The sequence below is a fragment of the Mesoplodon mirus genome (assembly GCF_964341445.2).
Source record: "Mesoplodon mirus genome assembly, contig: HAP1_SCAFFOLD_1699, whole genome shotgun sequence".
Lineage (NCBI taxonomy): Eukaryota > Metazoa > Chordata > Mammalia > Artiodactyla > Ziphiidae > Mesoplodon > Mesoplodon mirus.
Window position 1 is genome coordinate 1 of NW_028294550.1, and position 69,921 is coordinate 69,921.

Here is a 69,921-nt window from a genome sequence, read left to right on the forward strand (position 1 = left end):
TTGACATTCAAAAACCTCTCATAAAAATTAAATGCAGGGGCTTCCCTGGTGGCGCAGTGGTTGGGAGTCTGCCTGCCAATGCAGGGGACACGGGTTCAAGCCCTGGTCGGGGAGGATCCCACATGCCGCAGAACAACTAAGCCTGCAAGCCACAACTGCTGAGCCCACATGCCACAACTGCTGGGGCCTGCGTGCCTGGAGCCCGTGCTCTGCAGCGGTAGAGGCCACGGCGGTGAGAGGCCCGCGCACCGCAGTAAAGGAGTGGCCCCGGCTCACCATAACTGGAGAAGGCCAGCGCACAGCACCAGAGACCCAATGCAGCCAAAAATAATATAAATAAATAAATAAATTTATTTTTTAAAAAAATTAAATGCAACCTATATCATCTTCAAAACACCTTTAAAAATTAAAAATGTGAAAAGCAGATCTTAAAGAGATATACCTTCTTTCCCATTTTCATTGTAACATTATTCACAATAGCCAAAATATGAAAACAACCTAAGTATCCACCAAGAAATGAATAAACAGATGAATAGATAAAGAAGATGTGGTATGCATATATATGTATATATAGATATATATACACAATGGAGTATTATTCAGCCACGAGAAAGAAGGAAATCCTGTCATTTGTGACAACATAGATAGAATTTGAGGGCATTATGCCAGGTGGAATAAGTCAGACAGAAAGACAGATACTGTATGATATCACTTATATGCGGAATCTAAGAAGCTCATAGAAACCAAGACTAGAATGGTGGTTACCAGGGGCTTAAGGGGTGGGGAAAATGGGGAGGTGCTGGTCAAAGGGTACAAACTGCCAGTTATAAGACAAATAAGTTCTGAGGATCTAATGCACAACATGGTAATTATAGTTAAAAATACTGTATTACAGGGCCTCCCTGGTGGCGCAGTGGTTGAGAGTCCGCCTGCCGATGCAGGGGATGCGGGTTCGTTCCCCGGTCTGGGAGGATCCCATATGCCGCGGAGCGGCTGGGCCCGTGAGCCATGGCCGCTGAGCCTGCGCGTCCAGAGCCTGTGCTCCGCAACGGGAAAGGCCACAACAGTGAGAGGCCCGCATACGGAAAAAAAAAAAAAAAAAAAAAATACTGTATTACATACTTGAAAATTGCTACATCCACAGATCTTAAATGTTCTCACCACAAAAAAGAAATGGTAATTATGAGAAGTGAAAGAGATGTCAGCTAACACTACAGCAGTAACCACTTTGCAATATATAAGTGCATCAAATCAACAAGTTGTACACCTTAAACTTACATAATGTCATGTCAAATTATATCTCAATAAATCTGGAAAAAAAACTAAAGTATACATACATGTGTGTGCGTGTGTGTATATATATACATGCACTCCTCATTATTCTAATTATGTGTGTGTTTGTATATATAATACATACACTCCTAATTATTCTAGAACATTTTCTTCACTATGAAAAAGTTAATAGGACTTCTATATTAATATCTATATATGTACATATATGTGCATATATGTGTATATATATACATGCAATGTATACGTACATTTCTAATAATTAGGAATGTATGTATACATTGCATGTATATATATATACACATATATGCATGTACTATATATACATACATGCATATATATACACGCACTCCTAATAATTCTAAAACATTTTCTTCATTATGAAAAAGTTAATAAGAGTTCTATACTAATCTGTTAAAATAGTTATTTCAATTATTATAACACTTGCTGAATGAATAAATAATATAGCAAAGCTATAAAAAATGGATTACAAAAGAGAAAGAAAAAGTTTAATGTTATTGAGGAAGCAACTTTATGTTTTAATACTAATAAATATTTTTAAATGTAGGAATATGAAATTTGAAGCTAAGCTTTGTTGTAAGAATACAACAACCTTAAGAGTATAAAATTACAAAAAGTATTAGCAAGGATTAAGAGAAAAAGAAAACTATCGAAGGAACAAAATACAGAGTGAATCAGGGGGACTTGGTAATTTTTAGATTATAAACCGATGATACATCTGTTAATTTTAGAAGTGTCCAACACCATTAAAGACAAGGTAGCAGGCAGCAAACATACCAAAAAGCACAGTATTATTAAGAAAAAATACTTCCAGATTTTAATTTGGTATAGATTCATGTCAAACTAACATAACTCTGAAACCAAAAATTTAGCAGAATGAGTTATAATTGTTGTACACAGCTAAGAATACTAGCAAAACAAAAACTATACGATATATGGAACATGCTTATTTTGCTGCTCAAGTCACTCCCAGGAATACAAACCTTCCCTAACAACAAAGCAATATTCTTCAAGCATTCAGGTTAGTAGTGTAACTTTTTTAAGAAATCTAACTTACCGCGTACCATCTGCTTTCCAGCTTACTTTATATGGCTTCTGCTCCAAAAGTTTAATATTTTGCTTGTCCATGGAAATAGGCTGTGCTCCAGGGAATCCAGACCTTAAAGAAGAACACCATATTACTATTATGGCTGGTGTCCATACAAAGCAATACATGTCTTAAACCAAGCTCACCTGAGTCACACATTTAGCACAATGTTTTCCCTATCATGAGATAAATGTCAATTGGAATAATATCAGCTTTCACAAAAATGCTACCAAAAGGTTATCATTTTCTTGACATTTTAGAACTCAAGTTAACAGGATCATAATTGCCACTGCAAACTATGACTATCGGGCTAATTTTTAAATATTAATACACATGATCTAAACAGTAAAGCACATACTGTTTACAAGTCTTTGTGTATCTACAAGTCTTTTACTTCAGGAAGAAGTTTAAATCTTGCCTTGACTATCTTACATTGCTCTAGACCCCATATTCCTCTATCATGACACTGCCAACTTGGCGTAACTTTGCAGGGTTGGCAAGTTTCTCCTCAAAAGATGCCCAGAAGTGACAAAACAGGAGAAATTCAGGTCGAGATTAAAGTACATTGGCAAAGGTTTCACACAACACTAAAACTGATAGCACGTCATCATTGACATTTTTTAGGTACAATTATTTCTAGTTAATTGATCTGTATGTACACCAGTCCAAAAGTTCTTTATATTAGGAATTTTTAACAATAATACTGTTTCATCATGTTCCAGCTGTATTACAATTTTCTGCCACAGATAGCGATGATCAACAGAAATGACCATAGACCAAGACCTGAGAGCAACGAGCAGTGAACTCTCTCTTGAATCCTCTCCCATGAAATGTCTGACAAATATCTTCAAGTCATGGTAAGGGGCAGAACATATTTAAAGCTGATTCTCCCAGGTTTCTGATGACAGAAAAACTGGAAAATAAGGCACATTCAAGTTTCACCTCTTCTCTCTTAATAAAATGATAAGGGCAACTAAAACATTAATCAGCAACAGTGGGACTTCCCTGGTGGCATGGTGGTTAAGAATCCACCTGCCAACGCAGGGAACACGGGTTCGAGACCTGATCCCACATGCCACGGAGCAACTAAGCCTGTGCACCACAGCTACTGAGCCTGCGCTCTAGAGCCCATAAGCCACAACTACTGAGCCTGCATGCCACAACTTCTGAAGCCCGTGCTCCACAACAAGAGAAGCCACCGCAATGAGAAGCCCGCACACCGCAACGAAGAGCCCCCACTCGCTGCAAGTAGAGAGAGCCTGCACACAGCAACAAAGACCCAATGCAGCCAAAAAATAATAATAATAAATTTTTTAAAATAATAATAAAAAAATCAGCAACAGTAGAATCAATCTCACAAAACAAATACCAGAAAGTGACACCAGTAATTTTCTATTCCATTAGGAAGACATGAGTGTCATCTAATTTTGACTCAAAAGTCTGGTTATTACACTGTTTATCTTGAGAAAAATCTGATAAACTCTTGCTTGACATGTTTTTAAGAACTCTAGGTAAACACAGAAACTTCAAGGGGCAAAGAGGCTATGACACTGTTTGCATTAATGTTAAGTATTGCAGAATAAGAATAAATTTTATTTAAAACTTTAATTAATACTGAAAATGTTTATTACCCTTCCCAGCCACAGAACTGATGACACTTCTGTTGTACCTCTCCTAACTTTGGTTGAGTTGTTACTTGAGTTACACCTTTAACAGTTATGCCTTCCAAAAAAATAGCACCCTGAAAATAAAAGGAAAAGAAAAATACATTAGAGTTCAAATCCATTTACAAAGACCAGACTGAAAGATACATTTATTTTCAGAAATCTGAGCAAATGTATGCAACAAATGGTCTGCTACAGGAGGTTCTACAAACTCCCCTGGGATTGTACACTAGTTTTCCTTAATCCAGCATATGATTTTCAATGCACATATACAGGCCAGTGTCTATATCATGTTGTCAAAGCATCTATGGGTACTACTCAGTAATCATAACAGCAATAATATCTTACCTACCATTTACTCAGAGCCAGGCAAAGTATCTGGCATTTTACAAACAGTTTCTCTAATCCTTATAACAATTCTGAAAAGTACATGCATTATATTTATCTCACAAATGACTAAACGAGGCATAAAGATTTTATGTAATTTATTCAAGTGGTAAAAACAGAATTTGAACCCAGGTGTATACTATACCATTCACCAATGATTCTCCATTCACCAATGAGTCTCATTTGGGGAAGGGGGTGAGAAGTGTCACTGATGGAGTTTGGATTTTGAGATAAAAACCTACTATACGTACCTTTGTAAACTAGAATAAGAGTATAACAGTAGACAAAGCAGCTAAGCTACAATCATTGGATGTATCAACATAAAAACTAAATATTACTCATCACTGAATTTTTAATCTAAATTCTTTAACTCGGAACTACATAAAATGTCTTACTGTATTTCACCCATTTCACAGCAAGTATATTTTTAGAATATCACAGAGAAGTGAAGCAGATGGAGAATTTATATATCACATAATAAAGAACACCCCTGGAAATTTTAAAGACTAAAAAAATAGTCTAGATTCATTTACAATTACTTTGAGACCCATAAGATGGTTGGCATCAGTCTCAAGAAAAATCTATAAAACAACTCTAGCTGTTAACGTAATTCGGGAATAAAAAATATGGTCTGCAAGCTACAATGATCAACGTTCTGGCAAAGATTTGGCAACCTGAACTAGTTGGGAAGGGAAAAAAAAAAAAAAAAGAACACAATATTTAGTCCACATACATCCCTGTCAAATTTAGAAGAGTCCTAAAGTCAATCCAGCAGACTACTTTTTGCCCCTAATTCTGAATCATATTTTACAGTTATCTAAAATGTCGTCTACCTTGTTTTCCTTAAAGAGAGGTTCCATGAGCCACAGGATCAAAGAATACCATTCCTCTCCTATTACACCATAACCTCTCTTTATCAGCCAATGAAATTCCTGTTTTAGAACCATTTCTACCATTAAATATAACAACTAAAGAAAATTTTCAAAGGAAAGCTTAACTAGGTGGATGAGTTTTTTTAACATATTTAGTAATTGAGATACTCATAACTTCAATATCCTGATAAAATTACATCTTGTATATACTGATTAAAAAAAGAAAGCGTTATCTTTATTCTGAAGGTACTAACAGCACAGAATTTTTTTTAAGTTTTACCAATAACCTTCCCTGTAAACTCAACCTTTTGCATGAACACCCTGTACCCCATGTCTTAACTAGAAGCTAGCTCTGCACCAAGAAGACCACTCACTTTTCTCTTAAGTGGAAGCTACTCATTCTCCCACTGCCCACGTCCCATGGTAGTAGTGTAAACAATTCTCTTATATCCTCACTGCTTTCCTGGCCTCTTTCAAAAGTTCCTCTTCCATTCAGACTCATTCAGCTACATCACACAGCTAGATGTCAGGCAGAGCAAACATCCACTGTGGTTGGTTGCACAATGGCTCTCTTTGTGGATGGGATGCCTTCCCCACCCACAAGCCATGTTACATGACATTCAAGATACAATGCCACTCCAGCCAAAGTTGATGGGACCATGAGTGAACCCCTAACTCTATCTGAACCTATCAGGTTCTCTCTTCTGGTAACTTGGAATTTGGACTCAGAAAGTCTCCACATGTGGCAAAAATGATAACACGTAAGCTTAGACATAGGACATTAAATATCCCTTGTAAACAAAGAATCAGAAATCTCCCAGGTAAACAAGGAATCAGCTATATTCCTGCGCTTGAGCTGCACCCATTTACTCATAGTAAATTCCTCTTATTACTTAAGCTAGTTTGAGTTAGTTTCTGTTACTTGCAACCAGATAATCTAAATTAATAAAATGCTCTATCCTTCATATATTGACCTCTGGTCACTTCCGCACATTCATCAAAACCATCAGTATTTCTCACCATGCTAACTCTGTCATTATATTGGTAACATTAACATCCACTGAGACAATCTGACCCATCAAACAACCTAAGCTTCACAGTTCTGTAATTTCTTTTTTTTTTTTTTTTTTTGCGGTATGCGGGCCTCCCACTGTTGTGGCCTCTCCCGTTGCGGAGCACAGGCTCCAGCCGCGCAGGCTCAGCGGCCATGGCTCACGGGCCCAGCCACTCCGCGGCATGTGGGATCCTCCCGGACCGGGGCACGAACCGGATGATATGGCCACAATCACAATCTCAGGGCTAAGGATGAGATTTCCCCCCTCTTGCTGAAGACCTATTTCTCTATCTGCTCTTGAACTTCATTCCCTTTAATCTCCTCAGAAATTGCTCTATCATTAATTCCTCTATCATTTCATTTATTTTCAACTTCATTGATTCCACTAGCTCCTTATCCTCAAGTAATAGATATGTTTGAGTTTATTCCATACTAAAAAGCCTTTTCTGAATATGTCTGCATCAAGCAATCACCCTTAGTTACCCTTTTTGCTCATAACCAAACTACTCGAATAGTCTGTACCAGTGTGCAGATAAGAGTTAACATAATAGGACTGCTTGCAAGGTTGGCCCCTGGATGGCATCTGGGAACGTGACTCCCAGTGTTCTCAGTCAGCTGATAAGGCTGGTTCATCACGCCTAAACTATTTGTACAGACAATAGTTTACGCTGAACCAATGTTTTCCTTCTGGGATTCTGGAATATTGATACACGCTAGGCACAAGCTGCCTACATGACCAACCATGAATAAAAACCTCGGGCACTGAGACTCTTAACGAGCTTTCCTAGGCAGAAACATCATACATGCGCTGATGCATTTCCATTGCTGTGGGAAGAGTGAGCTCTCTACGACCCTCGTGGGAGGGAGAGAGCATAAGGAAGCCTGCACATGGACTCTTCAAAACTCCACTGGTCTTTTTCACTTATGATCCAGCAGGATATCTTTAGTACACCGCTGCGTTAAATCTTAGCTGTGAGTACAACTATATGCTGAGTCCTAGAGAATCTCCAAAAGCAGAGGTGGTACTGAGGACCCCTAACACAACTGTCTTCTTTTTTCCACCTCCCAACAGCTGCTTAAAATCACCAGTCTGACCTGGCCCTGCTGTACCACAGAAAATTATCCTCAGATGGACACTTCATATCCTTATTGTATTTGGCCCCTCTATGACATTTCATACTATTAAATCATCCATATAGATCACTATGAAACTCTAAACTATTTTTCATATTTCTTTGTCTTTTTGTGCTACATCCAGGAAGAATTTCTTAGCTAGATCTTCCAGCTTGATAATTTCCTCCACAGTTAACTTCAGTCTGCTATCCAACCCACCTACTGACATTTTTCTTTATTATTATCATTTCTAAGGTCTCTAACTGGTTCTTCTTCATAATAGCTTGCCATTATTTTATGGATTGATACCCTCTCTTGTCTTCTAAAGAAATGTTCTGTTTGCTTTTTATAAACTGTTCTCTTCGGTGCTAGCTAAAAAGAATGAGGTAGTTCTGTATGTACTAGGAAAAGAGAAAACTTCACTTCTTACCCTATATACTTCTAGATGTTCACATTTTTATTTTACAAAGAAAACTGATCTGTATGTCACTTGTGTACACTTTTAAAAAGACAGATAGCTAAGTAATTGTGGAGATATTCTTTTAAGATAACAAAAATGCCAGTGGTAGGGTAAAAGTTGAAGGAGTATTTGCTTTCAAATTTTCTTTAATGTCAGTATATTATTTTTTAAATAAAAACTTATTTAATAATTTTAGTATTTACTAGTTATGATTTGAAAAGAGGAGAAGCCTACCAAAATGCATAAGGCTTCAGAATTTTCTTTTTTCATAACTCTACCTTTGGAAGTATAAGCTCAAATATTGTTGAAAATTACCATCGCATTGTCAGTCAGAAATCAAATCTAACTGCTTTCTCTAAAAACAAAGAGGTAAGCATTCTGCTTTTGGCAATGGCAGACTAGTTTATTTAGACAAATTTTGCAGCCATTAGAAATGCTAGACAAAAATGTTAAAATCACCTGTTTTAAGATATCAGAGAATTAGAAAGGCAGTAAGGACCTGAAGGGCCAAGAACTCAGAAGGAAGGGAAGCCCTGAGAGATGAGACAGATATCTGGCATAGCTTTTCTCCTCTAGGATTTTCCTCTAAAGGCACTGTTTCCAAAATGGTAGCTGAGAGGCTACAAAACTGAACAGAACTTTCAGCATTTATCACAAAAATGGGAAAACAAAAATTGGAGTACCAGGTCACCAAGGAGAGGGGTCCTGCTTAATGCTTCAGGCTTTCAGTTAGAATTCCCAAGGGGCCACACTCCAGAATTGGGGTGAATCAAAAACAGACCAGCCCCCCAAAACTAAAGCCTAGCTTCTAAACAGTTCAATTCTTGACTGAGTTAAGATGTTCTGGGCTTCCCTGGTGGCACAAGTGGTTGAGAGTCCACCTGCCGATGCAGGGGACACGGGTTCATGCCCTGGTCCAGGAAGATCCCACATGCCGCGGAGCGGCTAGGCCTGTGAGCCATGGCCGCTGAGCCTGTGCGTCCGGAGCCTGTGCTCCGCAATGGGAGAGGCCACAACAGTGAGAGGCCCGCATACCACAAAAAAAAAAAAAAAAAAAGATGTTCTACTCCTAATCCTGTGTAGGAGCAAAGGTAAATCTTCTCTGAAGAAAACAGGATGCAGAACCTCAAATTATTTCCACAATTTTTCATACATAATATCTAGTAAGCAGAAATACCCAGGTATTTAAAAAAAAACCTACAATTGACTAGAAATCAAATGAATACAAGAAGAAAAACTAAAAAAAGGATCCAGAGGATATCCACATACTAGAGTTATCTGACATAGGCTTTAAAATAGGCTTAATAGGGAGTTCCCTGGCAGTCCAGTGGTTAGGACTCAGCGTTTTCACTGCCATGGCCCAGGTTCAATCACTGGTCAGGGAACTAAGATCCCACAAGCCACATGGCCAAAAAATTCAAAAATAAAACAAAATAAAATGAAATAGCCTTAATAAATTCAAAAACCTAAATGACAAGATGCAGAATTCCAGCAGAGAACTGAAAGTTACTTTAATACTCAAACTGAAATTCCACAAGTGAAAGTAAAATAACTGAAATTAAGTACTCAGTGGATGAATTTAACAGCAGCTTAGACAAAGCTACAGAGAGAATTAATACACTGGAAGATAGGTCAAAAAAAATAACCAGACTGAAAGAATGAAACAAAAAAGTGGAGAATATAGAAAAGAACATATGAGACATTTTAAAAAATAATAAAAATTAAAAGGTCTATTGAGTAGAAGGAGAAAGGAGAAAGAATAAATCTAAAACAATATTTGAAGAGATAATGGTCAAGAACTGTCTAAAACTGATTTTAAAATCCAATCATAGATTCAAGAATCACTGTAAGTAGGAAGCAGAAAAAATACAAAGAAAATCACAGGTAGAAACATCATAGTAAAACTGCTGAAAATCAAAACCAAAAAGAAATTCTCTTCAAAGAAGTAACTTCTCAACAGAAATGAATTATGGAATAATATCTTCAACATACCAACCCAGAATTCTAGAACCTGGATTTTGAAGAACAACTGTTCTTTAAAATGATGGGGTATATAAAGACATTTTCACACAAATGCTGAAAGAATGTGTCACAGCAGATCCACATTAAAGAAAATACTGAAGAGAGTGCTTCAGTTAGAAGGAAAACTATGCAAATGGAACCACAAAAATACACAAGGAAATGAAGAGCACCAGAGAGGATAAAAATGTGGGTATATCTAATGAATATTAACCATATAATGATGATAATGATGATGATGTCTTATGGGATTTAAAGTATAGAGAGAATTAAAATACACAATACCAAAAGGGCAGTAAGAGATGAATGGACTCAAAAGTTCTTGGATTCTTGCATTATCTACAAAGTGGCAAAAGTACTAACATTTACCAGACTTCAACAGTCAAAGATGCATACTGAAATCTTGGGTACCCACTAAAAAAACAGTAAAGGAATGTATAACAAGCATGGGTTGGGGTGACAGAAGGATAAAAATAATTAAGCATAAATAAGGCAAGAGGACTTCCCTGGTGGTGCAGTGGTTAAGAATCCGCCTGACAATGCAGGGGACACGGGTTCAATCCCTGGTCCAGGAAGATCCCACATGCCGCCAAGCAACTAAGCCTGTGAGCCGCAACTACTGAGCCTGCACTCTAGAGCCCGCGAGCCACAACTACTGAAACTCGTGCGCCTAAAGCCCATGTTCCACAAGAAGAGAAGCCACCACAATAAGAGGCCTGTGCACAGCAATGAAGACCCAATGACGAAGACCCAACACAGCCAAAAATTAATTAATTATTTCTGTTTTTAAGGCAAGAAAGGAAGATAAAAAGGACCATACCACAAGTGGGATAAACAAAATCAAACAAACAAACAAAAAAAATAGTGAGATAGTAAGTTTAAATTATATCAGTAAAATAAATGTACATAAACTAAATATTCCAATAAGGCAAAAACTGATGACTAGGTAAACAAAACCCAGCAACATGATGCTTATAAGAGTCATAACTTAAATAAAGGATTAATAAAGGCTGAAAGTAAAAAGATAGACAGGTCTTCCATACAAACACTATCCAAAAGAACACTTGTACTACCATATAAATATCAGATATTTTACAATGCTAAAAGTTAAGACATTGTAAAGATAAAATAATCTTTTATACATATTTGTATAAACCAAATATCACCTCAAAGTATATAAAGCAGGGCTTCCCTGGTGGCACAGTGGTTGAGAGTCCGCCTGCCGATGCAGCGGACACGGATTCATGCCCCGGTCCAGGAAGATCCCACATGCCACGGAGCAGCTAGGCCCGTGAGCCATGGCCGCTGAGCCTGCACATCCGGAGCCTGTGCTCCACAACGGGAGAGGCCACAACAGTGAGAGGCCCACGTACCGCAAAAAAAAAAAAAAAAAAAAAAAAAAAAAATATATATATATATATATATATATATATATATATATATATATAAAGCAAAATCTGACAGAACTACAAGGAGAAATAGGCAAATCCACAATCACAGTGGGGAATTTTTAAACACGCACGCCTCTTAGTAACTGACAAAACAAACCAGGAGAAACTAGGTTTGGGATTTTATTTTATATGTCATTTATTCCCCTAAAAAAACATGCTCATCTTAGCTAGTTTCCTCTTAATGCTGCTGGAGCTCATTTGCAATTATAGGGATTTAATGGTGCTTAAGTTTATAAAATAAATGTCATTTTTAAGATACTTTCTGATGGCGAAGAAAAATAAATGCGGCAAACTTGACCCTATTTTGTAAAAATAGTAACTGTTTGTTTTAAACTCTTTTACACATTCAAATACTAGATCATAATTCAAAAACACATTACGCATATGCTCATGATTAATGTTATTCTTTTTTTTTTTTTTTTTTTTTTTTTTGCGGTACGCAGGCCTCTCACTGTTGTGGCCTCTCCCGTTGCGGAGCACAGGCTCCGGATGCGCAGGCTCAGTGGCCATGGCTCATGGGCCCAGCTGCTCCGCGGCATGTGGGATCTTCCCGGACCGGGGCACGAACCCGTATCCCCTGCATCGGCAGGCGGACTCTCAACCACTGTGCCACCAGGGAAGCCCAATGTTATTCTTAAAAAATACAGTTGAATTCCCTCACAGAAGTGATAAGAGGGTAATCATCTATATGTCATATTATGCTATTAGATTTTCTTTACAATGTGATTCTTATTTTTCTAGGTATGTGATTCAGTAATTTCAGATATCTAAGTCCAAAAAATGAGTTAGAGTAAAAAACTAGTCCAGAAAATGAATTAGAGTAAAAAACTAAGTTATTTTTGAAATTATTTCTATGTTTCAAAACAATTTACTTTCAGTAGCTGCTGAGTCTTGAAGTTTGAAATGTGTAAATACATATTAAAACAATGTTTTTCAAACAAGAAACTTTTTTTAAGCCCTAAATAACTGTATTTTATTATTTACATAAAACAAGGCATTTTCTTCCTTGCCTGTCAATCAATGCCTACTAATAAATGAGTTGTGGGATTTACTGCTCAACCATGATATCCCACACACCTTAATTATTAACTTTATTAACAATTAATTACCGCCACACTTTCCCTGACTTTACCCTTTGGCCTACACCATCTACTTGTGTATGTACAAGTACAACCAGCAATCTTCTCAACATTTCTCCTGTCCTCCCGAGAAAAGAAGGTAATGCCTAATGTTTTTTCTTAGGCCTTTTATTTCTAGAAGATTAACAGGAGTTGGCTATAGAAGAAATAAGAATCTTCTGAGTTCAACTTTACAGAAAAATATGAAAACACCACCCATGGAAAGGAGCAGAATTTATATGCAAAGTTATTTTAACTATGGGACAATTTTGTAAAGCATCAGTAAAAATTTTCATTCCATATTTAGTTGGAATCTCACAATACTTTGCAAAGAAACAATAAATTCTCAATCTAACATCTAAGAGTTCTTTGGTTTACCTAAGAAACAAAAGCAGGATGAATTTATATAACTGAAACTTTTCTTGTAGAAAAGGCAAAGATCCATGGCTATCAAGAGTCTTTGGAAATAACCAGAATGAAATAATCTAACAAATCTAGCTAAACAAACATAGTTAACATTCCGTTTGCATAAGTCTCAATGAAGCTGTAGAAGAAAAGGTAAAGACTATAATAGTATTTTTAAACATTACCAGTTTTAAACGTTCTTTTCTCCTTTTGCCAAAGGAGGCACTTGACCCAGGTTCTGATTCCTTTTTTCCATCCTCGTCCTCATCTTCGTCTTCATCATCCTCAAAACACCAATCTGGCAATAGAGGTGGGGGTGGTGCTTCCTCTATATCACCATAGCGACGAAAAAGTTCTTTCAGATAATCACCCTTATAAATTCCCGGTGGTCTGGCTTGAGCAAAAGTAGCAACTGCTGCTTCAATACTATGGAAAATAAACACCATGCAATTTCCTCACTACTCTCCATTTATGCAGATTTATCAAAATTCACTTGTTACATTTAAGGCTATTATACAAAGCATAACAGAGGTTTTCTAAAATGGACAAATCACAGTCCCCACGCTCAAGGCATTCAATCTATTAAGAGACAAATTCATTCTGAAACATTTTTAACGTAAGTTAAAATGGGAATTTTACATGGGAATTTCCAAAACTCTAGAGGTAAACTGCAATGAGTGTATAGACGAGACTGGGTAGAGTCTGTAAGGAATTTAAGTAAACCCTTGAAGTTTGAGGTCTGACTCTCAGCGAAAACATCAAAGAAATGTGAATAGCAATATGAAAAGAGAGTAAAAGCATGCTGGTTCTTCAGGAACTTTCAACACACCCAGGCATTAAGAGTACAGGTCATCAGAGAGAAGCTAAGCATAGGCTGAGTCTGACATAGGAGTCTGTATCATGTAGCATTACTGTGTAGAGCATCTGAAAGGCCAGAAAGGCAGAGCTAGAAGTGCATGCAGCAGAGAACCCCCAAGGATGAATGAACAGGAAAATATACAATCACATGTGTACTTCAGCTGATTATATTCAGAGAAGGATCTACTGCGTGAAAGGCTTTGTAAACAAAAGTAAAGACCTTCAAAGTAAATGAGGAAATTCAGTTAGTAATATCCCATTCTCTAATCTCTCAGAATCTAAAAAGACACTTTACAAATAACAGCTGCTCATAAAGACATGCTTATTGGTTTAAACAGAATAACTCTGTCCCCAAAAATACCTTTTCTGTATTTAAGTTTCTCCTAGTACTCAATAGGTATTTTTAAACGGTACTATTAACAATGAAAAGAAAAACAATCGTAACCTCCAAGGTGAAAACATACACAAAATATTGGGAGAACTTGTCTGATAATTCTGTAAGATGTGAAAAAAAATCTGGAAAAGAAAATGCATAGTATACGGGATCCATAAGCACTCAAAAGTGCTACTTAGTAGAAAACACCAGGTAATGAATGGTGTTCAAAAGATTAACCAAATCTAAAATGAAAACCACTTGACTCAATCATATTACTCATGACTTCACCAAAAACCTGGCAATATAAAATGCTAAAACTGAAAAATCAATAAAAAATTTTTATCAATTACTAAATATGTCTTCTTCCATTATAACAAGAAACAAATACCTCCAATCCATTTTCTCCACCAAGAAGGCACATATGAGGAAACCAGTGCGATTGAAACCATGGGTACAATGAACACCTAGAAAATAAAACAATTTTGATTTAATAAATCACTTCAGAGGCTACGTTTACTTTAAAACCCCAACCTGCAATCAAAAAATTTCAATCATTTTATAAAATAACTACATTTTTAAAGCTTGGCCTTCTTTTATAACTATTAAACCTGTCAGCTTAAATTGCTTAGAAAATAGCTTATAGCACTAACTATAAGTTTAAATATATTTAACATATACTGATTTATTAGTTACAACTGTTTCTAAGGTCTAAAGTTTTATCCTAAAACTAAAAGATTCCAAGCATTTTAAATAAGGAGGTACTTCATCAAACACACAACTCTAAAGAACATAGGCACACACACACACACGCACGCATGCACACGAGACACTTCACTAGATACGGAAAATAACAAACTGATGGATACACAGTACAACAAAAACAAAGTTCTCTAGAAACCAACTGACTGTATCTTTACATTAGCTTGTAATCTTCCAAAATGAACTTTTAGAAGAAAAACCTGCTGAGAAAAAGACATTTATTTTTGTTAAGCTTTTTTTCAGGACGTATTCAAGATCAGTGTGGTCCTGCCTCTATAGTCTGAAAAGCTGCAAATGAGTTTCATAAATTCTAAAACTGACTGCATTTTCAAGTCATTTTAACTACTCTGAAAAAGTAATAAAAACAGCTTGGTGTACATTATTAAATGATCACGCTGTAGAAAACCCACTTCAATGGCAGCTCAACGTAAAGTAGAGATGGAGCATCAATGAAGCAAGAAAACTAGTAAGGAAGCCATCCCAGTAATTTATGGAAGAAACATTTAAGGTAGAATGTGCAATCTGAGGGGTGAATAACTGTCAACACTGAGAGTTTGGTTTCTGACTTGGGTGACTATTTGCGCAATGGCCCCGTTTACCAGGTAAGGAAGTACAGGAGTTTACATCAGTCTTTCAGGCAAGGCAATGAGCACAGCTGGACCTGCTGAGTTTAAGGTTCTTATGAGACTTACAAATATTTGGAAATAAGGGTAAAGAGCTTCACAGAGAGATCTAGCTGGAGTTGTGGATTCAAGAATAATCAGCATATAGTCACTACAGACGCAGTCTGTGGTGTGGGCAAAATCACTGAGAATGGGTAAGTATCAACAGAAACAAGAGAAGATAATTAAGGATGGAATCTGAGGAAAACTAACCTTTCAAGAATAAGTTGGCGGATGGAAGGGCATAAAAAAAGACTAAGAATGAACAATCATGGGGTCAAGAAAACAAAGAGAGTGTGAACATTGGGTCATGTTCACCAGGAAAAGAGGAAGTTCCAAGACAGGAGTGTTAAACTGTTTAAATGTCACAAGATGATTAGAACTGAAAGTCACTATTTGTTTAAGACTGCAGAGGGAGGACTCCAGATCGCAGTGATGTGAATGAAAATAAATGGATTCAAGTATCAATCTTTTGGAAAGTTGACTGGGAAGGAGAAGGGGAATATAAAACAGAAAGGTGTGGGGTTTTTTTGGAGGGAGGGGTAATATTTTAATATAAGAGGCTTGGGTATATTTACAGGCTGAAAAGGACCTGGTTAAATCACAGAGACTGAAATAGAGAACAATGATATAACTGAAATGCAGTTTCTGAAAAGAGATTAAAAAATAAAGAGATCAGCCTTGAACAGAAAAAGTTACCCCTTAGAAGTAATTGCTATAATCATGAAACTCTATAAATTCATCATCTCCAGTGCTTTGTTAAGAAAACGTGCCTCAAAAGTTACACAAAGATGTCAACTGTAAATAGACTTTTTTATTCAACATAATCTTAACCCAACATGTAAATTTCCTTTCTACTTTATATTTGAGACCAATTTAAGCAACAAATACTCTAAAAATGTTTCTCATCTACACCACTACTATTTTTGCATCTAATTTTTACTCTAGCAAGATTAACTAAATATTTTTACGAATAGGAACTGTAACAATAATTGCCAATTAAGTGATTAAGTTATGCGATGATATGCAATTTAAGAAAGTACCAGTGCTCATTATTCAACATAGTTTTGGAAGTTTTAGCCACAGCAATCAGAGAAGAAAAAGAATAAAAGGAATCTAAATTGGAAAAGAAGAAGTAGGGCTCCCCTGGTGGTGCAGTGGTTGAGAGTCCGCCTGCCGACGCAGGGGACACGGGTTCGTGCCCCGGTCCGGGAAGATCCCACATGCCGCGGAGCGGCTGGGCCCGTGAGCCATGGCCGCTGAGCCTGCGCATCCGGAGCCTGGGCTCCGCAACGGGAGAGGCCACAGCAGTGAGAGGCCCGCGTATAGCCAAAAAAAACAAAAAAAAACAAACCAAAAAAAAAAAAGAAAAGAAGAAGTAAAGCTGTCATTGTTTGCAGATGACATGATACTATAATACACAGAGAATCCTAAAGATGCTACCAAAAAACTACTAGAGCGAATCAATGAATTTGGTAAAGTAGCAGGATACAAAATTAATGCACAGAAATCACTTGCATTCCTATACACTAACAATGAAAAATCTGAAAGAGAAATTAAGGAAACACTCCCATTTACCATTGCAACAAAAAGAATAAATACCTAGGAATAAACCTACCTAAGGAGGCAAAAGAGCTGTATGCAGAAAACTATAAGACACTGATGAAAGAAATTAAAGAGGATACAAAGAAATGGAGAGAGATACCATGTTTTTGGATTGGAAGAATCAATACTGTGAAAATGACTATACCACCCAAAGCAATCTACAGATTCCATGCAATCCCTATCAAACTACCAATGGCATTTTTCACAGAACTAGAACAAAAAATTTCACAATTTGTATGGAAACACAAAAGACCCTGAATAGCCAAAGCAATCTTGAGAAAGTAAAACAGAGGGCCTCCCTGGTGGCGCAGTGGTTGAGAGTCCGCCTGCCGATGCAGGGGATACGGGTTCGTGCCCCGGTCTGGGAGGATCCCATGTGCCGCGGAGCGGCTGGGCCCGTGAGCCATGGCCGCTGGGCCTGCGCGTCCGGAGCCTGTGCTCCGCAACGGGGGAGGCCGCAACAGTGAGAGGCCCGCATACCGCAAAAAAAGGAAAAAAAAAAAAAAAAAAAAAAAAAAAAAACAGAGCTGGAGGAATCAGGTTCTCTGACTTCAGACTATACTACAAAGTTACACTAATCAAGACAATATGGTACTGGCACAAAAATAGAAATATAGATCAATGGATCAGGATAGAAAACCCAGGGATAAACCCATGCCCATATGGTCACCTGATCTTTGATAAAGGAGGCAAGAATATACAATGGGCCACAACTACTGAGCCCGCGAGCCACAACTACTGAAGCCCACGCACCTAGAGCCCATGTTCCACAACAAGAGAAGCCACTGCAGTGAGAAGCCCGCGCACCACAACGAAGAGTCACCCCTGCTCTCCGCAATTAGAGAAAGCCCACACGCAGCAACAAAGACCCAATGCAGCCAAAAATAAATCAATCAACTAATTTAAAAAAAGAACTTATTATGTGCCAAGTTATTTTAAATATTTTTATTTAATCAAAAGAAATGTTTTTTACCAAAATACACATGTGCTACCCATGAAAATATATATTCACAAATCTGGCCCATGTATTTATAATTAGAAACACCTAAAGTAATTAGAGGCATTAGTTAAGCTACACATCTATTATACGTAGTCCACCATTTACCAAGAAATCAGCCATTTCTCTTTTAACACAAAACAGACTTTTTTATTTCTCCAGTCCACAAAATTCTTACCCTCAAGTTATTTCTGTACATGCAAACAAATGCACTATAGCTCCATAATCTGTTATTTGTAATTATAATTTCAAAAAAGCTCTAAAAAAGTTAAGATTTTTGGTAGATTATTTGGGGACAAAACCTGATCTGAACTGATATGTTATTTATAGTCTATTTTTCTCACTTAGTGTGAATGAATATTCATATATTTAACTGCAGAAATGCTCTCTACACCCAGATTATCTCTAATACTATTTTCCACCAGGCTCCTTAGAGAAAAAACTGGTTCCAGGTTTGGAAAACACGTTGTACCAGAAAACAAGGAAACCATCAAAGACTGATAGGGTGCTATCAAAAGGATACAGAAATCAACTTGAAGGGGCTCCCATTGGCCTAGGATGGAGCAATTTGGGCATAAGAATAAATACTGACTGCAACTGATTTAAATACATCAACTGTATAAAGATTCATGAGTTCATACAGATACTCCAAGAAAAAAAAGTAATCAGTCACCACTGGAGAATGGTAAGATACCAATTCATTATTCTGGAAATTAAGAAATAAGAGAATCAGATGCTTAACTTGTCTTTCCATTACAAACTGCATTTCAGGATAATCAAATTGAGAATAGTTCTTTACTAAAGAAGAATTCCAGCTAATCCATGAAGAAATGAGAGAGAATCAGAAAAAAAATCACTGTTTTCCAACTCCTAATGAAATACTGGATGAAGGCAACAACCATCAATAGATAATAAAATCATTAGGTAAAAGACAGATGAAAAAGTCTGTAACAGAGGAAACAAGATGGTGCCACCAGAACCCACTTAATCATCTTCGTACCCCTAAAAGCAGGACCACCAGACATTATGTGCTTCCTGATGTGGTGTGAAAGGAACCATACAATGCCAACTATGAAGTATGCTTGCCAAAATATATAAGTACACCTCTCGATTTAACTACCAGTTTACAGGACATACAGAAGACAAAGGAAAAAGTTAACTAATACTAGAGGAAGCACTCAGGTAGACCCAGATAATGGAATATTTTATAGGACAAATGACGTGGTTTCTCCAGCAAACTGATAGCATTAAAAAAAGAGAGCAAATCAGAGAGATTTAAGAGACATAACAACAAAATGCAACATGTGGACACTATTGGAAACTGGTTTGAAAATCTAACTTAAAAAGGCATTTTTCCTATAATTGAGGAAACCTGAAAATGGACTAGGCTTTAGATGACCTTAAGGAATTTCTCATTATTCTCTTTGGTACAACTGCATGGTGATTATATAAAAACCAAAAATCCTTATCAGTTAGAGATGCATACTGAAACACTTTAAGTGAAATGACATGGTATCTGTGATCTAATTTAAAATACTCAGAAAAAAATCTGTTAGGGGGAGGAGAGGAAAAATAAAAAAAAAACAGCAAAATGATAATTATTGAAGCTGAATGATGGATACATGAGGTGTCATTTCACTATTCTCCCTATTTTTGGTATGACTGAAAATTTCTACAATAAAGAAAAATTAGGGGGTACTATCTCCAGGGGAGGTAACATATGGTAAGAATTGGAAACATATGACCCCCACAGGTTTCAGATAAGGGGTTATGAAGCGGTAGTTCTTCCTAAACATCAGAAAACATCTGAGGCTTCTGTGTTTCAAGAACTTTTCATTTCCACTAAGTCTACAGTATTATCCCACAACCAGGCTAACTGTATGAACTGACAGTAAAATGATGATTTTAAAAAAAGAGTAGCTTTGAAAATAAATCTGAGTCTAACTTTTGTCATGTCACAAATGTCTACTGTTGATCGCAAGTATGCTTCAGCAAGAATGTGTGCAAGGCTGATGAAAATTCCATCTCTGATACTAAAACACAATTAAAATATTGTAAAAGCAGACCAATATTTTCTGATCCTAAGAACACAAACTTGATTCTTTATTCTTTTTGTTTGAAAAGGTGCTACCAGAAACCAGCTCTAAGACCAGTTTCTGTTGTTGTCTTCAGAGTATTACAATAAATAATTGCCACTACAATGCTCCAAAACTGGACAGGCGCAAAGCAAATGTTTCCACTTCAATCCTCATGAAGAGAACCCCTACCAGTGATATAAAACAAATAATATATAGTAACATATAATATATTGTAGCACAGTTCTATAATTTTTTATAACCCATAAAACACTCAATTTAGAAAATTTCCCCATCAGTTCTTCTAAGAATACAATCAGACAATTTATAACAAGGGTTGACTTGGGAGTATTAATCTTCCTGAAATCAGGATATCTGATTCCAGATGTTAAGTGTTCTTGAAGTTCTTCTTGAATTCTTCTTCTTTACCCCTACAATGGCTTCTCTCGGATGAAAAAAGTTGTTTTTAATTGTTCAAATAAAGGTCTCAATGCTATTTTAAGCTGTATATGTTCTAGTTGTACCCTAAATATGTGTGTATTTGTTACATATATTCATGTGAATGTGTAAATATATACACATATACATATCACAATACCATGTCATATAGTCCCATATTATTGTTCTTCTGTTAAATAAATTGCATACTGTACAATATAAATGATCTGCTTCTATCAGAGGTGTAAGCTGTTTCCAGTTTTTTAATTACAAATGAAGATGTGACTAAATTTCTTTCTCATAAATTTTTATGTCCATCTCTGACTACTTCCTTTAAATAAATTCTTAAATGTAGCCTTGACAAGTCAAAGTGTGTGAACACTTTTAAGGATCTGGAGAAATATCACCAAATTGGCCCTCCAGAGAGGGTGTACCAATTAACACTCAAATTAATAATGTATAAGTACATCCACTTTATCCAAAGCTTGACATTATGATTCTTTTTTAATCTTTGCCAATTTGATGGGGGAAGGTAACAACATATATTTTAATTTGTATCTCTTGTTAACAAGTGAGAATGAAATTTTTTTTCATGTTTCTTGGCTATTTGTAATTCATTTCTTATAAATTTCATTTTCATTGTTTTCCATATTTTTCTATGGAGGAATGCCTCTTTTGCCTGCTGGATTATAAAATCTTTTTGTATATAAGAATATTAACTTTTATCTGTCATATATGCTTCAAATATTGCTCCCAATTAGTCAAATATCTTTTTGCTGTTTCTGTTGTGTTTTATAATACAGAATTTATTTTTCATTTTTATGTGGTCACTCTAGAAACCAGTGTAGCAAGTAATTAGAGATTTGGACTTTGAAGTAAGAAACCGGACTACAAACCTGGCTTAACCACTTATCAGATGTGTTACCATGGAAAAACTATACTTAATTTCTCTGAGATTCAGTTTTCTTATCTGTAAAATACGGATACTGCCACATACTACACAGAGTTGTTATGAGGATTACATTCATTCATTCCTTCATTCATTCATTCAGAGTTTCCCACCAAGTCTACCAGGCAAATAATAAGCATTCATTAATTCCAGCTGTTACTATTACCAATGAATAGACATTTTAATTTTTGACAGCAGTTTTCAAATTTAAGTGTACATAAAAATCACCTAAGACCCTTGTTTTAAAAACAATTAGATCCCTAGGCTTCATTCCCAGAGGTTTTGATCATACAAGTCCAGTACAGGGCCCTAAAGCATGCACTTCTAATAAACATCCTCAGGTGATTCCGATGCAGGTGGTCTAGGAACACGGCTTAAAAAATAACTGTTTATGGATTCTGCCTTTGACGATAAACTCAGAATACCCTTTCTTAGCTCAGAGTTAAATAAGTACTGACCTATATTTCTCCTATATTATTATGGGTCCTTTCAAAAATATTTGATCCATCTAAAATATATTTTATTATACAGTTGGCTAATTGTCTCATAACCATTTGTTGAATAATCACACCTTCCCTCTCTGATGTGAAAAACATCTCTACCACTAGGAAACCACTGTAGTTTCCATTGCTTTACCATATGCTTGGATAACTGGTAAGGAAAATCCCCTTGTTACTTTTGTCTTTCAAAATTTTCTTGCTCATAATTTCACCTGTTTGATTTGCCAAACAATTGTAAACATTAAAAATTGGAAATTGGGCTTCCCTGGTGGTGCAGTGGTTGAGAGTCCACCTGCCGATGCAGGGGACACGGGTTCGTGCCCCAGTCTGGGAAGATCCCACATGCCGCGGAGCGGCTGGGCCCGTGAGCCATGGCCGCTGAGCCTGCGCGTCCAGAGCCTGTGCTCCGCAACAGGAGAGGCCACCACAGTGAGAGGCCCGCGTACCGCAAAAAAAAGAAACTGGAAATTATTTTGGAAACAGTGAATCTCCATTTCTTCAAGTCTTTTAACAACCAAGTACAATTTTCTTAATTTAGAACTCCTACATTTCTTAATAACTTTATTCCTTGGTGTTTTGTACTTTACAGAAGACAAGTAGTTTAGAGTGTGAACTCTAAACTTTACTTAGGATCTTATCTAAGCTGTAACCCTTAGATCTTATCTTAGGATCTGATCTAAGCTGTAATCCTTACTAGTTATGTGAATGACCTTAAGTCACTTAACCTTCCCAAGCCTCAGTTTCTTATCATAAAATGGGGGGTGACAATAACATCTACCTAATAGTATTGAGAAGAAAATGAGACAATGTATGTAAAATGATTTACAGAGTGACTAGCAGAGAGAAATGTTCAATAAGTGTTAGCCAATATTATTAATAGTAAGATTAATGAGACTATTCTCTAACTATACTTTCTAACTAGTTATTGCTTGTTCGCAGGAAAGTTGCTGATGTTTTCCTATTTATCTGTATCCAAATATATCCCCTGAACTTTCCTACTATTCCTAAAGTTTTTTCAGTTAATTCTCTGAATGGGGAAAATAGTAGCTGCTTATAATTTTAAAAAAGAAGAAATCACAAAAGAAAATATATTAACAACAAAAGCTTTTAAATATTACCAAAAAACTTAAAAGGCAAATGAATTGGAAAAAATTTCCAATAGTACATATAAGTTAATTTATGGCATCTAACTATCAGGCGAAAAAATTATTCAACATACTGTGCTGAAACAAATGACTGACTATATAGAAAACATTTAGATTGGATCCTCAATTCAAACCATATGCCAATATAAATAGCAGAAGGAACAAAGAACCAAAACTAAAAATCACAAACCTTAAAAGTTCTAGAAGACCACTCCTGGCAACATTTTTCGTAATAGCAAAAAGAACTGAAAATAACCCAAATGTCACTTTAAGTAATTATCATTTCAAGAAAATTTACTCATTTGTTACATTTATGTTTATTGGCTTCCTTCCCCCGCTTCCCCAATCCCCTTTTTTGTTTTCTCCCTGAGATGTTCCAAGAGCCTGTACCTAGCAAAGAGTAGCAATCAATAAATATCTGCTGAAAGAACTGTCCATCATAGGAAAGTGGATAAACTATAATACATCCATACAATGGAATACTACACAGCAACAAATAAACAACAGTTACATACATCACCATGGATCACTCCCAGAAACACAATACTGAGTGAAAAAAGAAAGGTTCAGAATGATACATACAATATAAAATTCAAAGTTATAAAAAATAAATATACATATAGTGTTTAAGTTTAAGATACAGTTTCCCAACAGTACAACTGAAGAGGGGCAATTAGGGCTTTATCATGAAAAATTTTTTAATTACAAAAATACATTTATTTTGGGACTTCCCTAGTGGCACAGTAGCCAATGCAGGGGATATGGGTTCGATCCCTGGTCTGGGAGGACCCCACATGCCGTGGAGCAACTAAGCCCGTGCGCCACAACTACTGAACCTGCGCTCCAGAGCCCGCGAGTCACAACTACTGAGCCCATGTGTCACAACTACTGAAGCTCGCGTGCCTAGAGCCCGTGCTCTGCAACAAGAGAAGCCACCACAATGAGAAGCCCGCACACCGCAGTGAAGTGTAGCCCCAGCTCGCCACAACCACAGAAAGCCCACACACAGCAACGAAGACCCAATGCAGCCAAAAATAATGAACAAAGAAAATTAATTAATTTTTTAAAAAGAAAATTTTTAAAATTCTTAAAAAAAAATACATTTATTTTATAGTTCACAAAAGTTAGTCTACTACTTTAGTAAACGCTTCTTGGTGATGACTTAAAAAAGAAAAAAAACTTCCATATCAACTCACTTGTAAAAAAGAAAATGGAAACCCAGTCACAAAAGAAAATATTCAACATTGGTAAAGTGAAGCCAAACATACCTATAAGTTCAGGCGGGTTTCTTTCATTAAACCGCTCACATAGACGAATAAATGTCTCGGTATTCTCCGTTGTAGGGCACTCACCATGTCTAGTAATACAGAAACATTTTTTTTTAAGAAGAGATTACAAATTTCAGCAGAAGGTTTAAATATTAAGGAATCTTAATACATGACTTACCCTTTACACTGAAGTTTTATATATTTGATTCCTTCTTTTTCTATGTCATTTCTGTCATAGAATCTTGAAGTATTTGTCAGGTCCACCAACAAGCCCATTTTAACCTTAAAAAAGAAAGAAAGAAAAAAGGACAGATTTACTGGTAACTGAATTTGCACCAAATCAAACTGACTAAATGGCAGTATTCCAGGCCAGTTCATTCAACTACACTAAGGGAGATTTTAGGTTCACTCTGCCAATGAACTATTAATAACAATGAAAGTATCACTTATCCAAGTCTCATTCAAGACATAGAACTTAGGCACTAAATAAAATAAATGAACCCCCAAACTAATGATGAAACAAGAACATAAGCAAAACAGACTCCACTTCAACATTACAAAAGTGTACCTAAAAAAGCAAACACTGATGTAGTTTTCTGCATCTGTCACTCCACCTATGATTTCCTAGACAAGAAGCTAGAACAGGGATATCATCTATCTGAAACACACCCCAACCAAAGCTCCAGGCACACAATAACCCAGCACTCCGAGCAGTCATCACTACAGCACGTTAGGCAGTTAAATTCTCAAGTGAGTACACAGGGCAAAGAGTGCGTATAGTCAAAATTCCCTTGTAAATCCCTTAAATAATCAATAAAGAACAGTACACATGGCCGTATTTGTGCATCTCATTGAAGACTTACTCCCATTCCTCAGCCAGTTTTTCTTCCTGTATTGGAACAAAAATCATTATTTCTTCTGTTGAGCAGTAACTGAAGTAGTTGGCTTGTGTTAGGGGGCCACAGGTTTGAAAAATCTTGAACAACCAGAATCATATTCAGCCTTGAAAGATATGCACACTGGAACTGAGCCAAGTAAAAGAACAGTGAATCCAAACATCTTCCACCTCATTCTGAAGTATATACTCTCTGAGAAGAATGGCAAGAGAAACAACCTGTACTTTTTAAACTGTTATTTTTCTGTCTTTTGTTGTTACTGCTTTTATTGAGTACCTATTGTTGCGTTTGCCTAAAGGAGACTGGTCTACATGATAATTCAACTCCATTGTTATGGGGGGGGGAATGGCAAAAACATTTAAATTTCAAACATCACAAAACAGACAAAATTGTGCACTTCTAAAATATAACTAGCTGCCTTAATGTGCTCCATGGATTTCTCCAGATTTCTTAGCTCATGTATGGATAACAGACAGCTCTTCCAGTCAAGCACCCTCTCACTTCCCCAGGAAATGTATTTTTTACGGCATTTTTTGTAGTATCTGCACCCCTGGGCCTACTTCTCTTCTCTTCCCACATAGGCTTCTTCAGTGATCTTAATTCCTTCAGAGGATATATATTGCCAAATGCAAAGATTTAGATGCCATACTACAGCTTTTCACTAGTTAGAATTAGAACCCATTTTGTTTGTCTTCAGATCCAAAATAAGAAGTGAATGAAAAGTGGGGATGAGCAAGAAAATATGAATTTTCTAAATACATACGAATACTTCAGAAACCAAGAAACTGTACTGCATGACTTAGCTGCCCTGAGCCCATATATATGTATGTGTGTAAATGTGTGTCTGTGTGTGTGATGTGTCTGTGTGAATAATGTGTTTGGGTGTGAATGTCCGTCTGTATACACATATACTCATAAATATTATTATATATACATAATTATTTTTCCTTATAGATTCCCAATCCATGAAATAAGGATAATTATAGTATCCACCTCATACAGTTGTTGTGAGATTTAAATGAAGTCCTTACTCTGTGCCAAGCACTATTCTGTGTGCTTTAAATGCACTAACTTTATTTGCAAGTGAGAAAACTAAAACATGAGGAGATTATGTAACTTGACCACGAAGCTTAAGTGGCAAACCAGAAATCAAGCCCAGGCTAATTGGTGCTAAGCCCAAGCTCTTACACTCTACCTAGGAAATAGTTAATGCTCTATAAATGTTAACTATGACTTTCAAAATGTATATTAATAATGAAGATAAAAATTAAAAGTTTACAAGTAAGCTAAAATAAAAGATATAAACAAATAACGACCCAAAACTACACCGAGAATAGGGATGAGTAACAGGTTATCAAAAACTAAGTGGCATCTTTACCATCCCATAATAAGAGACTTGCACATAATGGGTACCAATATTTGTTGAATGTACTGAGAGAGCATACAATAACAGACCACCAAGAGTCTAAAACAGAAGAGAACAATGGTTGGTGTTATGGGTTGAATTATGCCCCCTAAAAACATATATTCAAGACCTAACTTCCGGTACCTAATGTATAGATTCATGGTGGTAGTTACAGAACTATTCCTTCTCCACAAAGGAACTCCCTCATGCTACCCCTTTACCGTCAGACCCTCTTCCCACCCCCATCCCTGTAGTCTGGCACCTGCTAACTTATTCTCTATCTCGGTAGAGAAGAGATACTTCTGTTTATAGAACTCTATGTACTATTTTTGCAACTTCCTCTGAGTCAGTTAATTATTTCAAAATAAAAGTTTATTTTAAAAAGCCACCTGCAGTGGCTTCCCTGGTGGCGCAGTGGTTAAGAATCCACCTGCCAAGGCAGGGGACACGGGTTCGAGCCCTGGTCCGGGAAGATCCCACATGCCGCGGAGCCACTAAGCCCATGCACCACAACTACTGAGCCTGCACTCTAGAGCCCGCAAGCCACAATTACTGAGCCCGTATGCCACATCTGCTGAAGCCCGCGTGCCTAGAGCCTGTGCTCCACAACAAGAGAAGCCACTGCAATGAGAAGCCCACACACCACAACAAAGAGTAGCCCCCGCTCACCACAACTAGAGAAAGCCCACGCACAGCAACAAAGACCCAATTCATCCCTAAATAAATAAATAAATTTAAAAAAAATAAAAAGTCACCTGTAGAACAAGAAAGGAATAAAGTATGTTAAATCAATATCAAAAGTGTTTTATTTCGGGCTTCCCTGGTGGCGCAGTGGTTGAGAGTCCACCTGCCGATGCAGGGGACACAGGTTTGTGCCCCGGTCCAGGAAGATCCCACATGCCGCAGAGCGGCTGGGCCCATGAGCCATGGCCGCTTAGCCTGCGTGTCCGGAGACTGTGCTCCTCAACAGGAGAGGCCACAACAGTGAGAGGCCCACGTACCGCAAAGAAAAAAGAAGAAAAAAAAAATGTTTTGTTTCTTACCTTCAGACTCTTCAGATAATTTGAAAGCATACTGGGATGGAACCGATTTTCTTCAGCAACTTGACTGTCATATCTTGGTCCTAACATTGTCTTCAGAGGTAAAAATCTTCCTAAATAACATGAAGATAGGTAATAATTTTCAATAATGAAAATGTTCCAGGTTAAAACTCTATAATTAGCAATTCTCAAAATCACTTTCTAACAATGTTTTAAATGGAATTTAAAAGAGTATTCATGAAATACTCTCAACCTACACTGTATTTTCAAAAGGCACTGCCTTGGAACTTTTAAAGACAACATAAATTCTAGAAATTGATAATCAAATATAATAGCAAAAGAAAAAATTACCAGTGAATGGAACTTCCACAAAGACTCTTAAGTTCTAAACCACTACATTAAAAAGTTATTGCCTTAAAAGCTTTAAAGATATAGCACTAGAAAACTGATAATGAAGTGAATTAAATCAATTCTTTGAAATTCCTATCATACTTTTTTAAGATGAAATTGGAACCTTCTCCATCTTATAACCTTATCCTACATCTCAGGAGAAGGATCATGCTGAGAAGCGTACTAACCAAAATCACACTCCAAATATATCAGTGATTCTAATTTCAGCAAGACTGACTGACTTTGGCCCTTTTTTTTTCCTGAATCACCGTATAAACACAGGGGAAGTCATCTTCTAAAATCACCTATTGTAGCTGATTTATATTATAAAATCAGTAAGAATAAATATCTACCTAAAACAATATCTAAGTGAAGTCTTAACATCTGTCCAGAGGCTTTAAACAAAATTCATAAAAACATCATTTTTTTCTATTTTTATTTTCTACAGAACCAATCAAGATCAACAGTAACCTCCATGTTGCTAAGTCCAGTGGTCAACTCTCAGTTCTCAAATAATTGATCATTTTTTAATTCAAGAGGGAGCTCTTGAATCGCTTTTTTCACATGGCTTCCAGGATACTACATCCTCCTGTTTTCCTCCCCTCTCTCTGGCCTCTCCTTCTCAGCCTGCTTTACTGGCTCCTCTTTATCTCCCTGGCCCCTCTATGTTTTGTCCCAGGGCTCTGTCCTTGCACCTCCTTTCTAACTACATTCACTACCTTGGTGTCTCATCTAGTCTCACAGCTTTAAAAGCCATCGGTGTTGCTAATGACGGACAAATGTGTATCTCCAGGCCAAACCACTCCCTTAACTCTAGAATCAAATATCAAATTGCCTACCTGACTTAGTCTCTACTTGATGTCTAAAAGACATCTGAGACTTGATATCCAAATCTGAGCTCTCAATCTTCAAACTCCTCTCATGGTCTTCCCCATCTCAGCAAATGGTAACACCATTTTTTTAGTAGCTCAGGCCAAAACCTTTGGCGTTATCCTTGACCCCTCTCTTTCTTACACACCCCACACCCAATCCATCACCAAATCCTATCAGATCTCTCTTCAGAATATATCCAGGATCTGACCACTTCTCACCACTTCTACCATCATCTCACCTAGATTATTATGCTTCATTTAGTTTATTTAACAGATATTTAATGAGTGCCTATTATGTACCAGGCATTATTCTAGGTGCACAGACTATATAAGTGAAAAGACAAAAACAAACAGATAAAAATCCCTGCCCTCATGAAGCCTATATTCTATCAGGTAAAGATAAACCACAAACAACGAACATAATAAATAATAATATGGTACGTTAGAAGTTTCATCCCACTAGACCTCTCTCCTTCTCACTGCCGTCTCAGAGGTCCAATTCTCTTTCCTCTACATACCCTTAACCTCCGTGCTCCTCCCCAGCTGCTCAGTCACACTCTCCTGAGAAAAACCCAGACCTCGATAAACCCAACCACCTGATTTCTTTGCGCCTACACCTACACAGCTCAAGCCTCCTAGAGAAAATCTCAGAGCACAGCAGAAGGGTGACAATATAAATCATAATCATCAATCTCAAAGGCAATCCTACATTTCACATCTTTTCCTCATTCATAAAATATACCAAGCTCCCCTACCCCCTTCTCAACTGATGGCTTTGCGTTATAGTGTACTGAAAAGAAAAAGGAGAAGGAAGCAACTTTATATGTTTAACACATACCAAACAATGTTTAAAACATTTTACATAGATTTATTCATTTACTCCTAACATAAACATGTGTAATGTTATTATCCCCATTTTACAGATGAGGAAACCAAGGCAAGAGAGATTAAGTGACTTGCCCACTGTCACACTTCTAGTAAATGAGAGAACAGTGATCCAAACCCAGGTGACCTGGTCGTAGGGTCCATGGAAATAATTGCTGTTCAACAATGCCTCTCCACCACCAGGTAGAAACATGCCTCACCTTTGCAGTTATAAACCTTTCTGTATCTGAGTCCATTTTCTCTTTCATCCCCTGTCCTTACTCCCATTAAAGGCAAATGCCCTCCCTTCTGCTCTGGATTCTTTCCATTTTGCACTCACAAGGACCATCAATCAACTCTTCCTCCCTTCCACGTTGCTACCAACTTTTCTAGTATCTTAACATCTCAGCAGCATCTCATACATCTGGCAACTCCTTCCTTCTTGAAAAATTCTCTTGTCTTCCATATCACCATACTCCTTTAGTTTCTACCACCCACCTAACACCACCCCCAATTTCTAGCCATTCTTTCTCAACTTCTTTGTTCCCTCTACCCAATTTCTTTTTTTTCTTTTTCTTTTTCTTTTTCTTTTTTTTTTTTTTAGTTGCAGCACGTGGGATCTCTGTTGCAGCACGCAGGATCTTTGCTGAGGCACGTGGGATCTTTAGCTGTGGCACGTGGGATCTTTAGCTGTGGCATGCGAACTCTTAGTTGCGGCATGTGGGATCTAGTTCCCTGACCAGGGATCAAACACGGGGCCCATGCACTGGGAGCACAGAGTCTTAGCCACTGGACCACCAGGGAAGTCCCTACCCAACTTCTAAAGAGCAGGTTTTGGTAAGGGGGGGGTTCCATCCTGGGCCTTGTCTTCTATTCTTTCTACACTCTCTGCCTGAAAGGTCTTTTCCACTGCCGTGGCAGGAACAATGCTATGTGTTCATCAAACTCCATTTACTTTCCTATTTCGCGGCACGCAGGAAGACTACATTTCTCAGCTTCCCTTGTAATTTGGTGAGGGCCATATGACTGGACTCTGACCAATGGGATATGGGCAGGAGTGAGATATAACACCACCCCAAGAGCACCCACTCCTGTTCTTCCCCTTCCATGGCAACCTGCAGGTCATATGTTTAAGGGGACAGCATCACAAGATAGGAGGAGCCCAGAGAGTCACCACTTGGAGAAGAGTTGCCCAGGAAAGCTGCCTGATACACAAGGCATTGCGATATGAGCAAGAAATAAACATAGTATGTTGACTGGAACCCCTGAGTTTGGGGAGTTGTTTGTCAGAGAAACTAGCATTACTTATCCTGACTAATTAAATACCATGACTTTAAATATTGTCTGTATGCCGATGATCCTTAAATGTACATGTACAACTCAAACTTGTTTGAATTCCAAACCATATATCCAACTGTGTACTCAACATCTCTACCTGAGCAATCTGGATCTTTTTTTTTTTAACATCTTTATTGGAGTATAATTGCTTTACAATGGTGTGTTAGTTTCTGCTGTATAACAAAGTGATTCAGCTAGTATACATATACCCCCATATCCCCTCCGTCTTGTGTCTCCCTCCCTCCCTCCCTATCCCACACCTCTCTAGGTGGTCACAAAACACCAAGCTGATCTCCCTGTGCTATGCAGCTGCTTCCCACTAGCTATCTATTTTACATTTGGTAGTGTATATATGTCCATGCCACTCTCTCACTTCATCCCAGCTGACCCTTCCCCCTCCCCGTGTCCTCAAGTCCATTCTCCACGTGTGGGTCTTTATTCCTGTCCTGTCCCTAGGTTCTTCACAACCATTTTTTTTTTAGATTCCATATATATGTGTTAGCATACAGTATTTGTTTTTCTTTTTCTGACTTACTTCACTCTGTATGACAGACTCTAGGTCTATCCTCCTCACTACAAATAACTCAATTTCGTTTCTTTTTATGGTTGAGTAATATTCCATTGTATGTATGTGCCACATCTTCTTTATCCATTCATCTGTTGATGGACACATAGCTTGCTTCCGTGTCCTGGCTATTGTAAAGAGTGCTGCAATGAACATTGTGGAACATGTCTCTTTATGAATTATGGTTTTGTCAGGGTATATGCCCAGTAGTGAGATTGCTGGGTCATATGGTAGCTCTATTTTTAGTTTTTTAAGGAACCTCCATACTGTTCTCCATAGTGGCTGTATCAATTTACATTCCCACTAACAGTGCAAGGGGTTCCCTTTTCTCCACACCCTCTCCAGCATTTAAGCAATCAGGATTTTAATACTTCTTCCAACCTGCTTTCCCCCCCCCCCAATAAGCCCTAATGGTACCAATCATCCCACTGCATAAGCAGAAACTTGGGACTAAGTTTTGACGCTCTTTATCTCATTCTAAATCCAACACCAAGTCCCGTCTATCTTCCCTCTTTAATATCCTCTCAAATCAGCCTACTACTCTTCGACTCTCCTTCTAAACCATCACCATTATCTTTCACTTGAACTACCATGACAAGTTCCTAACTAACCTCCCCACTTCCATCCTTGTCTCTTTCATTAAACACAGAGCAATCAAAGTAAGCTTCTTTAAACTGAAGTCAAATCATCTGACCCCAATGCTTAAGAAATGGCAATGGTTTGCCAGTGCACTGTGAATGTATATAAATATTAAAACCCCTTATCACACCCTAAGCCTATACGATCTGGCTCATACTCTCCACCCTCACATCCATATCCTCACTTTCAGTCTGAGATCTCTCCATCATCATCCTATCCCAACAGAAGCCCTTCAAAAAAACAAAAAATCAAAAAACAAAAGCAACGCTCTATCTAGCAAACTTCTATTTATTCATGTTAATTCATATATACCTCCCTCTGGGAAGCCTTCCCTGATCCCCTTCTTCTTCCCTAACATCAAGGTTTATTATCTCTAGTATCCCATAATATTCTGTAATAGAGTCATTATTGACCTTGTTAAAACAGAGCTGTGTTTTAAAATGATGGTTTGCTACTCACAAAATTGTGTGCTCTTTAAGGTGGGGGACTGTATCTTAATTATCTCCCAAGTCCCCAAAACCAGCACAAAGTATATACAAATATTTGCTAAGTAAAACGCCTTCAAAGTCATCACTATTATCATAAGACTGAATCATATTTATAGTCCCCCAGTTAGTTCCCAGGAGGTTCTTTATACATAGTACATATAAAATAATTTTATGTTGAATAATCAGAAGTTTGTTTTCTTCAAAGTGTTCACCTGAAATCTATCACTCAGAAGCAGGAAAAAAGAATTCTTCAGAAATAAAGCTTGGCCCTATCTCCAGGTACTCACTCTCTCACTAGAAGTCTGGTTTAATTAGAGAAGGTGACTTCAGAGTGGGACAAATTACTATTTATAATTAGTACCATCTTCTTTCTGATTCAGAAAAATTATGAACTTCTAGTACTAATAAGATTCATCCTAATGTTTACAATGAGAAAATTTAAGCAGTCATAACACATTTTCCTAAATATGCAAAATATCAAAGAAATTATACAATAAGCATAAATTACTTTTCTAATCAGAAAAAAAGAGGAAGAAAATAGGAGGTAGAAACTGGGAATGTGAATGATTCCTTATTTTTCTCTAACACTTGCAAGAATATAGCTAGCATTTCTTATTCTACCACTATAAAACTCTGCCAACCCTACATTATCTAAAATACACAATGTGTCATGAACACTTCTAGGACAGAAATGTTAGAGAGATCAAATTTTAAGGAAATTCAGAAAGACTTATCAAGAATTTTATGTTGTATTCACCTTACTTTCTAATAAGGATCACAAGCCAAAGCAGAATTGATTACCAGTAAAGATCCAGTTTGGTTGTCAGGAGGCCTGGGGTTCTGTTCAGGGCCCGCAACTGCTCAGATTAGGTGAGCTTAGTGACTCACTGATCACAGTAATTAAGAGTCTATGTTTTGGGGGTTGAAATACTGTAATACAATAAAAAAGGAAAACTTTTTATTCCTGACCCTTCATCTCCAGGAGAAGGAGAAAAAAAAAAGCACAAAACTCTATTTCTTACAGAAGTATTAAGCTGCCTGGAGCTTAGCACCTTATCTGCTGCTGTCCGCAGCAGTCAGTATCACATTTGCCCCATTCATCTAGGAAAAAGTCAGTATTCTGATATTTCTCATTGCCATCTGCAGATTATATTAAAATTCTGATTTTAAAACTGTTTTTCTAATTCCAAATAAAAAATATTCACTGGGACAAGACCTTCTTTATGATTTTGTTTTTCTCACAAATCAGTGTAGCAGGTAACTCTAATGAAAGGATCCAGGAAACATGCTCCAGGTTAAAAAAGAAGCTAGACATCTAAGTTTAGAGGTTTCTTCATAACTCCACAGAGAAAGCCACATGTAAAAAGAAAGGATTCAACACTAAGTTAGAGATGGCAAGGGAAAAAAAGTCAAAATGTCTGAAGAGTGAGATGAATTGTAATCAATTCATCTGAAGAAAGTACAATGACTATCAAGCACAAGTGAAAATGCCTATAAAAATGGTTAGAATGTAAAAAAAAAAATTATTCATTTTTGTTAAGGAAAACCATTTCCTCACCCCAAGGCTTGCTTAGATTATCTTTTATCCATCATTTATGTGGCTTTATTGACTGAGAATTTTATATAAAATGTGAAGAAAAGCTGACAAACTAGAAGAACCAGAAAACCTGAACTAAAAAATGACTAGAGAATCTTCTCTTCCAACAACTTAAAATAACTAGGCTGGGACTTCCCTTGTGGAGCAGTAGTTAAGAATTCACCTGCTTGGGCTTCCCTGGTGGTGCAGTGTTTGAGAGTCCGCCTGCCGATGCAGGGGACACGGGTTCGTGCCCCGGTCCGGGAAGATACCACATGCCGCAGAGCGACTGGGCCCGAGAGCCACAACTACTGAGCCCGCGCACCTGGAGCCTGTGCTCCGCAACGAGAGGGGCCGCGATAGTGAGAGGCCCGTGCACCGCGATGAAGAGTGGCCCCCGCTTGCCACAACTAGAGAAAGCCCTCGCACAGAAATGAAGACCCAACACAGCCATAAATAAATAAATAAATAGATAGATAGATAGCCAAGCATTTGAAGCCCTTTAAAAAAAAATGTTATGACTTGGAAAAGAGTTTGGCGGTTTTTTAAAAGGTTAAACTTACACCTACCATGCGATGCATTCCTCTCCTATAGATTTACACAGGGGAATGAAAGCATATGTCCATACAAAGAACTGCACATGAATATTCACAGCAAGTTAGTATGCAACAGCCAAAAACTGGAAACAACCCAAAGGACCCTCAAGAAGTGAATGGACAAACTAATTTAAACTGGCGTATCCGTAACAGTGGAATACTACTCGGCAGTAAAAAGGGATGGGCTATTGATATGTACAAGCACAGTGTGAAAATCTCAAAATAATAATGCTGAGTTAAAGAAGCCAGAGACCTGGGCTTCCCTGGTGGCGCAGTGGTTGAGAGTCCGCCTGCTGATGCAGGGGACACGGGTTCGTGCCCCGGTCTGGGAAGATCCCACATGCCGCGGAGCGGCTGGGCCCGTGAGCCATGGCCGCTGGGCCTGAGTGTCCAGAGCCTGTGCTCCGCAACGGGAGAGGCCACAGTAGTGAGAGGCCCGCGTACCGCAAAAAAAAAAAAAAAAAAAGAAGTCAGAGACCTCCCCCCCAAAAAAGAGTATGTTTCCATTTATTTTAAAAATTATACAAAATGCAAACTAAATCTATAGTGACAGAAAGCAAATCACTGGTTGCCTGAGGGAGGCAGGGATTACAAAGGGCAGGAGGAAACCTGGAGTGGTAATGATTGTGTTTACTGCCTTGATTGTGTTTCACAGGGTGTGTGTGCGCGCCTGTGGTCCAAATTTATCAAACTGTACACTTTCAAACTGTACACCTTAAAGTCTGTTGTGTCAAACTCAAAGACGAAAAAGTCCTCAATTAAGAATCATTTAAAAAACAAAACAAAAACCTCCAGTCTCAGTGTGGATGAATTTCACCGCTGAAATTCACACCGATGAATGTCCCTCCCTTTAGCCTTCCTCTCAAAACCGACACTTGTCCCCTCCCCTTCCGAGAACCCTCAAAGGTTTACAAAACTCCTAAGCTTCAAAGTATTATTACCCACTGGGTTCTTGGGTTCTCGGCTCCTGCCACACAAAGCTCCTATCTACCTTCCCGTTCGCAATATTTAGCCTTACTGAAGAGTGACAAGTGCCCCCACTCCCTCCAGCCCAGGTTCCCAAACACTCATCCACGAAGCTTCATCGGACCGAGCACGTCTCGGTCCTGAAACACCACTACCGAAAGCTGCGCCCCCCTCAGCCCACCCCCGGACCCGCCGGTGCGCGGGGACTCGAACACCCCCCGTCCCGGTTACCTGCCACCGGCTGGCCGCGCCGCGGACAGTTTAGCCACCGCGGGGGAATCTTGTTGTGAGCCATGTCTTGGGGCCGTGCACAGCCGCCCCCTCCACCAACGCTCGCCGCGCCGCCGCCGCCGCCGCCGCCTCCTCGCGCTCCGCTCTGCTCCCGAGGTCCGAGGTACCCGAATCCCGGCCGGCGTCCGAACCCCAACCGGCGTCCGAACCCCAACCGCCCGTACCTGGGTAATGTCAGCAGCGGCGCGCCACTTCCATTCAGGCTGAACTCTAAGCGAGCCCACAATGCACCGCTACTTCCGCCCCAAAAGCCCCACCCCCTTCTTTCCGAGGTCAGAGGTGAAGAGAGACGCTGGCGGACGGATGGGAAGGAGTTAAGGCCAAGGCGAATGGGAGGGGCGGGTCTTCCCTCGCCCCGCCCCTCCCCTCCCCGCCCTGCCCAGACCCAAAGCGTTCTCAGGGCGGCTTTGCACATGCGCAGTTGCCGTAGTATTGGGAACCAGGAGTGGCACTTAATATTCATTTCCCATAGACTGACGATGGAAACCCAGAGAGTGAAAGGAAACAAATCCTCCTTCCACACGTAGACTGGTCCGCAGATTCCATAAAGGCATCTGTTTTACTGACGAAAGGGGCCATCCCACCGCCGTCGTAGCTCATGAACCTGATAGCCCTTTTTCGGCCAAATTTGATGTCCCGGCAGGATCTGGGTTTGATTGGGTATTTGGAAAGTTCTTCCTGACGTGAATTAGGGGAACAAGCTTTAGAGAAATTCTAAGAGCGAGAGATTGGAGCACCAGAAATGAGGAATTTCTCTTTGGGGGAGTACTTCTGGGGACCCATGAAACATCTGAAATTAATCTCAAAACATTTTTTATGAGTTTTGTTTGTACACTTCTGGAGCAAAGTTTTATAGCGTATTTGGGAGTCTCAAAATTACCAACTAAAGTGTGTAATTGGCAAAGGCAGGAATTGCCCAGTGGAGTACCACTACCTGGCGGTGTTCTCATTTGCCTTACCAAACAAACGGTCTTTCCCTTCCAGTTAAGCAGGGGCGATTGGGAGTGTTTTCTAACCTATGTACTGTAGTAAGACTTTCTGTAGTTAACAGACTAATTTAGTTAAAGTATTCAATATAAAGCTGGGTGCTGGCAAATTAGTTATAATGTAGCAGTTCGGCTTTAACTACCAGTGATGTGTCTGAACTGCAAGAGTGTGAGGTTTGGGAGAATGCATTTTAAACTTAAGGGACAGCTCAGCCCCTGAATGCCTGGACCCTCTCAGTAAGATCAGAATTCTCCCTTGAAATAGAGAGGGCCCAATTGCTCTCTCTCTGAGAGAGCCTGAGTTAGGTCACACTCCTGGTTTGTCCTGCCGTTACATCTGCTGAGACCTTTTAGTGAAAGTATCACTCCTCTGCTGACAAGACAAGATAAGACTGTTGCCTTACAAATCAGCAATCTGCCCAAATGATGCCCAATTCTCTTCTCTTCTGGCAGGGGGAAGTTGGTACCAGACCCAGAGTGGTGAAATGTTTGATCCCCCAAATCTCCAAGGATGGAAAAGGTGAGCCTGGTCCTGGGAAAGTATTTCACTTTCCCCTTCTGGGGCTGACTCCCCTTGGAGACTGTCCATCTCACACACTGTGTCCACCTAGGGAGCTCAGTACTAGGCACAGGGAATGCTTCTCAGAGGCTTCATACCACCGATGAACAGCTGTTATTGGTTGTTAAGGGAGCAGTGTGTGCTTAATTTTTACACCACTATCCAGTTATGCCCTCTTTTTTCTTTTAAAGATTTTTTTTTGATGTGGACCATTTCTAAAGTCTTTATTGAATTTGTTACAATATTACTGCTTTTTTGAACAACTTTTTTTTTTTTTACTAATCAGCCCTTTTTTTTAATTTTTTAAATTAATTAATTTAGGGCCTCCCTGGTGGCGCAGTGGTTGAGGGTCCGCCTGCCGATGCAGGGGACACGGGTTCGTGCCCCGGTCTGGGAGGATCCCATATGCCGCGGAGCGGCTGGGCCCGTGAGCCATGGCCGCTGGGCCTGTGCGTCCGGAGCCTGTGCTCCGCAACGGGGGAGGCGACAGCAGTGGGAGGCCCGCGTACAGCAAAAAAAAAAAAAAAAAAAAAAAAATTAATTTATTTATTTTTTGGCCGCGTTGCACAGCATGTGGGATCTTAGTTCCCCGACCAGGGATCGAACCCGTGAACCCTGTGGTGGAAGCATAGGGTCTTAACCACTGGACTGCCAGGGAAGTCTGGAGTTTGGGCTTTTAGAGCATTAGCTGCCCCAGACTCCTTGTGTGGTGCCTTACAATAAATGCCACACTTTCCTTCATCACAACCCAGTGTCAGTAGATTGGCTTTCCTGCACATGGGCAAACAGGACCCATGTTTGGTTCGGTAACACTAGAAGCTACAGGAAATGAGATATCTTGAGCAAACTCAAAATCACCCTCTTTTCTTCCTTTCTACCGACAATACTGATCCCACTTGAAGGGTTTAAATTCTTCAGTGACACACTTTCAGACCTGCTCTCCAGAGAGGCTCCAAGTATTCCCTCAGTGATCAGACTTCTAAAGACCCAAATTCATATCTGCATATTTTTAAAAGATAAACTGAGGCACATTTTTAAATGTCAAGAGTTAATTTGAGCAAAAATCAATTTCAGTTGAAGTGCGCCAAACCAGAAGTGATTAGGAGCTCCCCAGGACAGGAGCCAGAGAAAGGACTTATATAGAGAAGATGGAGAAGCAAAGAAAAGAAAGTATTTGATTGGCTAGAGCTTAAAGCCTCGTTGGCTGTCTGTGATTAGTTGACCTTAGCGTTTTGGTTTCCTAATCCGGAGGCATTTACAGGGTTTGATTTTGGTTTGTCTCTGTAGGCCTCCTCGGCATGAGAGCCACATCAGCTGGATGGCCTCCTTGCTTAATTAATTTAACAACATCAATTCCCCAACAAAGTCTCAACATGAAATGACTCCAGTTCCAGGGGTGCAAATATATGCCCAACTCTGAACAGGCCACAAACCTGCGTGCAAGGATATCACGTGTATTTTCTATAAATCAACTCAATCCTGATTCTGAATTCCTTCCTGCTAAATCAGTCATTTAGAAGAGGAAAAGTAATGTTCCCTCTACCCTTCTTGGCTGAGACCTCCTGTAATAAAAGACAAAGCGACAGGAGAAAAACGAACGGAAGTTTATTAACATGTATACCTCACGTGCGGATGCGAGATACCCAGGGAAGCTGAGATGGCTAGCACCTTAAATACTAATATCTTTAGCCAAAGACAGAAGGAAGTTGTTGGGGGAACAGAGAGACCAGTTATGGGAAGTTACCAGGAAAAGCACAGTAAAAGGTAAGGTTTGTTATGAAGATTTAAGTCTCTGCTTTCTTCACGGATAAGTTTCACGTGATTTTAGAGTCATCCCTCTCTTCCTGGTACTGAGAAGGAGACACCCTCACAAATGGAGATTTCCTTTAAAAATATAAATTTCCCTGACAGAAGGATAACTTCTACTCTGTTTTCAGAGCATCTCCTGTGTCTGCCTTTTCTCAAAAAAATAATTCACTCAAAATAATCTTTATACCAAAGAGACATACTTGGGGGTAGCATACTCTGCTACCCTTCAGTGAGAAATGCTAGCTCTGGCATTTTTGGGGCTTCCTGACCCCACTTCCACACCTGGAATTATATCTTGGTTTCAGGGGCTCTGACAACACATCTCCAAGAAAGAGGTCAAGGGAAAGGCTGGTCTCTTTTTTTGTTTTGTTTTGTTTTTTTATTTATTTATTTATGGCTGTGTTGGGTCAGGTCTTCATTGCTGTGCACAGGGTTTCTCTAGTTGCGGCGAGTGGGGGCTACTCTTCGTTGTGGTGCCCGGGCTTCTCGTTGCAGTGGCTTCTCTTGTTGCGGGGCTCTAGGTGCACGGTCTTCAGTAGTTGTGGCACGTGGGCTCAGTAGTTGTGGCGCACAGGCTTAGTTGCTCCGCGGCATGTGGGATCTTCCTGGACCAGGGCTCGAACCCGTGTCCCCTGCATTGGCAGGCGGATTCTTAACCACTGCGCCACCAAGGAAGCCCCGAAAGGCTGGTCTCTTGTCACTGACCCTCTGTTCCCTTGGCTGACACTGATCCTTGGCATGACTCCCATGGCCCCAGCAGGTCTCTATTGCTCTTCGGCCACATTGTGGGGAAAGGGGATCTTTTGTGAGACTGGGAACCCTACAGCTCAGGCCTTCTGAGTGCACCCATAGGCATTCCTCTCCGAGATGCCCAAACTACAGGGTCTGGAGTAATGTCCAACACCTTTCTTCACTTATCAGACGGTCCCAAAGGAAGGATTAAATAAGTACATGTGGCTGGTGTAGAGGAACAAAATTTGTCACCCCAAAAGGTCTCTTTGGCATATGGGTTACTTCAAGCTGAAAACAATGAGGGCCTGAAAAACTCAGGAAGAAACTTTGAACTTCCCCCTAACTGTCTAAAAAAGAATTTAGGTAGAAAGCCTGTTCCCTAACAGCCATTTCCAGAGATATCCACAAAGGGTATGGGCTATATGTGGTGGGGAAGACTCTCTAGAGATCAGGTCCCCTCTGTGTCCCATTATCTCTCCATGGCCTGGGCAAGCTTTTATTTACCAAATATTTGCTTTTTTTTATCTCCAAGTCAATTGCCTTTCTCCTCTTTCAAGTCTCAAACCACTACCCCCAACATCTCTTGTCTTTAGCTGAAGATGGTGTTAAGGTTTATTAATGGCTTGGGCCATTTTGGTGAGTTACTCAGTTTTCCTGGGTCTCTCCCATGTAGACATGTTATTAAACTTTGTTCCTGTTAATCTGTCTCGTGCCAATTTAATTCTTAGACCAGCCAGAAAAACCTAGAAGGGTAGAGGAAAATATCTTCCTCCCCGACACTGGCTAATGTCTTGAGAAATTAATTTTTTAGTGTTTGATGACATAATGGATATATCACACGAGGGAAGTGATGAAATAAAATTATTTTAAGGCAAGAAAAGGAAAATTTAACATAAAATTTTCTCTGCCATTTGAACCACTCCCCCTCCCCTTTAGTGGGCATTGTGCATCTGCATTATACATTAACTAGAAGACACAGGAATGCCTCCTCACCAAAAAAAAAAAAAAAAAAAAGCAGTTTCCTCCTGGCACCAGCAAGGTAACTCCTTAGGAGAAGACATTCCTTTCTGAATCCTATAAGAGGTCACAATAAGCTGCTGCCTACCTTGTTGGACTATTTAAACATTCATGATGTCACTTTGATGTATAACCCTTTTGTCTCAAAAACTTCTGTAACTGTGCTTTAACCTCTAACAGGAGAACAGTCCTCAGAGCTTCCTAAAAGACTGTCTCCTGGCTTATAATCCTCAGGTTGGCTCAAATAAGGTTTTCTATTTCTTTCTTATATTATTGACTAATTTTTTCATCAACAGAAGCATCAAAGATGACTCTGGTCTTCCTGTTCCAAATCAGAAAGTCTCCAACTTTCCAACCAGCAACAAGCATCCTAAGCCTATTTTTTTTAATCAGTTGGATTTATTTTTTAGAACTGTTTTATGTTTACAGAAAATTGAGCTGAAAATAAAGAGCTCTCACAGACCCTTCCTCCCCCACCCCAGTTTCCCCTCTCTCATCTTGCATTAGTATGGTACATTTGTAAGAATCCTAAGCCTATTATTTCAAGTATAACAAACAGCATTAAAAATGTGTATGTTGGATGATTTCTCCTCAATAGTGAGAAGTCGTATGTGTTTGTGTTTAAGACATGAAAACCTATTGTAGAATTCCCGATAATTTCTCTGTAACCGAAAATTGAGCCATGTACCATGTTTGGCCACTAGATGGCGCAGAACACTAGGAAATGCAGTCTCTTCCTGTTTTGGTGGCCAAGAAAGTAGGTCAGTGAGTCAGGTTCTTTAATTACATATGTGGGTGCCTATTCCAAAGGTTGAATTTGGCCCGGGGTCACCATTTTCATAATAATAGAAGTCAGCCTAACCTTCAAGATGATTAAATTACAGTGACTAGCAGAGCACCTCTGCAGGGTAGCTTATATAAGCTGCTTCACTGGAAAATAGGAAAGATTAAAAGGAAAAATGACTGTTTTCCAAACATTACTGTCAAGGCATGAAGATTTTCAGAGATATCAATAACAATCTGCTTCTGTGGGCCATAAAAAATTTACTTCTAGGGGCCTCCCTGGTGGCGCAGTGGTTGAGAGTCCGCCTGCCCATGCAGGGGACACAGGTTCGTGCCCCGGTCTGGGAAGATCCCACATGCCGTGGAGCGGCTGGCCCCGTGAGCCATGGCCACTGAGCCTGTGCGTCCGGAGCCTGTGCTCCGCAGCGGGAGAGACCACAACAGTGAGAGGCCCGCGTACCGCAAAAAAAAAAAAAATTTACTTCTACTGTTTAAATTATGTGGAACATTGTCTGCCTTTTCATTAGAGAATAATAAACCTTTTCATGTGAATTATGCCTTGGACAAAATGTTCAGAGATTTTCTAATTTGTTTTGAACCTCACAGTTCTGTGAGGTAGACATTGCTACCATCTCCATTTCATAGATGAGCAAACAGACTCAGAGAGGTTCAGTAACTTGCCCTAAGCCTCACAGCAGAAGCTGAAGAACCAGGCTGTGAGGTGGTGAGCAATGCTGGAACCGCCAAGAGTCGGAAAACTTTTTTTTCTAATCCAGGCTCTGCTTCCCATGCCTATTAGACCTTGAGGGGAAAAAATCACCCTTAAAGTCCTGATTTTTTGTTTTTCCACTTGAAAAATTATTAGATGGTCCCTAAGGCAATCTGCCTTAAATTTAAATACACTCAATCCCTGGAGATCTTGTTAAAAGGCAGGTTCTGATTCAACAGGTCTGGGGTGGCCCTGAGAGTCTGCATTTCTGACCAACTCCCCAGGGGATGCCCCGGGCTGCTGATTGAAAGACCACACCATGGAGCCTTCCTATTGTGGGCAGATCATTATTAACATCTGCAAGGGATGTCCCAACGCTAAGAAACGGGCGAACAATGCTTGCAGTTTGCAATATTCACTGGTAGCTGTCTATTTGAAAGGAACTCTTGCTTGGTATTGATCTATATTTTTTGCACCTACATTAGTTGGAGCCTATCAGATCCTATTAGGGAATGGAACTGTTTCTCCAGTTATCAGCCACCCACATGTCCTTATCATTTGCTTCTTAGATTAATTGTTTTTTACTGCTGATTAATAGCACACCTGGCATCTCAGATGGAATCACTCCAGATTTCCTAGGTGACATCTGATACGAAGCCAATGTTTTATTTTTATGTCTTTGCAATGCAAAACCATAATCTCTATCTAATTACATGCCTGGACACAGGTGAGGCATCCTGTTCCCCAAATAAATAACCTCTAGATTTCTATACCCTTCCATACTGGAACATTCTTTTATCTCCTTGCATATTCCACGTGCTAGGGAGTTACTAAAGCATAGCGTGTGCTTGAGATCCATTTGTCTGAGAGATTTTGCATCTACTCTATGCAGTGCTTTACAATGTATAAAAGCACTTTCACCTATGTTAACTCATTTGATCCTACAAAAACGTGGTGAATTAGATAGGGAAGATACCATTTTCCCCATTGCAGAGGAAAAGAAGAAGCCTCCAGAAAGGTTGTGACAGGCAGGAACACAGCCAGTGTCTCCTGACTAAATGCCAAGTGCCTTCCACTGCACCGCACAGCTCTCCTACTCAACCTCGTGTTCAACGTGCGTGTGAGTCTGTGAGCAAGTAGCGTGTGGACGCTGTAGCTAAAGGAAGAGGAAAGAAGGAGGTGGGGTAAGCTTGGCATCACTGTAGTAGGAGAAACGAGGAAATAAGAGTAGAACATTGCAGCAGGTTGATGGCTAGGAAAAATCTTAAGTTTCTGGTGACATATTTCAAAACTCCAGGTTTGGATTCTACAGACCCATAGCTTCAAAGGTCATTGCCTCACTTCTAGGATGAATATCTTAAAGTGGGCCCTAGTTTTAGGATCAGCAAAAGTGCACTCAAGCCTAGTTCCTTCATCCTATTCCATTTTCTACTGAATGCTGACGTGTATGAGGAAATCTAGGGGATGCAAAATGAAGACACATTCTTGAACCCTAAAAAGCTTCCTGTTTAATAGAGAGGGCTAATTATTTCAATTACTCATGTACCGCTTCATTTCACAATATGATGTGGCACCTTGCTATTTGTCAAACACGATCCCAGGTGGAGAACAATGGCAATGAATAAGACAAGGCCCCTGATGTTTTGTTTTTCCATTTGAAAAATAATGAGATGGCCCCTAAGGCAGTGCACCTTAAATTTAATTGCATTCAGTCCCCGGAGATCTTGTTAAAATGCAGTTTCTGATTCAATCAGTCTGGGGTGTGCCTGAGAGTCTGCATTTCTAACCAGCTCCCCCAGGGATGATCACGCTGCTGACTGGAGAACCACACCTTGAAGCCTTCCCTGACCTCAAAGACTTCACTTGGTCAGTATAGGATACAGAAAAAATCAGTGCGATACATGCCGTGGGGAGGGGGATGGGGGAAGAGTGCTGCCCAAGTTTCCATAGAATCACAGAGAAGGGTATCTATCCCAATCTTTTTTTTTTTTTTTTTTGCTTTATAACAAATTTAATCAGTTATACATATACATATGTTCCCATATCCCCTCCCTTTTGCGTCTCCCTCCCACCCTCCCTATATCACCCCTCCAGGTGGTCACAAAGCACCGAGCTGATCTCCCTGTTTCCATACAAATTGTGAAATTTTTTGTTCTAGTTCTGTGAAAAATGCCATTGGTAGTTTGATAGGGATTGCATTGAATCTGTAGTTTGCTTTGGGTGGTATAGTCATTTTCACAGTATTGATTCTTCCAATCCAAGAATATGGTATATCTTTCCATCTGTTTGTATCATCTTTAATTTCTTTCGTCAGTGTCTTATAGTTTTCTGAATACAGGTCTTTTGCCTCCTTAGGTAGGTTTATTCCTAGGTATTTGATTCTTTTTGTTGCAGTGGTAAATGGGAGTGTTTCCTTAATTTCTCTTTCAGATTTTTCATCATAAGTGTATAGGAATGCAAGAGATTTCTGTGCATTAAGTTTATATCCTGCTACTTTACCAAATTCATTGATTAACTCTAGTAGTTATCTGGTAGCATCTTTAGGATTCTCTATGTATAGTATCATGTCGTCTTCAAATAGTGACAGTTTTACTTCTTCTTTTCTGATTTGGATTCTTTTTACTTTTTTTTTTCTTCTCTGATTGCTGTGGCCAAAACTTCCAAAACTGTGTTGAATAATAGTTATGAGAATGGACAACCTTGTCTTGTTCCTGATCTTAGAGGAAATGGTTTCAGTTTTTCACCACTGAGAACGATGCTGGCTGTGGGTTTGTCATATATGGCCTTTATTATGTTGAGGTATGTTCCCTCTATGCCTACTTTCTGGAGGGTTTTTGTTTTTATTTTTTACTTTTTGGTGGAACGCAGGCCTCTCACTGTTGTGGCCTCTCCCGTTGCGGAGCACAGGCTCTGGACACACAGGCTCAGCGGCCATGGCTCACGGGCCCAGCCACTCCGCAGCACGTGGGATCTTCCCGGACCGGGGCACGAACCCGTGTCCCCTGTATTGGCAGGCGAACTCCCAACCACTGAGCCACCAGGGAAGCCCAAGTTTCCATAGAATCACAGAGAAGGGTATCTATCCCAATCTTTTTTTTTTTTTTTTTAATATTTATTTATTTATTTATTTGGCTGCACCGGGTCTTAGTTGTGGCATGCGGGATCTAGTTCCCTGACCAGGGATCGAACCCAGGGCCCCTGCATTGGGAGCACAGAGTCTTAACCACTGGACCACCAGGGAAGTCCCTCTATCCCAATCTTGAAGAGTCAGGAGAAGCTTCCAAAAGGAAGGGACATTTAAGCTGATCCAAGCTGGGGTGGAGGGGGGAACATATGTGCACAGGCCTAGAAGCAATGGTGTGTGGTAGATATTTAACAGCCATCTCTCTAGAGGTAGGCAAGAAGGCCCTAGTTTGTAGAATTTGCCCATTTCCTTGATATAAATACTCCCACCATGGCCGACTTTAGGCTACCAACAGGGCATCACCAAACACATAATCGGGAAGAAATGTACACCAAACTCTCACAAGCGGGTACAAACCACTTCAGAGCATCACTGCCTAGAGGTGGAAGTATGATGCTTCTGGGGAACTCCAAGCAGTCCTGTGGGGTGGGAACTCCCAGTGTGTGTGGGTGTGGGGAGTGGGCAGCAGGCAGGGGAGATGAGTGCAGGCAGAAAAGGCAGTGACGGGAGGGAAGGCTGCAAATGAGCACATGCCATTTTAAAGAGTTTGGACTTCATCCCGAGGAAAAGCTGGAGTCATCAAATGGTTTTAAGAAGGGAGTGACCTTGTTGAGAGTAATATCTGTAGAGTGACGGAGACAGAAGCCTGACCACAGTGCTCTGGAGTGTGAAGGAGAACAGATGGAGCCAACCTGGGGAGCGGAGACTGTGCATGCAGACAACGTCTATACTTACCTGCAAAGCAAAACAATGCAAGGACGAAAGTAGAAACTGTTGGGTAACTTGAAGCCTAAAATCCCTGATTCAGGGATTTTTTTTTTTTTAACTATGAAAAAAAAAAAAAAGTGGTTATGTTTAAATGAATATGACAAGGAGCCAGTAGAGAGGAGCAGGGACCACTGATGAAGGAAGGTCTCTGAGAGCAGGTAAGGATGAGACCCCAAGTTCAGATGACCTAGTACAGGAGAGAGTAATATAAGGACCATGAGATTAAGCACATTTTATTAATGCTAAAAAAAATTCAAAGTAGTGCTCAGAGGGCAAGCCCCTTGTCTGTTCTATTCAATGCTGCCTCCCCAGCACCTGGAACAATGCCTGGAACATGGTGGGTGCTCGGCAAGTATTTGCTGAGGGAATTAATGCATGGGAAAAGCGCAGAGTCGGGGAAAGCGGAAAGCATAGAGTCATAACCACGGGACTGCGCATAACAGGGAAAGCGCAGAGTCATAACCACGGGGCTGCCAGGGAATTCCCGCTCTTTAATTCTTACAACTGCTCTAAGAGGTGAATGTTTACTTCCACTTTACAGATGAGGAAAGAGACGTGCAGAGAGATTTAGAAATTAAAGAGTTCAGGACGTGCCACCCCAAAATATATTGCTTCGGTATGTTGATCATTTTGAGCTGAAGGCATTTGAGAAACAGCAGGTGTGAGAGAAGGGCTCTCTGATCTACCCTTTTCTACCTAAAAACAGAACATAACATTTCCTGGGAGGAAGTTGCCCTTGCTGTATTAGGAAGAGAACATCCTTGTCCCCAGAGCCGGGGAATCGACATTGAAATGTACAATTGGTCTGTACAAACAAGCTTATTGAAATAACCCTTATCTTCCACAACTTCCCCTCATGTATCTCCTAGTCACTTCCCCACGACTTACTGCACCAGTCCAAACCCCTTTGTCTGGTCATTTCTTCAAAAGTTATCATTTTTTTGTCTAAAAGGTATAAAACCTTCCTGCTCTGATCACATCTTTGGGTTGTCATTCTCTTGTGAATGTACATGTAAAATCTGATTAAAACGTGCACACTTTTTTCCTGTTATTCTTGTGTCAGTTTAATTCTCAGGCCCAGCTGGAGCTCCTAAGAGAGTAGAGAATTTTTTTTCCTTCCCTGCGCAAACTTGCCCATAATCACACAGCTAATGAGTGGATGTGGGATTTAATCCAAGTCAGTCTGATTCAAAGCCGTGCTTTTAATAATGATGATGGTTTTAAACGTCTGGCTTTTAAACATTCTATCACTTTGCCACTTTACCATATTAGCAAAGTGGCCTGAACTCACTCCAGACCAATTGAATCAGAATTCCTGGGGGTGGGACCCAAGCGTCCACATAGTTTAAAATTTTCTTCAGATGAATCTAATGTGCAGAGAAGGTGGGCCCCTACTTCGTTAGCTCATTTCCTAATTTGAGGTTATAGATATTATCTACCTGCCATTTTATTTTGAAGGAAAATTTTTGCAAGTACACCAGACAAAACACTCACCTTATTTTCGTCAGGTAAGTAAAGTACCAGGCACACAGTAAGTGTCCTGTAATTGGAAAGTGTTGGCTGTAATACGAATCCAATACCTTTATAGAGAAATATTAAATATTTGAAGTAAAAATTGAAAATATTTGAGAAAGGAAAAGGAAAACTTGTGATACCTTGCATCAATCGAATAAGTATAAATAAGCTAATTACAGAGACAGGAGAACATAGCAGTTGAGCATGCAGCGTGCGGTGCCACAAATCCCAGCTCAAATGCTCACTGTGTGACCTTTGGCAAGTTATTTAACCTCTCTGTGCACTAATTTCCTCTCCTGTAAAATGGAGTTGCTGATAGTACCTACTTCGTAGGATGGTTTAGAGAATGAAATGAGTTAATATGTGTAACCACACGCAGCACAGAAGCATTCTGTGTCGGTCAGGGTTGTAATCGCCTATCTTGCCCTACTAGAGTAAGAAAATTTTGTTTGTTTTCTTCCCACTATATCTTCTGTCCTTAGAACAGAGCCTGCCACAATGTGGCCTTCCGTAAATGCTTATTATTGTTATTTTTTAAATAAGATAATTATGTAAAATAAATGTCCAGAATGTGTGTATGCCACTCAAAAATATTCATTGAATCTAAAGCTAAAAATTTTAAATTTACGGGCTTCCCTGGTGGCGCAGTGGTTGAGAGTCCGCCTGCCGATGCAGGGGACACGGGTTCGTGCCCGGGTCCGGGAGGATCCCACATGCCGGGGAGCGGCTGGGCCCGTGAGCCATGGCAGCTGAGCCTGCGCGCCCAGAGCCTGTGCTCCGCAATGGGATAGGCCACAACAGTGAGAGGCCCAAGTACTGCAAAAAATATATATATATATATGATTAGATAGTCAAACCTTAAATTTTACATGTTATCATCCAAATAATGTTGGTCATGGGTTAGAATAAAAATATGCGAAAATGAAAATAGTTGAATATTAAGATTATAGAATTGCAGTGATTTTACCCTTTTTCTCAGTTTTCTTTGTTATTACATCATCATTTTATACACTATCTGTTTTTCCCTACTGTTATTAAACTGACAACAGCTTCTTCTGCTCTTGAGAAGGAGAAAGAAAAGTCAGGAAATATTCCAACAGTTACTGCACTGAATAGTTTAATGCTACCCTTTTAATGGCTGGAAATTTTTCATGGCATGCCTCTAGCCCCTCCACTACTTATGAAAATGTCATTTAGGAAGCTTCTGCTTTCTGAGCGATTCATAACCCTTAGGGAAGTTGGAGCAAAGAAATGTACAATGTGCCTATGAGTCATCCCTCAAATACTTGTATTTTCTTCAATAAGCCTCTGTAATGGGAAAAAAATTATCATTCCATACAAGCTTCTGAGACCCGTTATCACTTTGTAGCTTGAGTAACCCTTGGAGACAAGGCAATCTAGCGGCTAGACAGCCTGGAAACAGCTTCCAGACCAATCAACTCCCTGGAAACAGTTTTTGGACCAATCAACCACCTAGAAACAGTGCCTGGACCAATCACTGTTTTCTGAAAACTATTTCTCCTAAAATCTGACAACGCTGCCTTGCAGAGAAATAAAATGTACCTGAATTATTTCTATGCTGACCTCACGTGTCCTAGCCCATCTGACGGCCTATTTGACAAGTACCTGGAACTCTGTGCCCCTCAGTGGAATTCATTCTGTACCGAATAATTTTTTTAGCCACATCCTTGTGGAACGAGGTAAGGTAAATACGTTTCAGAATATATCATTTTGTACATTGTAGTGGTTTTGATGTTATTTTATGAGTGTTTTCAAATCACACTAGGTGGTTGTCCACGTTGGCTGCACCTTAGAATCACCTGAGGAGTTTTTAAAATTCTGATGCCCAGGCATCCCCCAGACCAATTAAATCAGAATTTCTGTCATCAGTATTTGTTAAAGTTCCACAGATGATTCTAGTGTGCGTCTTAAGTTGAAAACAACTGCTTAATTAGATTAAAAGCTCGCCATTTCTTGTATTTTGCTTTATCTCACCCCACGCAGCCTAGTACAGTTTTTCTGCCAAAACTAGGCAACCGGTTGATAGTAAAAACACAGGGAGTTACAGAGAGGTACCTGGGATTGGGGGTAAGATCAGAATTACATCATCCTCTGAGCTGAGGAAGGAGTTTGTAAGAGCTTGTTCTTCTGGACTCAGATCTGTGTTTGAGGTCCAACTCTATCACCACCCAACTCTCTGTCCTAAAGTAAGTTAATCGTAAAATGGGGAAATAAAAGTATCTATTTGAAAGGGTGTCATAAGGATTATACTGAATAATGTAAGGAAAGCACTTAGCTTGACCCTTGGTATATGCTCCAGGAATAGCAAACTAAGATTAAATGCAAAATGATTGAGATGACCCACTTGCAAAAGTAATCCTTCCTAAGAGCTGATTTGTACAATTCGTGGAGGAGCTGAGAAAGTAACCACAGTCACAGTGTTCAAAGTGTATCCTCAGGCCTGCTAGTTAACTAAACAGAAATGGATTCTGATCAACCCTCCTGGAATTAGAACTCTTCAAGTGACGTTAAAGTAATGGAAGTGTGATTGCCTACACAGACTATAAAAAAAGAAAACACTATAGAGATAGAAAAAAAGAAATGGAAAAGGAAGTAGAGAGAGTTTATGATGCCTCTCTCTAGCACCATATGGGAGAAAGAACCTATCTTCAGTGGTGGAAGCATTTTTGACCCAGTTTTGGGAGACTTTCCTGGATTATTGGAATAAGAAATTTGTACAGCTACTCCAGCTACCACTTGATTCTCTAGGATCAACAGGCCCTTTTGGAAGCAGAAACTCCCTGGGGAATACCAAGCCTTATCTAATCACAGAGCCTCCTGGATCTGGGAGTTACAACCACAGAGCAGCCGGATCTTTCGTCCTCAAAAAATCCCTCTCAAAACTCAAAGTGTAGGAGGGGAAAGTTTTCAAAACTTAACCACATTTACATTTCAGTTTGTTGGGGCAGGAACTTCTCCTTTTGATTAACCTCTGTTAGTCACAATAATAATGCCAGCTCCGGGGTTTCCCTGGTGGCGCAGTGGTTGAGAGTCCACCTGGCGATGGAGAGGACACGGGTTCCTGCCCCTGTCCGGGAAGATCCCACATGCTGCGGAGTGGCTGGGCCCGTGAGCCATAGCAGCTGAGCCTGCACATCCGGAGCCTGTGCTCTGCAACAGGAGTGGCCACAGCAGTGAGAGGCCCGTGTACTGCAAATAAATAAATAAATAAATAAATAAATAAAAATATAAATAAATTATAATAATAATGCCAGCTCCAATGTACATCAAGGATTTGATTCCTCCAGCATCTAAAAGAAGCCTTCCACTATTGGCTTATGAGATTTCATTTTTGCAACCTTCCCTTCCACCCAGCTAGGAGTTTTACAAATACATATCATTGGTCATGAGTGAAATTGGAAATTTCTCCTACTACCAATATACAAGGAGGGGCTAAACTCATTGTAAAAACAGAAGACCATTTTTATTATATCATCTAGGAAGTAAAGCATTATTTAATGAATTCAAACTATTTTCTAAATGATACCCTTGTGTCCTCAATGTTATTGCAGCCCCTTAACAAGTTTTTCTTAATGAATAATATTCCTGTGGCTTGAGAGAGCTAGTATAGCAGTCCAGATGCATAATTTATTTCCCAAGACATGGATAACATAGGGTGAAAATTTCTAATTTGTCGTGCATATATACTACAAATGGGATTATACAATGACAATTTTTTCATACATTGTCTAGTCATTCCAGTCACATTTGTTGACATGACCATCATTTTTCCCATTGGATTCAACCTTTGTTGAAAACTAATTAACTGTAAAAGTGTGAGTCTGCTTCTGGATTCTATTCTATTCCATTAATCTACTTACATCAGTATCACTCTGTCTTGATGACTGTAGCTTTTTAGTAATTCTTGACATCTCAAACGTTGTCCTTTTTCAAGCTATTTTAGCTATTCTCTCTCCTTTACAACTTCACATAAACTTTACAGTCAGCTTATAATTTTCTTTTTAAATAATCCTGCCATGATTCTGATTGGGATGGTTTTGACTGTGTACATCAATTTATGGAGGGTTGACATCATAATAATATGAAGGTTTCTAATCATGAGCAATTTCCACTCCATTTATTTAGATCTTTAATTTTCCTGTATAATATTTTGTATTTTTCAGTATAGATGTTTTGCACATTTTTTGTAAAATTTGTTCATTCCTGAGTATTTTGTTTTGATGCTCTCATAAATGGTATTTTTTAAATTTCACGTACAGCCCAGTAGCATAAAATATATCTTGGTGAATGTCTGATGTGCACTTGTAAAGAATGTATACTCTGCAATTGTTGGGTCATCTACATATGTCAATTAGGTCAAGTTGGTAAGAATGTTATTCAAATCTCTTATATCCTTATTGATATTTTTGTCTATTTATTCTATCACATCTCTTCTCAAAACAGAAGTATTAAAATCTCCAAGTATGATTGCAGATCTGCTTCTCTCTTGTCAATTTTTGTTTTCATATACTTTAATACTCTGTTATTAGGTGATCACACACTTGGGATTGTTATGATTTCTTGATTGATTGACCTTTTGTTATTACAATATCATTCTTTATTCCTGGAAATATTCTTTGTCTTTAAATTTACTTCGCCTGATATATAGAAATACTAGTTTTCTGATGCTTAGTGTTTGCATGGTATAGAGAAATAGTTTAAAAATTAAAGAGGGTAAAAAAATCTATCTATGTCTCTGTATTTAAGTGCATCTCTTGTAAACATCATATAGTTGGGTCTTGCTTTTTATCCAGACTGACAATCTCCATCTTTTAATTGAAGAGTTCAGTCCTTTTATATTTGGTGTGTTTATGTTATAGATAGATTTAAGTTTACCATCTTGCTATTGTTTTTTACTTGGTCTTCCTTTGGGTTGAAGTTTTTTGTTTTGGTTTTCTTCTTTCTTTCTTTCTTTCTTTTTTTTTTGTATTCTAGCTTATCTCTTCTTTTGGCTTTTTAGCTAATATTTTTAAAGTGATTACTAAAGATTACAATATACATCCTTAATTCATCACAATCTACCTTGAATTGATATTATACCACTTCATGTATAATGTAAAGGCCTTATAACAGTATATGATAATAATTTTTAGTAAAAGTTGTATCTTTCTTGAAACTTCAAATTTTTACGTACATATTTATCAAAGCCCATCAAATGGAATACTTAAGATGTTTGCATATCACTGTATATGACTTTTACCACACACACAAAAAGAACCATGAACAAATATTAAACTCTAGATAATGGTATGCATACTGAAGTGTCCAGGAATGAAGTTGACTGATGTCTCCAACTACTTTAACATGCATCAAAAAATAAGATGGACTGGGGACTTCCCTGGTGGTCCAGTGGTAAAGAATCCACCTTCCAATGCAGGGGACAAGGGTTCAATTCCTGGTCGGGGAACTAAGATTCCACATGCTGTGGGACAGCTTAACCCCACACGCCTCAATTAGAAAGCCAGCGTGCCACGAACTACAGAGCCAACATTCCCTGGAACCGGCACGCCACAACTAGAGAGAGAAAACCCGCACGCCACAAATAGAGAGAGGCTCACGCACAGCAACGAAAGATCCCACATGCCTCAACAACGACCCCACATGTCACAAGGAAGACCTGATGCAGCCAAAAAAATAAATGAATAAATAAGATGGATTGATGGACAGTGAGGGGAATGCCTAGATGGACAGATATGTGATAAAGCAAAGAGAGCAAAACATTAAATGGTAGAATATAGGCGATTCTTTCCATTTTTCTCTTTGTTTGAAAATTTTTATAATAAAATGTTGGATAAAAAAGCCAATCTTCAGGCTTCCCTGGTGGCACAGTGGTTAAGAATCCGCCTGCCAATACAGGGGACATGGGTTCGAGCCCTGGTCTGGGAAGATCCCACATGCCACAGAACAACTAAGCCGTGTGCCACAACTACTGAGCCTGCGCTCTAGACCCGTGAGCCACAACTACTGAGCCCATGCACCATAACTACTGAAGCCCACGTGCCTAGAGCCTGTGCTTCTCAACAAGAGAAGCCACTGCAATGAGAAGCCCACGCACTGCAACCAAGAGTAGGCCCCGCTTGCTGCAACTAGAGAAAGCCCACGCACAGCAACAAAGAACCAACACAGCCAAGAATAAATAAATAAAATAAATAAATTTATTTTTTAAAAAGCCAATCTTCTAATTTGGCATGAAAATTAAACTTTAATCTATTTTGTAATGTCAATTAATTACATACTGAAATCTTAAGGGCAAAAAAAATTTCACACATAAACTGTTCTGGTCATGGCCTTCCACCCTAGCCTAGCCCAGTGAATCCTTAACCTTGGTTTTTGGTTTATTTTTCTTAATTTTTAAAAATGTTTTTTAATTTTTAAAAATGTTTATATATATATATATATTTTTTTTTTCTTTTCTTTTGGCCATGCCATGCAGCTTGCGGGATCTCAGTTCCCCAGCCAGGACTTGAACCTGGGCCCACGGCAGTGAAAGCACCGAGTTCTAACCACTGGACTGCCAGGGAAGTCCCTCCTTGACCTTGTTAATTCCAGACCTGGCCTGAACCCTAAATTCACCACAGTTGCAAGGCTGTACAAGATCTCACCCTTGCCTCTCCTTTCAGTCTCACCTAGCACCCCTCTTCTCACTCTGCATGCCAAGCAGATGAAACTTTTAGTTCCCTGAATGCCCTGGGATTGACCTTGCCTGAGGCGTCAAAGCCTCCACGTAAACTGTTTCCTTGCCTGGAATGCTACCCTCCCTAACCATCTCCTTCTTTTGGAAAAATCATGCTCACCATTTAGGTTTCAACAGAAATATCATTTCCCCAGTAAAGCAATCCTTCCTTTCCCAAAGTAGGTCAGGTTCCTGTCCTGGAGGAACTATGCGAAAGCACCTCCCAAGGCCTGAACTGCTCTGAAGCCAGCACAGAACCATGGAGTTTCCTGCTCAAAGAAAGCAGGCTGGGGGCCTCCCTGGTGGCGCAGTGGTTGAGAGTCCGCCTGCCGATGCAGGGGATACGGGTTCGTGCCCCGGTCTGGGAGGATCCCATATGCCGCGGAGCGGCTGGGCCCGTGAGCCATGGCCGCTGGGCCTGCGCGTCCGGAGCCTGTGCTCCGCAACGGGAGAGGCCACAGCAGTGAGAGGCCCGCATACCGCAAAAAGAAAAAAAAAAAAAAAAAAAGAAAGCAGGCTGGGACCTTTGTAAGTTGCTCTTAAGCAAGGCATTCCCCTTCTCAGAATGAAGGAGGAATGTGTATAACACCTAAAAATCCCCAATTAAAAGCTGTTTTGGTTTAGAAATCATGCTTGCTTGCTTTTCATGTTATATCATAAGGAGAGAAATATGCCCCCTCAGTGCCCTAAATAAGGGAAGAGAGTTGTGATTGGATATTACCCTGGACCCACAACTTCTACCCTCAGGAAGCAGTGAAATGGGTCAGAACACCAGCACCACACACACACAAGCACACACACACACACACACACACACACACACACACACGACAGTAGGACAGGAGTCAGTTAGTTTGTGCAGTAGCTCATCAGCAGTCTGTGAGCTAAACCTCCTTGCTGGCTCCCTTCCCCGCCACTCCGTCCAGTCGCCAGCTGTAGAGCCATCCGTGCATGTGCAAAGCTCCACCTTCAGTCAGAGGTCTAGAAGCAGTGCCTTTTTTTTTTTCTTTTTTTTTTTTTTTTTGCGGTTTGCGGGCCTCTCACTGTTGTGGCCTCTCCCGTTGTGGAGCACAGGCTCCGGATGCGCAGGCCCAGTGGCCATGGCTCACGGGCCCAGCCGCTCCGCGGCACGTGGGATCCTCCCAGACCGGGGCACGAACCCGTATCCCCTGCATCGGCAGGCGGACTCTCAACCACTGCGCCACCAGGGAAGCCCTAGAAGCAGTGCCTTTATAACAATAGTGATAAACTGGAGTCACAGGGCACAGAGAGCCAGTGAAAACCTTGGCTTGGTTACTACCTTTTGGTGCCCTGGGTTGTCTGTCTCATTAGAAGCAAAAGACCTAGAGCCAGACCTGATTCTGATAAGAGAAGGGAAGCAGCTCCAAATCTGACAAAGCCCAGAACAGCCTTCACCTCCATAGCTCCCATCCCGCCTGCACTTCTCTTTGTAAAGCAGACTCCGTCCTTTCTTCAGTGTTCCTCTTCCCAACAGAATCTAAGTTCCATGAAGGCAGAAACGCCTCTGTCTTGCTCCCTGTGGTATCTCAGCAGGTAGCTCAGAATAAGACCTCTATAAATATTCATTGAAAAAAGGAATCTCTGTCTCTTCTTTTTTTTTTTTTTTTTTTTTTTTTTGCTGTACGCGGGCCTCTCACTGCTGTGGCCTCTCCCGTTGCGGAGCACAGGCTCCGGACACACAGGCTCCGCGGCCATGGCTCGCGGGCCCAGCCACTCCGCGGCATGTGGGATCTTCCGGGATAGGGGCACGAACCCGTGTCCCCTGCATCGGCAGGCGGACTCTCAACCACCGCGCCACCAGGGAAGCCCTCTGTCTCTTCTTCATTATCATACCATTCTGTATCTTAATCCTAAATGCCATCTTATTGTATGCATTCTGCACTGCATTCATTCATTTTTTTCTTTCATTTAATCATTTATTTAACTGACATTTATACAACACCTGCTAAGCTCTGAGGAAGCAAGTGTTAGTATTACAGATTCCTTATCTTTAAGAAGCTCATAATCCATAAGAAGCCCGCAGAGAGTAAAGAATCCACCACCATCTGACGCAGAAGTGCCACAACAGAGGGTAGGAAGGGAACGACAGACGTGAAAAGTAAAACAGCAATGAGGAACTCTCTCTCCTATCAAATTAGCAAACATAAAAATAAAAGAGTAATAGTCACTCTCTTCTTGGTCCTTCCTAACAGAATCCCAGTTTTTCTTTGGGTGTTCATGCCTCATCTATGCAGTCAGATGACTCAAGAGACGTTGACTTTATCCTGAGATCCAAAGGCTGATTCCAAATAAACCAAAGATCATAATCCTATTCAGTGGGTGGCCAGTGATTGGTTCAAGAACCCAAGCTTGGACTTCCCTGGTGGCACAATGGTTAAGAATCCGCCTGCCAGGCTTCCCTGGTGGCGCAGTGGTTGAGGGTCCGCCTGCCGATGCAGGGGACACGGGTTCGTGCCCCGGTCTGGGAAGATCCCACATGCCGCGGAGCATTCAGGCCCGTGAGCCATGGCCGCTGAGCCTGTGCATCCGGAGCCTGTGCTCTGCAACAGGAGAGGCCACAACACTGAGAGGCCCGCGTACCGCAAAAAAAAAAAAAAAAAAAAAACAATCCGCCTGCCAATGTAGGGGACACGGGTTCGATCCCTGGTCTGGGGAGATCCCACATGCCATAGAGCAACTAAGCCCGTGCGCCACAGCTACTGAGCCCGCGAGCCACAACTACTGAGTCCATGTGCCGCAGCTACTGAAGCTCGTGCGCCTAGAGCCCGTGCTCCGCAACAAGAGAAGCCACCGCAATGAGAAGCCTGCGCACCGCAACGAAGAGTAGCCCCCTCTCGCCGCAACTGGAGAAAGCCGGGCACAGCAACGAAGACCCAACGCAGCTAAAAATAAATTAATTAATTAATTATCTTAAAAAAAGAAAAGATCTCAAGCTTAAGGTTAGAGTTAGATTCCCTCAGGAACCATTCTATGTCCAGGAAAAAGCACATTACCTAAAAATGGCCCAATCAGACTGAAAAGTGGAACTTTATTCCATCATGAGGGTAGCATTTCTCCCCCTCACGAGCAAGGAAGCAGGCTGCCCCAGCCTGTGATGTGAGGGGGCCCTGAGGACAATGTTAGCCCATGGGGGGAATGGGGAGCAACTGCAAATATGAGATAACTACAGAAAAATAGAGTAGAAACTCAAATTATAGCATGCCTGGAGCCTGCCCTACTTATGTGGTTCCCGCTATAGCAGTGATTATCATACATTCCTTATTGTTGAAGACAACATGAGTTGGTTGTTAACTTGGATCCAAAAGTATCCTAACTGAAAAAGTAAAGGTATTGTGAAACTGTAACATAGGAAATGTTGATGCCAATACTACTGGCCCCCAAAACGTAGACTGCCAAATAATACACACATAGTGATTACAGTGATTTTTTTTTCTTTTTTTTTTTTTTTTTTTGTGGTTTGTGGGCCTCTCACTGCTGTGGCCTCTCCCATTGCGGAGCACAGGCTCTGGACGCGCAGGCTCAGCGGCCATGGCTCACGGGCCCAGCCGCTCTGCAGCATGTGGGATCCTCCCGGGCCGGAGCACGAACCCGTGTCCCCTGCATCGGCAGGCGGACTCTCAACCACTGCGCCACCAGGGAAGCCCCTCAAAAGCATTTTTTTTTTTTTTTTTTTTTTTTTTGCGGTACGCGGGCCTCTCACTTTTGCGGCCCCTCCCGTTGCAGAGCACAGGCTCCGGACGCGCAGGCTCAGCGGCCATGGCTCACGGGCCCAGCCGCTCCGCGGCATGTGGGATCTTCCCGGACCGGGGCACGAACCCGTGTCCCCTGCATCGGCAGGTGGACTCCCAACCACTGCGCCACCGGGGAAGCCCTATAATAGTTTTTTAAAAATGAAAATAACAGAATAAATTTACTGAAAGTTCTGGCCTTCTGGAAGTACCCTCCATAATAAATCTCCTGAATCAACTTAAAAAAAAGAAAAGAAACAATTTCTCAGAAAGCATCAATTTATATTCTAACAGGAATCTATTGTTTTTGATAATGTTAGTTGAAGTAGCCATCTAGAAACAATCCGTTTTCGAAAGAACATAGAATACTTCTACAAAGATTTATTACCGATATGGATTTCCTTTTTTAACTTAATGACTCACCAGCAAAATCCTTTAGAATTGGAAGGCTCTGTACTTGGTAAGAGTGCCAAAGTTAGCCACTGATATATTCCCCTGAGTATAATTTGGAAGAAACTGCTGTGTAAATCTGAATACTGTAAAGCTGTAAATCATGAATCTTTTTGAATCTAGTTTCCCTATGAATAGTGCCTAATGCTTGAGAGTAGAATCACTAATGTGGTGGCGGGGAGAATATGGGATCTCTACTGTGCTAAATGCCTGTGCAAAATCTTCTACTGAACCTACATCCAGAGGATCAGCTGCAGATTCAGCACAAATGAAAGCAGAGGACTGGGCCCTGGGGCGGGCGGACCTAACTTTCTGACCACTATTACAAGGACTGATGCCTTGAGGTTGGGTAATATTCTTAGAGTTCCGGAAGTTATCACAGGAAAGGGACGCTAAAAAGGAGGGCCATTCTTGTGCTTCCCTGGTGGCGCAGTGGTTGAGAGTCCGCCTACCGATGGAGAGGACACGGGATCGTGCCCCGGTCTGGGAAGATCCCACATGCCTTGGAGCGGCTGGGCCCGTGAGCCATGGCCGCTGAGCCTGCGTGTCCGGAGCCTGTGCTCCGCAACGGGAGAGGCCACAACAGTGAGAGGCCCGCATACCGCTAAAAAAAAAAAAAAAAAAAAAAAAAAAAGGAAAGTCATTCTTGAATTTAACGTATTGTTACAGAATGTGCTGAGTGTCGTGAAGGCCATGTGCATGGTGCTGATAATGTCTGATGGGGGAATGACTTGATCTAGGAAAGTTGGAGGAATTCTCTCAGTTATCCATTGCTGCACAACAAACTACTCCAAAATGTAATAACTAAAAACAACAATCTTGAAGAAGAGGAGCCTTTTACTTGCTCACTATTTTGTAATTTGGGCTCAGCTGGTCCGTTCCCCTACTGGTCTTGTCGGGGGTCACTCACGCGCTGCATGCAGCTGGCACATAGGTTGGGGCACAGCTAGGATCCTCTCGTGTGGTCTCTCCATTTGGTGTCTCCAGCAGGGGAATCAGACTTTGATATGTCAGCCCAAGTCTTCCAAGGGCACAAAAGCGGAAGATGCTTTTCTTAAGGGTTAGGCTCGGAACCGGTGAAGCAACATTAGGTGCTGAATTCTGTTGGTTACAGCAGTCACAATGCCAACCCAGAGTCAAGGGGAGGGGACTACACAAGGGCACGAATACTGGAAGGTGTAATTCATCAGGGGCCACGTTGTAACAAACTACCAGAGTAACACTAGCTAGAGATCTGGACGGTGAGTAGGAGGTAACTGGGCAAAGAGGATGGAAGACTGTTCCAGGCAGGGGAAATGGCACCTGCAAAGCAATTACAACAGAGGGGCACGAGAGCTTCTAAGTGACTGAAAGAAAACCAGTGTAGCTGGAGTGCAGAAACCCAGGGGAGAGTGCTTACAGGCAGGAAAGACCATGCCATGCCATTATACCCCTTAGCTATCCTCTGTGTGCACGTGGTAAAATCCCAAGGGAAACTGGCTTAAGCCAAAACAATGAAATCAACAGAAACAAAAAGAGAAAGAGAGGGAGAGAATTTATTAGTTCATGCGCCTGAAAAGGCCAGGGCACACTTCATTCCAAGTATGGTTGTATCCAGGGCTCAGACGGTATCACCAGAATTTGTCTACCTCCGTCTCTTAGCTCTGCCTTCCTCTTGGTTGCCTTTGCTCTCAGGCAGCTTCTGAAGCTCTAGGCTTATGTCCTCCCAGATTTAAGTCCTATAGAAAAGAGAGCTCCTTTCTCCCTGTGACTGAACAGTCAGCCAATGTTCCAGGATGGTATCAGAATCAGTCTGGGGCCCAATAGGAATCAGATGGCACACTCCAATTAGCATAATTTTAAAAGAATTCATTTACAAGAGGACTATTCAGGGCTGTGCTGGAGCTGGCCCATAGCAACTTATAAAAGCTGACTCAACATTTCCTCCCAACTCCGTGTTCAGTGACTTCACACTGGTAGCTTGAAATGGGCCGTGATGGGAATATTTACACCATGGCAATTGGCAAGTGCTACAAATTAAGGCTCCGTCCCACCCCACTGCCACCCCCCACTGCAGCTGCTTACCAGCACATCACTAGACTATTTACAAAGGTGTGGGAGAGGTATAGGGATCCTGCAAGGACCCAGGACTAATAGCAGGGGAGGTCCAGAGGAACAGGGGGAGAGAGAGGTTACTAAAATCGAGGAGAGAGGAGTGGTGACGCCAGTAGCCTAAGGGATATCACAAGAAAGGAGCTGGAGGATAAATATCCCGACCTTATTTTCTGCACCAATGAGGGTAACGTCGTTTTATAGATTCTGGAAAGAAAAAGCTAAAATGACATAATCAGTTGTTAAATCAATTCATATTATTGGAATTTAGAGTATTTAGCTGCCAGTTTATTTGCCTAACATCAAAAAGTACGGTGTTGGCTTTAGAAATTCCCCATCCTTTCCTTGCTGGAAACTCCCATGGCCTGACAGTTCAGGAGCCAGTCCGTTCTTGTCATGAACTTCCTCCTTCCACTGGTTTCAGATTCACTTCTATATATAAGCATAAGAACTGACACTGATATGGGAATTTATTATATAACAAAATGGTGTGTTAAAGCATCAGAGAAAATATAAAATATTCAATAAATAGCATTGAGACAATTGTCTAGTCATTTGGAAAAAAAAAAATCAGGTCCCAACTCATACCAAGATCATATGTTAAATGTCCTGAAAACAATCTGTACAATAATTCCCACTTTTCTGTGGTCCTTATTCTCTCCATAGTTTCCTTTTGCGATTTTTTTGAAGCAGATAACTTTGTGTAAAATATATTAAAAAGATTAAAATGTACATAAGAAAATAAATCATTCCCTTGTGGTAAACAGCACTAAGGCCATCCATTCTATTCAATCCAAAAGTTTAGTTGATGAGGCTACTTATATGTGTAATTCAAAAGCATGCCGAAGGAGATGAATCCAAATGATGAGATTTTTATTTTTCTTCTCTTCAAATTCCACTCAAGGGCACTGTTTATTTTAACAGGGATGTGCAAATTTTACAGATGTAAAATTGTAAGAAACTGTATTTGGAAAACCTGAGTTAGTAGACACCATATTCTAATGTGTTCAGTAATGATTTGTGCCTCTTAGATGTACTTCAGGCCTCTGCTGGCTTGCTTGACCCCTAATCCAGCTCTGCCTGCAGAATTTATATTTTTGGTAGGCACAGCCTCTTGGAGTAATGAATTCTATATTTTAATGTATGCTATATAAAGAGGGATTTCCTTTTGTTTTTATTAGAAAGGCAGTCAGGCTTCAAGGAATGTTACCTATTTTTATTTTTTCAGATTTGAGAAAATAATCCAGGATTGTTCTTCATGAATTTAAGACTTAACTTTTTTTGCAAATAGAATCTTTTTATTTTTAACCACCATACCTAATTCCTTCTGCCCTTGATCATTTTTAATGTCCTCTCTGGGTCTTTTCTAGCTCTATTATATCTTTGAGAGACCAGAACCCTATGAAATATTCATCATATAAAATATTCCAGAGCCAGGTCCTCCTTCACCTACAGTCAGCTCTCTTTTTCTACAACCATCCCCAGACCTGTTTTCAATCATTCCCCGAACACTCTCCCAGACCTGTGCTTGCCAGGGCCAGAACCTTATTTGAGAGTCCACAACTGGTCCCTCCATTTTGACACGAACTGAATCCAACCAAAACAAAAATCACACTTGAGACCATAATCTTTCCTTCATCAGATATTTATAGGAGATTTAGGATGTGCCACGCATGGTGCTAGGTATGTAGTCGTGGGGATAGGGGGTGTTTTCAAATATTGATAAGAAGCAGCACGGGCTTCCCTGGTGGCGCAGTGGTTGAGAGTCCGCCTGCCGATGCAGGGGACACGGGTTCCTGCCCCGATCCCGGAAGATCCCACATGCCGCGGAGCGGCTGGGCCCGCGAGCCATTGCCGCGGAGCCTGTGTGTCCGGAGCCTGTGCTCCGCAACGGGAGAGGCCACAGCAGTGAGAGGCCCGCGTACAGAAAAAAAAAAAAAAAAAAAAAGAAGCAGCAGACTCCTTGACTTTTCCTTGGCAGAGAGGACCTTACTGAACCGGGTTTTGTCTCTATCTACTCACTGTACAGTTTGGTACCCAAGCCTTGGCCCTCCTGAGATAAATACAATTTGAAGAAGGATTTGTTCACACTCATCACACACACACACAAAAGCATCAGACCCTAAGAAACACACAGTCTAACGGGGAAGACATATGAATTAAAAACTATATATAGACTAGATATAGATATAGGTATAGGTATAGATATGTAAGTGTTATGGGATTCACCCCATCTCTAGGAAGTTGTGTTCGTTTCCTATTAATGCTGTAGCACATGCTTAGCGGTTCAATTCAACACAAATGTATTCTCTTACAGTTCTGGGGGTCAGAAGTCAGAAATGAGTCTTAAAGGTTAAAATGAATGTGTTTGACAGGGCTTGTTCTTTCTGGAGGCTCCAGAGGAGAATACGTTCCTCGTCACTTCCAGCTTTTCGAGGCTGCCAGCATCCTTTGGCTCATGGCTGCATCACTCCAATCTCTGCTTCCACCATCACACCGCCTTCTTCTCCTCTCACTGACCTTCCTGTCTTCTTCTTATAAGGCCCCTTGTGATCACTCAGACCCACCTGGATAATCCAGGATACTCTCCCAGCTCAGGATCCTTAACTTAATCACATCTGCAAAGTCCCTTTCCTGTGTAAAATAAAACCTAGTATGATTAAATAATTTTCCCAACATCCCAGCTGGCAAGCAGAGGAGTCAGGATTCAGATGAGGGTGTCTGCCCAGAGCCTTTGCTCCGAAGCACTAGGCTGTAAAAGAAATGAAGGAGAAGGGCATTCCAGGACAAGAAAACAGTGTATTAAAAGGTCCAGAGGCCTGAAAGAGCCCAGAGCCTGCAAGTTATAACTGGGGTGAGGGCGTGAAGAGAAGAATGGTGGAAAATAAAGATGGGAAGGGGGGGCTTCCCTGGTGGCGCAGTGGATGAGCGTCCGCCCGCCGATGCAGGGGACATGGGTTCGTGCCCCGGTCCGGGAAAATCCCACATGCTGCGGAGCGGCTGGGCCCGTGAGCCATGGCCGCTGAGCCTGCGTGTCTGGAGCCTGTGCTCCGCAACGGGAGAGGCCACAACAGTGAGAGGCCCGTGTACCGCAAAAAAAAAAAAAAAAAGATGGGAAGGGGGACAGAGATTCGAGGTGACAGACTCCATGGGGGTTGGGGAAGGTGGAGTTTTTCTTCTGTCAATAATGGTGAATCATTAAAAGATTTTACAAAGGAGAATAATCTGATTTGATGGTCGTTTGAGAAAGGTAACTGGTGGCAGTGTTTTGGAAGAAAATTACAGAGGTGTTAATTTAGCAACAAGGTTATTACAAAGGTCGAGGTAAGAGAGGATGGGAGCCTGCCCTGAAGCCTGGGTGAAGAGGAAGGCCGGTCTGAAGAGTCACGGAAGAGGTCGAATCAACTGGGTTTTGCTGACAATGTCTGTATGGGGGTGAGGAAGGTAAAGAGGGCAGAGTTAAGCGTGTCTCGAGTTTCCGGCGTGGCAGCTGGGTGTCACTAAATTGAGATGAGTGGTAGAAGTTTCACATATTAGATGGTATGCAAAGCCCTGTGTTTGGATTGATAAAGTAATTGAGGGCTTTCCACCCTCTGAGAAACTGAACTCTTACGATGCCGGGAGACAACCCTACACAGTAATCAGCCAGTGACTCGGGTCCAACAGCCCTGTCACAGGGTCCCTACGTTCTAGCCACCTGGTCTGATCTTGTGAGCACAGCCTAATGGAGCTGAAAACAGCGGTGTCAACAAACTAAGCTGCCCACCAAGCACAGCATAGTCCAAACCTTGCGTGAACTAAGTAGATATTCTAAGAGGACTTCAGAAAAGAGTCAAAGCTTTTTTCTTTCCCCAGGGTAGGTTGAGGCTTACTGAGGGTATAAGACAAATTGCACCATGAAACAGTGAGCAGAAGCACAAGCGAGCTTAGAGTAAAGTGCTGACTTATGAAGTACATTCCCTTCCGAGGAAAGTGATGTAATTTTTACTCTTATGGAACAGCTAGGAAAGATGCTCATTTTTATTGAGCGTCTCGTGCCAAGCCACCACCTTAAGAAGCATTGTCCCATTTTCCAGAGAAGGTAAAAGAACTTCCCTAAATCACGCAGATGCTTAAGGGGCAGAGCCGGGGCGGGAACTCGGGAGAGACCGGCTCAGAGCTGGAGCTCCGGGAAAGCTAGCGGGGCCTGGTGTGGACAGGCCGTCGGCGCAGCAGGGCCGGGAGACTCACATGAGGAAAAGTAGGGAGGCAGGACTTGGCACAGGTAGTTAATTATTCCAGAAAGGAGCCCTTCTGACTGGAGACTTTCAGTTTGCCTACTACTGCTGGGTGTTCTAAGCATTTCACTTTGGCAGTAAACATCCAACTTTGTTTAGTAACACGGGCGTATACCTGGAATATCCAGTGACTGCTCACTGCCATGAATAATTATTGCAAAATAACAGCTGTGAGGAGATCATGAAGCAGCAGCCCCTCCTTTCTACCCTTGGGTCTGAGCTACCAACTACAGGCTACTTTCCAGAGTCCCCAGGAACCAGTCTAGCCGCTGAACATTCCAGATATGGAGTTTCATTGGTCACCTTCCAGATACGTCGTTTTATGGGTGAGAACGATGACTAACCAGCAGGCTGATTTACATGCAAGTTCCTACTTGGCCTCTCTCCTGTCAGCAAAATCTACTAATGTCTTCTAGCTATTTTCCTACTTCACTATAAAAAATTGTTACACTCTTGGCAGCAAAGCACATCCAGCCAAGTGACAAGCAAAGAAAGGTTAAGGAGAAGTCCAGCCCAGATATAAGGTGGGCTGGACTTGACCAGGAAGAGCAAGAGCACACAGTGGCCAAGAAGTGTTGCAAAGAAAGAATTTTCTAGAGCCTTACGCCAACTGCAGTTATTATCCTGGGCAAAGTTACAGTTTCACTTCTGATTTATATTAACCAGTACTACAAACACATAATGAGTGGCCTAATCCTTTTCCAGTGGATTTTCCTTTTTTTTGTTTGTTTTGGCCATGTGGCATGGGGGATCTTAGCTCCCCGACCAGGGATTGAACTTGTGCCCCCTGCCGTGGAAGGGCAGAGTCTTAACCACTGGACCACCAGGGAAATCCCTCAATTTTCCTTTTATTAGAGCTATACCCTGGTAGGCTGCTTAAAATAATAATTTAGTAAACCAACTCTCAGTATAACTTTAAGCTCAACACTGAATTAAATTTTCAAATATATCATCACAATATTTAATAAATATGAATTTGGGGTTTTTTTAAAGTTTTTTGAGGTATACTTTTACATTCCATGAAATTCACCCATTTTAAGTGTACAATTCAATAACTTTTAGTATATTTACAGAGTTGTGCAACCATCACCACAATAAGAATTCTTATTTGAGGGGTTTCCCTGGTGGTGCACTGGTTAAGATTCCGCCTGCCAATGCTAGGGGACATGGGTTCGAGCCCTGGTCCAGGAAGATCCCACATGCCGCGGAGCAACTAAGCCCGTGCGCCACAACTACTGAGCCTGTGCTCTAGACCCCGTGAGCCACAACTACCAAGCCCGCACGCTGCAAGTACAGAAGCCTGCGCTCCTAGAGCCCGCGCACCGCAACAAAGAGTAGCCCTCGCTCGCTGCAACTAGAGAAAGCCCGCGTGCAGCAACGAAGACCCAACGCAGCCAAAAATAAAATAAATAAATTTAAAAAGAAAAAGAATTTTCTTTTTTCTTTTGGCCACACAGTGTGGCTTGCCTGTAAGATCCCTGAACAGGGATTGAACCTGGGGCCACAGCAGTGGAAGTGCTGAGTCCTAACCTCTGGACCACCTGGGAAATCCCAAGAATTCATTTTTGAGCTTATTTTTTATTTGAATTTTTCAATAGGTGATAATTTTCAAAAGTAAATGATAAGCGACAGAAAGGTCTGTCACCTAAGTTATTGAATAAACTTTTATTGCATTTTCCTTGAGTGGCCAGAGGTCTCCCTCACCACCTTTTCAGACACCTGTGCTTGGAGACACAGTGTGTCCAGATAATGTGGTTTATGGTTCCAACTCATCCTCTGGTTTGACTGTTACTTGATGTCCCCTGAAGTGAATGACCATTGAGTAGGGAGGAAACTGTGCCCTCTCCTTCCAATGGGCCTCATCATCACACACGGCCACCAGTGACCAAACGACTCCTGATGTCACCAGCAAGTGCTTTTGGAGAGCCATAAAATCAGGCATCTTAATGATGCTTGACAGCAGCAGTGGGAAGTCCCCTCACGGATCAACAAGGACAGGTATGGCTATTGTTGGTTCAACACTGACTCCAATTCCCTTCACCCACCTACATCAGTCACCATTACCTTGAAATGTGAGATGAATCTCTTTCCAGTGTTTTCCTTTCCCACATGGATCTCTGTGACCTTGATTTTGGCTTTCTTTTCTTCCTTTACGCTTGAAATGGTTATTAATCCTTCCATCAAAGGCATCTTCGGGCTTCCCTGGTGACGCAGTGGTTGAGAGTCCGCCTGCTGATGCAGGGGACACGGGTTCGTGCCCCGGTCTGGGAAGGTCCCACATGCCGCGGAGCGGCTGGGCCCGGGAGCCATGGCCGCTGAGCCTGCGCGTCCGGAGCCTGTGCTCCGCAGCGGGAGAGGCCACAACAGTGAGGGGACCACGTACCGCAAAAAAAAAAAAAAAAAAGAGGCATCTTCATTACTGTCTCCTTCTCCCCTCTCTTCACAAACTACCACTACAGAACGTACCAAACGTTTTACTTATGAACGCCTCATACACCGAAATTGAAAACTTGGTCTGTGGAGCTCCAAACTCTAAAGTTCTATAGTCAGCTCTTCCAGGAGTTGCTTTTAAACTCTCAGTCTTCGCAGTCCACTCTCTGACCACTGTCTCCTGTCTTTGCAGCTCTGACTTCAATAATTCTTCCTTTGTCTGGGATCTACAATCCATTAATCCTCAAACCATTTCACTGTCCATAACATCATCATGTCTGTCCTGAACCAGCCTCCATCAATGACTCATTACTCCCTACACCTCTCCCTTCATCAGACTTGCCTGGTAAAACCCTAACCCATGGCAAAACCAACTGTCCATCAGCTTCACCTCTGCAACAGTGCAGCTGAACGTGGCTGGAGGAAAACAACCAACCATGTGGGGTGGCTCAGTTCCTTTACTGCTGTCTGGCAATCTTGTTACATTTCCCTACATCGTTCACTCTTCAAGACAACTGTTTCACACCTTCTCTTCTCTCCTCAAACCTCACACAGACCACCTTACCTCCCATTTCCCTAAGAAAAGAGAAACAACCAGAAAAAAGCTTTCTATGTGCTCCCATTACCACATCTACCATATCCTCTGCTTTATCACATGTGGCCATAGATAAACTATCCAAGCTCCCTGTTCCAGGTCACTGTCTCCACTTGGGTACTAGACCCTATGTTCTCTCACCTACTCAACGACATTGTTTCAGAAATTATTCCTATCTCCCCTGCTTAGTCAAGTTTTCCTCTCTACTAGATCATTCCCAACAGCCTATCAACATGTTCTAAAATATCCTCATCTTAGCACATGACAACATGTACCTCTCAATTTCACATTAATCTCCCTTCTGGCTTCTGCCCTTATCTCTCTGCTTCCCCTCAAACAGAACTTGGAAATGCACACTGTCGGTACATGCTGTCTCCAGTTCGTCTCTTCGGAATCTCCTCCAATCATCTTTTCACTGCTTTCGTCATGATCACCTGTGAGGTCCATGTTGTTAAATCCAGCAGTCAAACCTGAGTCCAAGTCTTACCCGACCTCTTAGCAGCATTTGCGTGGCTGAACTTTCTCTGCTCCCTGAAACACTTTCTTCCCTAGGCTCCCAAGATTATCCTCTCTCTTCCTTCTGCTCGGTCTCACTGGCTGCTCTTTCTGTCTCCTCTGCTAATTCCTCGTCATCTCCCTGACCTCTGTGGATGCAGTGCCTCAGGGATGAATTCCTGGAACATTTTCCCTTCTCTAGATGTACCCCCGAGATGACCTTAGGCAGCCTGTAGCTTTAAATACTATCAATATGCTGCTGATTCCTAAATGTATATGCATCTCCAGCCAGATCTCTCCCTTGAACTCCAGATTCATATACTCAATTGCCTGCTTGATATCGTCAATGTATGTTTCTCAGGCATATTAACTGTATATATCCAAAAGAGAATACCCAATTCCCCATCCCCTAAATCTGTACCTCCTTCAGTTTTCTCCATCTCAGTGAATGGCTTATCAGTTAGTTGCTCAGCCAAATTTGGTTTCACCTTGATTCCTCTCTTTCTCTCATGCTGAAACCGCACACCCCACATGGGACTC

The 69,921-nt window shown here is 40.8% G+C and overlaps 1 protein-coding gene across 2 annotated transcripts; it reads right to left on the bottom strand.

The window, feature by feature from the left end:
- Nucleotides 1-2,320: 2,320 nt before the first annotated feature.
- Nucleotides 2,321-36,746, bottom strand: LOC309798113 (mRNA-capping enzyme). Of its 2 annotated transcripts, none has more exons than XM_082646420.1 (8): nucleotides 36,664-36,743; nucleotides 27,918-28,027; nucleotides 24,752-24,855; nucleotides 24,574-24,662; nucleotides 14,564-14,639; nucleotides 13,127-13,367; nucleotides 4,030-4,139; nucleotides 2,321-2,470 (listed from the first exon to the last, which is right to left on the bottom strand). In XM_082646420.1, the coding sequence occupies exons 2-8, from the start codon at nucleotides 28,002-28,004 to the stop codon at nucleotides 2,365-2,367; spliced, it is 813 nt and encodes a 270-aa protein (XP_082502546.1). In that variant the 5' UTR covers nucleotides 28,005-28,027; nucleotides 36,664-36,743; the 3' UTR covers nucleotides 2,321-2,364. The 2 variants fall into 2 exon arrangements, with proteins under 2 accessions (XP_082502546.1, XP_082502545.1); XM_082646419.1 differs by having other exon boundaries at nucleotides 2,333-2,470; nucleotides 36,440-36,746.
- Nucleotides 36,747-69,921: the final 33,175 nt, after the last annotated feature.

Excerpts from the sequence above, each read along its gene's own strand:
- LOC309798113 (XM_082646419.1), bottom strand. The coding sequence starts at position 36,503 with ATGGCTCACAACAAGATTCCCCCGCGGTGGCTAAACTGTCCGCGGCGC. Across the intron at positions 24,663-24,751 it reads ATAAAACTTCAGTGTAAAGG|ACATGGTGAGTGCCCTACAA; the intron begins GTAAGTCATGTA and ends CTGTATTACTAG. Across the intron at positions 4,140-13,126 it reads GAAAAGAACGTTTAAAACTG|GGTGCTATTTTTTTGGAAGG; the intron begins GTAATGTTTAAA and ends TTTTATTTTCAG.